This window comes from Porites lutea, chromosome 1 (genome assembly GCF_958299795.1).
Source record: "Porites lutea chromosome 1, jaPorLute2.1, whole genome shotgun sequence".
In the NCBI taxonomy this organism is placed as follows: domain Eukaryota; kingdom Metazoa; phylum Cnidaria; class Anthozoa; order Scleractinia; family Poritidae; genus Porites; species Porites lutea.
The window spans coordinates 46,822,338-46,889,041 of record NC_133201.1 but is presented as its reverse complement, the minus strand read 5'-3'; the positions used below and the strand labels follow the sequence as shown (position 1 = coordinate 46,889,041).

Here is a 66,704-nt window from a genome sequence, read left to right as displayed (position 1 = left end):
ATCGTTAAAATCATGAAAAATCGATTATATCGATTTGAAACAGCAATTTAGTTTATAAATTTTTAACGATTTCTGTTATAAATCGACAAAAATCGCTTGATTGCTACTGATTTTTATTGATTGACTACTCCAGGCGGTGTAGTGTGAACCTAAACTAAGTACCAATAAGGAAGTCAACAATTGTCTGACAAGGAAAGCGTCTGAATTAGTCTAAGTAAACCAATTTCAAAAGCAGCTAAACGGCGAGTTTACATCACTTCCAGATTGAAGAACCCTTAATAAAAGTTTTCTGCATCGCATAATTACTACGAAATGCAATGCTGAACTGCGAGCAGGTTCACTTGTGCGAGTTCGGGGGAAATTTTAGGCGGCAGAGCCGCCATCCCGCGAAGAGAATGTACTGAGGAAAAATGAAGGAAAAGTCACATCCAATGGGTTGGGCACTTCAAGAACCAGGGTTAGGAGGGAAAAGACACTCTCCTCATGTCAAGGATTATCTGAAGGCGCGATTTGACGCCGGAGAACAATCTGGACAGAAAAACGGTTTTTACTTTAATATTTTAAAAAAATTGTTTCAGAAAACTTTTATTTTGCAAATACCTATTTTCTAGAGAAAGGGCCTCTCAATCCGATTCGCAACAAACAGCTTGATTAAACGAAGTTAGCCGATGCTAGGTACTGTAGAGATATGGTAAAGCCGGGGCTAAGCACGCTGAAGCAAGAGTTTGTATCAAGTGCCTCTTTAAGGAATAGGGACCTTAAGATACCCTGGACGCGGCGGTAAAGAGAACAGAGAAAGCCTGGAGCGAGGACGCCGCCACCTTCGCGGGAAAAACAAATTAAGATTGAGCAGGTTGGGTTGAGTGCTCGCCTGACGAGAGAGGATAAAGTAATACTTTCGCGTTTTAATTCCATGACGTCTTTTAGAAAAACTCGTGAAGTCTTGCTTGATTGATACCTTTACGATCTTTGATTGGAAGAAAAATTTGTACTGTCGGCTATGACTCCAGTTTCTCTAAAAAAAAAAAACAAATTTCTTCGAGGGAAACTTGAGGGTGTGATCGGAGTTCAGGTTATCAGCTATTTGTTGCCAGACTTTTTCGCGTTCCGTTGTTCTAGATCTTGCTTTAAAACGATATGGTTCTGTTATGAGAACTTCCCGTACCCCATCGCTGAACTGAAAGTAAACAAAAATAAAATTATAAAAGTTAATAAATGAACCATGGGCGTCTCATTTTTCTCTCCGACATGTTCAAGTTTATTACAAGCCTAGATTTTTGTTCTAACAATTTTTATTCGACTTCTCGTCTCTTAAATTTTTCAAATACTATCCTAAAGCGAAAACGTTGTCCCCTTAAAAACAAGTAGTTATAGTGTTACATTTGTGTCGAAAGACTCAGCGCTTTCATTCTGATCAGTTGCCGCCAAAACACTGAACCCAAAAGGCTTGATAGCAAAAAAATCAATCAAAAAAGTCAATCTTGAAACACTTAAAACACTTAAATGTGTCTCTTGAAGTAAAATCCTGTACGAAAAGCAATTTCTGCACTGAAAACAAGAAATCCAACTCACCGTTTTACGAGGCGGCCAAACTTCTAGTTAACTCGTGGGTACGCGCGAGCGTACCACGAGTTATTGCAGGGACACGGATATGCAAATGAGTCACTCGCTCACTCGCAGTAGACGCACTTCGTAATTAATCGGGTCCGAACTCGAGAGCGCAAAGATCTATCGTTTCCCACGAAGCACGCGCTCGCCAAAGTTCGGTAGGATCAAATTCCTTGCTGAGAGCATGCGTCGTGCGCTACAGCACGGTTAGAGGATAGAGGTCTTACCAAATTTAAGACACGCAGGAATCTTTCAGGTTAGTACGATTCAAGAGCCTTTGACTCGTCCAGGCGTTTAACATGACGAGAGAATGAGCATTTGCTCTTCGACTTCTTCAACTTCGACGCTTGCTTGATCTCCTGCCTTGTGATAATGTAATAGGTCATGTGTATGAATATAGGTTATGTGTATGAATGAATGTATGGTAAATAAAGGCACTTCTTCTTCTTCTTCTTCTTCTTCTTCTTCTTCTTCTTCTTCTTCTTCTTCTTCTTCTTCTTCTTCTTCTTCTTGTCAAGGACTGCCCAAGATCACAGGAGAAAATGGATGTGATTTAAAATAACAGCAGAAATCGGGATAAGAAAACATAAGCTTATGTTTTGCGTCCTACTTCGCAGAGGAGTTGTATCTGCTTTGTATCGTATATATTCTTTCATTGCCATGAAATGCGTTTACATTGTTTTTGACTGTCAATAACCCGGTTTCAATTAGCCTGACTTTCATCCGATTACTTCGAGTCGCTTTTTCAATCGGTTAAATATGGCTCGATCGTTTGCCGGCGGAAGTCATGCATGGAAAGGGCATTAAATTGGAGACTTTACGATAACTGATGTGACCTTCCTCGATGGCGTAGTTGTTAATGTGAAGTCCCATCAACCCGGAGGAACCGAGTTCGTATCCTGCTACAGACTTTCTATTTCCCATCTCCCTTTTTTTTCTTTTGCTTTGTTTGCTTATTTATTTTGCTGTTTCTTTTTTAATATATACCTAAACAAGTGTTGATAAAGTGCAATAAACAGCAAAAAAAGTATTATGTTTCCAGAACAAGGATAGTATATTTATAATCTGAATTTCTATCATTTCCACAATTTACTGTGGGAAAAACAGAGTTTATAACTATTTGATTATTTTCTAAACAACGTACCCACGAGTTGACGATAGTCTTTCTTTGATTTTTACCGTCGCGACTTCAGGTCGACGCTGTGGCATTATGCTAATTAGTTCCAAGAATTGAACATTTCACTTCCGGTTGACGTCCTCCTTGGCCGCGTCCAGAGTATCTTAGGGTCCCTAATATCTAGCGTAAACGCAAGCTCCTAACACTTCTTTGACGAACATCCTTTAGTGAATCATGGATAGTAGAAAGACTGGATGGGAAAACTTATGTCACGAGGGCTGATTTCTTATCGCCGATTAGTTGTTTCGTGCTCCAAGATGGCGTTGGACGGTTCCATCATAGTTGAAATTTGTGACGAAACGATGGCGAAAATGTGCATTCTCTCTTGCAGTCGAAATGTAAGGTTTGTTTACCTGCATGTTGTTCTTTTTCGGAGTTTTTAGTGCTGCTTTAATTTCTGGCAAGAGAAAATGAGCTAAGAGAGCGAACCCCTGTGCCCCATGATAATTTGTGACCCTCCACAGGAATTTGATGCTAAAGGTGAAAGCACGCTCACGACACGCTTGCACGACACGCTTAGCGTGCCGTAGATCACGGATATGCGCATATTAAACTGAGAAAACAAAGACGGACACACTTGCCTTTGTTTTGGTAAATTTAACACGCTAGACCTTTTGTTTTTTTGTAGCGTGCCATATGTCACGGTAAGTGTGCGAATTATAGCACGGTTAGCGTGCAATTTGGGTAAGGCACGCTGAACACGCTTGATTACTAAAACTGCTAAGATGATAAAAATGGCTTGGGTTTTCAGCGGATTTAATCAGCATTGATAAGTGGTCGAAGTGAATCAAATATACCAATTGAGACTGTTTTGGAATGTGATCGTAACCGTGGCCATTTGAAAATCATGACTTAATGGTTGTCTAGCCTGGAATTAACGCCAGATCAGTGTAAACCAATTCCTCCAGCTGTCGGCTGTTGACCGGAATCGCAAAGAGGCCTGCTATCGCATGCGAGGCACTGAAGTTATGTCGCTTGAAAATTCATTATAGTTATGCCACCGGAATATTTATTAGCAGTAATGCTCTGAGAAATGAAGTTGAATAAATTAGTTTAATATATTTCTTTAAGCCATGCTGAGACGAACGGAGGTAATTAAATCGGAGAAACAAAAACTGCCTAGAATTTTCTATAGGTTTAGGAAGGCTAAACATTTCTAGATGACCGTTCCATGCATGTACAATTTTCGAAGCTTATCTAATAAATTCCTTACGATTTTCTGAAGTTTAATTTATTCCATTTCATTCCCCAAGTTAAGCTATTTTTCGTAGAGAATTAAGGAATCCTAAAATTTTTGGAGCCGAAAATACGATAAAATTCTCACTTTCCTAAAACTTTCCACTGGAAGCTAAATTTTTCGGGAAAATAATGCTGAAGCCCTTGTAATTTCGAAAAGACTGATGCTGTCCTAGGATGCTAGGATGCATTTAGGAGGAAATCGCCATCAAGTGCCCCTGATGAACGAAGCACTATCAATCATAATTTATGTGAAGATATCTCGTTACGCTATGCTAAGACGAATCAAGCGCTGTAAACTTGTACTATATCTGGTTCTTCACAGGACGAAAAAAACAAGAATCTGTAAACTAAAAACACTGTAGAATAAGGGAGGATTGCAGGCGACTTTTCTTTGAATTTTGGGCGACAAAACTCATATTATCAGGTTTTGGACGACAGAACTTCAAACGACAAGACTTTCGAGTAGCTTGACCGTCACCCCTTTAGAACGAACTCGATGAATTAATTCAATGACCGAACTTTATGGAACAAATGATTGCCTTCAAGAATTTCACGCGGACTACTTTTAATTTAGTTCTTTTTCTCTTTTCTCAGTGTGTGACTGACAGAGATTTAATTCTCGGATCGAACTTTAGTACTCTAAACACGCCGTAAGGAAAGTTAAGATAGCCTTTGCACAGCTTTGTCAGTAAACATTTCTGGAAAGAACTTTGATTTTGCAATGCTAATATAGTTCTACCCCATAAATCCAGTAGGTCACACCGTTCACTGTTTATACTTTTCAAGCGACAACGTTTTTTCAATCAGATACTATCGCTGCGATCGCTGAGGTATAACTTTTTTCCTTCTCGATAGTTACCAAAAAAGGGTGCCGTTCATAATCCTTTACGGTTCCTTTTTGTAGAGGAAATTTATTTAGCTTATAGATAACTCGCCTTGCGTGCTTTTGCGCACACTGAAAGCGTGTTGTGCTTTTTCGCACGGAGCTTTTGTTTGAAAACTTTAACACGCTCTTTTGTTCGACTTGCTCACGCTTAATTGTCTCAAGCGTGTCCTCTGAAACAAAAGAAATTGCCAATGAGGCAAGATTGCATGCGTGCTAAAGCGTGTTAAAATAAATTCTTTTATTTTAAAGTGAAAGCGTGTCGTGCGCGTGCTTTCACCTTTAGTACTAAAATCCTGTGGAGGGTCACATTTTTTTAAATCTATTTAAAGTTCGCGCGCGTGCTGCGTAGGTTATTTTTGTCTGTTGTTTCCGTGACCCGCGTGGTCTACTTTCACGTGAACATAACATGTTTCGCCGCCAAACATTTGAAGTTTGACAGCCATTATAGTAATTAGCGCCAGGAGCCGATACTAATCGGCTCCAGTTGTTGACGTGTTTTTGATCAGCGCGTTCCGCTGATAATTTAGGAATGAATTTCATTTACAAAGAGATTGCAGTATTGGAGTCAAAATTTCACTTTGAGATTAAAGATTGAGATTTCTAACGGCTGGTAGCCATTTAAAGTAACGAATGTTGAATTCTGATACACCGTGAAAGCGAAAGGCAAAGGTTATCACGCGCGAAACACGAAACCTTTAATAGCTGGATGGCTTCAATTGTTTATGCAAATGTGCAAGATATTTTTTCTCTTTTTCCAGAAATGTTTTTCGTTCAGAAACGGTACATTTGCTTTTAAGAAATATTCTTGAGAGTTTCAAACTGCATTACTTCTTCTTAACATCTAACACTTGCGATGAATATTTCGCCCTGCGAACACAAATCAGGTCAGATGCTTCAACCTGTTAGACAATCGCTAACCTGGGTGCCAGAGACTTTTTATGCGAGGTTCCGGTTTCGGTCAATTCTTTATAGTGAGCGGTGTGCCCACATTTGTCAAGCACCCTTCCAAAATTCAAATGTTTGGCAGCCAAACATTCATGTTTGAACCCACTTTGAACCTATTTTCTCTTTACGTGTCCACGGTTGGATCCAAACGACGGTATCACAGTTCGTGGGTGTGCGTGGATGTCGCCGGAAGAGACATTTGTTGTTTTTGTAAAATGTTTTTATACTGATGTACGGAAGACCTCAATTAGCAATTTTCGGAACCGCTTACTCCGGCGAACTTCCACAAGACAGGACCGTTTTGCTCTTCGGCAGCTACTCTGGCAAGATTTTTCCACGTAGAAACCTTTTGACTCGTCGGCGAAAGTAATACCAAGTTTGCACGTCATATTGCTTGCTGTGCGTGATCGGCAGTGAAATGAATTACCCGCCAAGTTTCAAATTACATGACGCTACTCTAACCGACCAATAAGGTGGCGTCCTTAAAATAACCACGCAGTATGACACAGAACCAAGAATAGATTGAAAACAATTTTCATGGAAATAGGGTCATGTATCAGATGTATGGGGGATTCGCTCTCTTAGATCATTCTCTCTTGTTTCTGGTGTATGTTTTTGCTTCCGTTTGTTGTCTTACCGCGATGGCGACCCTTCAAAGCCACACTTGAAACCTTCGAGGCAAGCACCTCTTGTTGTTGTTTTGTGTTATTTGCCCTTGTTTTTGAGAAAATTGCGCCCCAAAAATGGACCTTACCAGAGCCATATTTAGTAGACTAGGCGACTGTTTTGGGACGCCTTTATTATGAAGGTTCCTTCTTGTTTCTACTCATAACTACGACTGACAGATCTTTTAAGGCTGGAATTGAGGCATAGGCATAGTTACAGACTTAGTGCTGTTATTTTCCAGCCATACATTTCGATTGAAAATGGCTGAACTTAACTACATTCGGAGCGGGCGCCGAGCAAGTGTACGCACACGGTGTGTAAAGTTCCAATCGGCAGACTAGTTTGTGTTGAGAACTGTTTCGCTCAAGTAATATCCTAGATTAACCCTGCTAATTGTTCGTAAAGCAGTATGTTAATTTCGCTCATCGGTTAATATTAAAATAAAACTACTAAACAGTACGTATCCAGTGAATACAATCGCCTCACGTCGTTACTCGCAGTTTGTGTTCGAAGGCACTGAAGAGACTCGAATAATTTTTGTACTTTTCCCTTTCATAAACTAATAATTGTAGCATGAATGCGAAAGCACCTACTGACATTGTTTGGCCTTCGTTTAGGCTCCTACGTTCTTGTTGTTATTTTTAAAACAGTGTTTTAGTTTTCCTTTTGTTTGTCTTTTTTTGTAGGATTTGCTGAACGCATTTAGTCAATGGAGACAGTAAAATTGTGGTCAAGTATTCTTCTGAGACTGCACAAATCAATCAATCTTTCTGTATTAAACAGCAAGAAAGTAGCTTTTGTCATGCATGAGAGCCAGAAGGTGGCACCTAATTTATTTATGATCAGAACTTACTTTAAGCTTTATTCATCACTTCTGAAGTTTATTTATTACTTCTTTCTGGCTGCCTGTGGGACAAATTTACTGTGTTTGAGGGTCACTGCATGTATTAGCTACAGAGTCATGTGTTTTAGATTTGGTTAGTGTTCTTCTCTGAAGCGGTCTATACTTGAATCATTTTTTTTCAAACCAAAGATGGACTTGATTAGCACTATCACTGTATTCGGTTTTTTAGAGATCCAAAGCAACGATGTACCTGTAGATGATAAACCTTCGGTAAGATGTATTCTAAATCAAATTAATAAAACATATACCTGTACTTGTTTGGGGTATGAATTTTGTTTTTAACAACATGGTAATGTGACCAGACAGTCATGTTTTTTCCAGCCCTTATCCACTTACCTCAGGCTTGTTTATATGATCAGCTTCTGTTTTTCTTTGGGAACAGTGTTAATGTTTATTTCAGAGGTGATTTACAGTATTCGCCATCCATTTCATTAACACTACAATCAGCACAAAAACTTAAAGGTTGTTTCATCCTAAAAAAAAAGGGGCAGTATTTCAAAGATAATATATTTCTAAGCTTTATTAAGCATTATGGAAGACAAGTGTTTCCTCATGAAAAAGAAGTGAAAGTTCTACTATTAACCAGGAAAGTTTGCTTCCGAGTTGTATTCTAGTAGTTAAGAATTAACCGTTTACATAACATTTTTAAAAGCGTTGCAGTTCGCTTTTTTTAAGGACCTGACTGGAAAGTACCTTGGTTCATTGTACACTTATACCTGAAAATAACAAAACAACCTGCTTTAATCTGAAAATTGAGTTGAAAAGGTTAGAAACGGCGTTTCCATGGTGGTCCGCAAGCAAATTTCCTTTTTCTGCTGCGAGCTTTTTAACCCCGCTTTTTATGCATTTCTCAAATACGGCTTCTTGTCACTACTTGTCCGTAAATAAATTTGAATGGAAAATTAAACCCTCTTTTGACAGTTTTACCGCTAACAAAATCATTTTGTCAAGGTTGTTAACTTCGACACTCGCTGAGCTTGTCGATAAAAGCAGACAAGAAATCGTCAAAACCGTGATAAAAATAATGAAAATTATTTCCGGCTCTCTTGTGGTTTATAGAAAATAAGGCTGTGGCTTTTTTATAGGTTTTTTGTAGCTGTATACATGTAGGTTTTCGTATAGTTTTTATGTAGTGAGGCTTCCCGTTGAGTGAATAAAATTAATCGGGCGCTGGAGTCATTCTTCGCTCTCACAAGATTCACAATCATTTACTCCGTCTTTTGCCTCTACCGGTTTTTTTACCCTCTAACTGTCTTCTCCAAGAGCACGTCCTCTTCATCCTTTACTTCAAAACATTGCATATAGTGAACTATGCGAGGAAAAATAAGAAGCGAAAACATCGGATGTAAGAGGTTGAATGGCTCTCGATAATGTGAGGTCACATTTTTCCACTATGTTGGAACCGATCACGTCAGCCAGTTTCCTATCCGGCATAACCTGATTTTAAATTTTGACGTCTGTATTCAAAACATAGATATATTTCTGTTAGAAAAATATTGTGTTAGTACTTTATATAAAATAGTAGACAAACTTCATTCTTTAGTTCGCTACATGTAAGATAAGTTTATGTTAATTTTTGGCAAGCAAAAAGGGTTACCATTGAGATGTTTTCATATTTGTTTTTGTTTTTGTTTTTTTAATTATTGATCAGAAGAATAATAAGCTTAAAATGAAGTATTGACATTTCACATATGGACTGTTCAGCGAGTTTTTACGCGTATTCTTTATTAGCCTTGAATCATAGTTTATCACTTTCATATATTCAAGTAACTAAATTGAAAGAGCTTTGTACGGCACTTGGGAATTAGTACGTCTTCATCAGAGCTATGGCGAGTGAGGCGAGTACCTTTAGGCTTGACATAATCAGCTATGGGTAAGGTGCAGTGGCCAGCGCGAAACTTGAAATAGAAAATAGTGTGTTAGCGGTAGTAGATTGAGGCGAGAAAGGCGCTCATGATAAGAAATATCCTCTTCAGCAATATCCTAAGCTCATGATAAGAAATATCCTCTATCAGCGAGTGTTTAAGATGAATTTTGTTGTCCTGCGTTGAAGACTCTCTATTTTTGTTATAATACCGATCGTACTGGGAGCCCATACCTCGCTAGCAAAGCCAATATGTGACCTTACAAACGTGAGATATAGTAATTTCCTATGGTCTGTAGTGAATGACATAACACTATTGCGACGCAAAAATGCGAGCATCCTATTGGCTTAAGCTAAGATAGTGTTAATGTGAGTATCTCATGTGAGGTCCGGCGAGATAGTCACTCCGAGGTCTTTTACTTGAGTGACGTGTTTAAGTGAGTTGTTGTTCAACTTGTAATCGTAGCAAAATGGGTGGCGCTTACGTGTGACGGTTAGTACCTCACAGTTAGAGGTGTTCAACTTTAGGTGGCAATTATCGCTCCAGGCATGCAGACTGTCCAGGTCCTTTGGGAGTGAGTCACAATCTTGTAGACTTTCAATGACACTGAAACATTTTGAGTCATCAGCGAAGAGTGCGATACGATTCTGTATCACCGGCGGGAGATCGTTCACATAAACTAAAAACAGCAGAGGACCGAGGATACTACCCTAAGGGACTCCTGATAGAGCTGGAGAACGACTAGAGGTGAAAACGTGAACCAAGCACTGCTGACCGCGTCCACCTAGATAGCTCTCAAACCACTGCAGAAGTTTTCCGATGGCTCCGTATTGGGAGAGTTTCAGAAGCAGCCTTTGGTGGGAGACACAGCCGAAAACCTTTGCGAGATTCAAATACACAATGACCGACTGCAGGCTCTTATCTAAAGACTGGCCAATCTCGTGATAAAACGCCAGAAGCTGGGTGACTGTAGATCGACCCTGAAGGAAACCATGCTGTGCATTGTCAAACAAAGGACAGAGAAAATCCTTAAAGTGCTTAAATATTCATCGTTCTAATACTTTAGATACAACGCACAATAGAGGGATGGGTCTGTAGTTAGTAAAGTCCTCCTTTTTTCCTTTCTTATGAACTGGGACGACAAGGGCGTCTTTCCCTTCCGTGGGTAGTTTACCCTCCGCAAGAGATAAATTAAAGAGGGTGCAAAGAGAAGGTGTTAGTTTCCTTGCATACGTCTTTAACACGATTGTAGGAAGACCGTCAGGGCCCGGAGCTTTGCTCGGGTCTAAATTCAAGAGCACCTTATGGACCTCGTCTTCGCACAGCACTAAGCTGTCGAGGACGGGCATCCTATCGTCGGACGGCGTAAATGCATCAAGGGGTACCTCAGGCGCATGCGTAAACGTAGAACAGAAATACTTGTTGAAGGCTTCTGCCATCTCCACTCCAGAGGAGATCTGTCGCCCACCGTACGTAACATTAGCTGGTATAGAGTTTGATTTGGTTTTATGGCGGAAGTAACTCCAGGAAGCGCTTTGGATCGACTTTCAAGCTGTCACCAAGAGAAGTGTGATACTCCTTTAACTTCCTGTTTATCAATGCCTTAGATTCTTTTCTTAAAATCCTGAACTTTTCGAGGTAAAAAGCGCTGTTGTGTTTCTTGGCGGCACGTCTAGCGGATTCTTTCCTCTTCAGCAAATGTCGAACTTCCTTGTCAATCCACGGTGGCGTGTTTGAGTCCCTGACTCTAGCCTTAGCGATATTAGCGTCAATAATATCCAAAAGGGCGGATTTCCAATTAGACCAGCAGGCGTCAACACCCGAGTTACATGACACGCTATTACTGATAGCTGAGCTCTGCATAATCTGCAGTTTGAGGTTCTCAAAGTCAGCTGATTTGGAATTGTAGGCATAGGGCGCAGGTTTCTTCACCCGACGAGGCCTGGCTACAAAGTCAAATTCAAGTAGGTAATGGTCAGTCTCAAGGCCAGCCTGTATAGGAGTCATGGTCGCGATGTTCATCATGCAGTCAGGTGCATCAGTTATCATTAAGTCCAGAATATTCTCCTTGCGGGTCGGAAAAGGGTTCACTCAGTGCAGTAGAGAATGGTCTTGTAGAGTTTCACAGACAGCAGAATCAGCAGAGTTCGTAGAATTCGAAAAGCCGCAGCCTTCAATCCACTTGATGGCAGGATAGTTGAAGTCCCGAAGGATTAAGGAATGGTTCTTGACGAGACGAGCAAAGTTATTGAGGTGAGATGTAAACTCCGTGACGGAGTGAAAATCATAGCTTGGTGTAGAGTCGGGTGGTCTATAAATAGCACTGATTACTATTTTAGAAGAACAGGCGAGGTTTAATTCGACGCATAACATTTCAAGCCCTGTTTCTAAGTCAGATCTGCGACGGCAATCGAGATTGTCCTTTACTGCTATAAACACTCCCCCACCTTCTTTGGTGGAAGGGCCGGGATTAACAGACACGTCCCCGCCTCTAAGGAGAAGCTGCCGCGACGCAGACGAGTTTGGATAGTATAAACACGGAGCGCGCGTTTTCTTAGTCTTCCCGTGGTAAAAGCGAGTATCTTTCAGCAGTAGATGGAATAATTGTCTTGAGTAAACAGGAATGCCACGATGAATTGAGCGGCTACCAACAATGCCGCAATGGACAATGCTTCCAATCGACCAGAACAAGGATGACAATAGCTCAACAAATACGGAATTTGTCCCATTGTTCATATGCAAAATGGGTTGGATAACCGCGACACACAGTTGGAAGAGACCAGGAAATAAATCTTGAAGTTTCGGGACAGACTGTTGAAGTTCCAGCCACAAAACCTACTACGGTCCACCTTTAACAGCAGTTTGTGAGGAAACAGGGCTGTGCGAGCTATTACAAATTCAGAATATCGAGCACATACTGCTCCTCTATTCTCCAAATTGGAAATTCTAGATATTTTCCAAGTTAATACGCTCGATACTGCTAAATTTATGTTTCGCTACCACAATAATCTGCTGCCTCCACTCTTCCGCAATCTGTTTATGGCAAACAGTCAAGTCCATAGATATGACACAAGAATAGCTAGTAATTATCGAGTGCATTCCTGTCGTACGAACATCAAGAAATTCACAATTCTTTACCAAGGACCTAGAATATGAACTGTCTTCCCACATCTCTTACAAACTTGTCAAGCTTTTCTGTCGTTAAGAACAAAGTGCTAGAGTTTTTATTAAAATAGTTACTAAATTAGTTTAGCCGCACTTCTTCGCAAACCTTATTTCTTATAATATTGTGATGTCGAGGTGGCCTCTCTTTATAAGCCTGGTGGTTTCTTGAGGTCTCCTCGCCTAACAACCTGCAGTAAAAAAAAGGCTAATAAATGAAATGAAACAAGCACGGTGACCCCCGATTTGTTTCTCAGGTATTTGCTAAGAACAGTCTAATAAAGAACATATTTGAAGACGAAAAAAAGTTTGATAGTAGAACATGATTTTTTTAGGGAAAATAGTTTCGTATTTGGTGTAATTGGGTAAGGGCGAGGACTTCAAGCTATCCACGGAACTGTCCCAAAAAGTGCAGTATCCTGCTGACGCGTAAACAAGCACAGTGACCCCATCTTTTTATTGCATTTTTTTAATGTTCATATCATGAATGTTGATTATGCCAAGTTTCAAAAAAAGTTAGAACAATTTCAAGGGAATTGCCTTAAAGATAAAGGTCCAATTAAAATTACTAGTGACTCTTTTATCGATTGAATTTTGACAAAATTCGCATATTTCACAAGGGTCCCAGGTCCTTACGCTAAGCCAAAAGAAAATTCGTCAAAAAAAATTAGAGAAGCGAATTTCTCCAATCTAGTTTCATATTGTTATATACCTATTTAAAGAAGTCTACAGAAAAATTATGAGCGAAATCTATTTGTGGGCAAAACTTGATATGAGGATCTTACAGAGACTGGCTCTTAACATTGTCATCCATTCTGTAAGTCGTACTGTATCCTCTGCTTAACGCTGCTAGGCACTAAACAAAGACTAAATCACCTTCTTTTGTTCCAGTTTTATGCCAGCATCGACAAGATAATCCAAAGAATCCCCAAAGGCGTGACGCGCCTCTGTGTTGGTCTTCAAAGGGTCAAGTAAACAACTGGTAAACTCGTCCACTGAGTTCGCTAACTTGGTAAAATCTTCCTCATCGAGTCCTTTTTTTCTCCGCTAAAACGAAACAAATTTCAGAACAAAGAGGATGATAGGGATATACCATCTTGCGGGTTATTTTGATGAGAGCGAAATTGTTTTCTTTCCTGAAAAGTAGAATAGTTGGGAAATTCAAATTTTATTCACTTAAATACTCAGTAAAATCTCTTACTTTTTGGCCAGGGTCAGAATGTTCGGATACTAGCAAGTTAGTAACTATTGCTGGAAACGCGAGTGGCACGCTCTGTGACTGGTGACGAAGCGCAAGGGACAATGAGAAGGAGAAAAATAAATACAATAAATAAAATAAAATATTCAGTTTTGTAGAAGCCCCCTCTCCATTGAGCCCCACAAGCCCCTCAACAATGGCCGTAAGAAATACTCTTCCCCGACCCTACTAATATAATTGGAATGGATTGTACTGGAATGTTAAACTTCCGGGAGAAGCCTCGTAAAAGGAAGTATTCAGACACGTCATGCAATCAAACGGTTGTTTGTCTTGGAATGCGCAGAGGGAAACCATTGCAGGCATTTTCTTCCTAATTTTCCGTTGAACAGTTCGTTTTGAGCAGTTCCCTGACGGGCTATACACTGAACTTTATACGTCGTAAAGAGAAAACAGGTAACCTAATTTGATGAATTTTGCCAGAACTAGATTCTCTGCTGTGGAATACAATACGACATTACTGCCCCAACAACGTATCGTGTACTCCTGAAAAGGAGCTGCAAATTAAGCGTTACGTTTAAGGTAAAAGAAAACATTTGTGTGAACCAGGAAGCAAATTCTGTCAAAAATTTATGTTTCAGGAATCAACAAACACATCTAAATAAGGTATTACAAGTCGGTTGTGTCAGAGCATTGAAAGGAGTACGTACATCCACCTTCCAACGACTGTGAACAACTAGCGCGGCTCCTATTTTTGAAAAAGACTCTGTTGGAGAAGATACGTTCAGTAGTCCTTTGCCAGGTAAGTGTGAAGTTTTATTGTTTCTCCGTTATTAGGTTCATGATGCCGGAGAAGAATCTGTTTTATACATATCTCATTATGAATTTATTTCCTCGTCCTGACGATTTGACGCCCATCGCATTAAGACCTTTTTTTGTAATCGGACTCCAAGGGCGCTTATCCCACGCGATGACTGCAAAACATCACGCAAAACGGTTCACTGACTGATCTATGACTTTTTTGCAGGGGGAATTTAAATATTTTCGCCGTCTTTTGTTTAAACTTGATTTGAACAATTTCCAGTCTCCTCCTGTATTCGAGAACTAAAAGTAGTTGTTTTTAAGCCATCATTGACCCACTGCCATGAAAGGTCCATCAACTTCCTGTTAGTTGTAAAAGTTAATTTAGAGCAAAGGGCCCTTTTTTGGTTTAGTTATTTCTTGAAGACAATCGTCTTTTGATTTTGCAACTTCTAATAGTTAACAGAGAAAACGCAAGTAACACAACTGAAACACCTACCCATCGCGAGCAAAGACAAGCAAAGAGTATATTTGGTCTATTTGGGTACTGGAGACATATAGCACTCGATTGGTAACCATGCAAATGGGCCGGGGTGGCATCTTACGGCGGAATACACGAAAAATATTCAGTTTAACATTTAAAAGTCTTCGTGTTCTTTCATTGCCGCCGCAAATTGATATACATGCTATCAAGATTCCACTGTTACTCGAAGCTGGTTTGTTTTAGTTTTGGGGTTGAGGAAAGCTTCGACAAGAGGTCAGTTCAACAAAAGTGAAAGTTGAACATGCAGGCTTTTACAGCAGAGTAAGGGAAAAGTTTCTCCCAAGTTGAGTCTGTGTAATTATCACAGTTTTGTCTCGTTTTAGTTTTGTTGTAAGATCAGGCGTGATTATTTTGGTGATTCATAACACGCATTAAAGATTTGACACAGAGAGTCGATGTATATCAATGGCCTCGCGTTTAATATACACGAGCTTAAATTAATTTTCTGGTTGCAAATGGAAAGTGAAACGTTTTAGAGAATACATACTTCGGTTGCCGTTGCTCGTCCAAAGCCGGCTAAAAAACAAACAAACGAGCATACAAACACAAAGAAAGCAAGGTTTTCGGAACATTTCAAGTCATTTTCGTCACCTTAATTGTTGCCTTGAATAAAAAGTGTTGTTGTTGTACATCTTTCATTGATGTTTTTATTGTCAGTCATAACTTTGCAAGGAGTTTGCAACTTTTTTTTTCCTTTCGCGGACATGACGCGTGAATGAGGCGTCTGAAAATGGTTTAAGCATGGCGTGTTGGATTTGCACCTGTGTTTACTCATTAAATGTCATTCATTTGTTCATTCTCGCCGAAAAGGGGCGTCAGTGATGCACACGTACGGGTAAGAATTCTTTTCCAGGACTATTAATGTGATTTATGATGCTTTGATTTATAATTTTTTTTCTTTTTGTTTTAAAATCAGCTAAGTATAATTTTCTGGATATGCATAGGTTGAAGCGTGTTCGTTTTAATTTTTTGGTTTTAAGTATAAATGGGCGCTTCGCTTTACTAAATCTATATATTTGAAATAGTTAACGATATTTGGTTACTTTTGTGCAACCCTTTGTCATTTAGTCGACGCAAGGAAGGAAATACATGTATGGCTACACCGGGCAGCCCAGTAATAATCAGCAGAGGTGAACGGTTGGAGATGGAAAATCTAGACAAAAGAAACAAAGAAACTGATGAATTGGGGGGAAACAAAGAAGATGAGAATACAGAAAGTACTAGTAAGTATTGTTGTATTGATCTTTAACGATACGTATGCCATATTTACCTCAGACCTTTGAATAAGAAATCGGTTAGGGTAGTGCAAGGTCACACTATCGGTAACGAAGATGAAAATATCAAAATCCAGACCTTATTATCTTTTCTATAGTACTTGCTAATATTGATTAATCTTACCGTATTAGATGTTCAGGGGGTGCTTTGAAGCAAAAGTACCATCCAACAGCAAAACAGGAACAAGGAAGCACATGCATGAAGCATATACAATATATTGACAGCAAATTGAAAATACAAAAAACGTTTTGCTCTTTTTCGTTGATGAATTTGAGACAATCTGATTTGTATATTTTAGAATCGCTTTTCAAAATCTTATAATGAAACATACGCATATGACAATCTTTCGTCCCTCATCACTTTCTCGGCTCCACGAACACTTTGACAGAGAGAAGGCGTGGATTTATGGAAGCCATTTGCTTTGTACATCTCTTACTGTTTTGTCAATAGAACTTGAAGACTCACTGAGAAAGTCTTTAAAGAAAGGCAAATTTGATGACATCACTGACAAAATAACACCGCGAACTCTTACAAAATGTAACACCAACGCGTTACTTATGGCAATGGAGGTAAGTTTGACACCTGACCCTGTTATCAACGCGTTAATTATTCCCAATATGCTCTTTTAGTTGTCTTTTTATGACTTCGCTTAAGGGAGAATAACGTAGGGAAACCTTTTCTGGGTTAAACTGTTTATCACAACAATATTTTTCAATTGATTTTTGTCCTTAGATAAGTTTAATTAACAATTCTGAACTTTAGAAATGTATGGCGTCAGATCGGGGACAAAATCGATACTCAGATTTCGTCGCCTTGGAAATACTTCTTCGCCGAGATGCCCGCGGTCATTACAAGATAACCTTGTCCGCTCAGACCGGAGTGCGCGTACTATTATTGTAGCCATCTAATAAATTTTGTCATAACCGGGATGTGCTGTTATATGTTGTATATAATGAACAATCAACGATATAATCAAAATAATCAGCATATAATCAGTATAGCCGGATTCGAAACACTTTTCGAACTTTTTTCAAGGAATGGGGGAAGAAATGGGCTTTGTGTTACGAGGAAGGAGCTGGCAGCCATAAGAATTGGGAAAATTCGGTGAAATAAGATCGACCGAGTTCGTCTGACTCTAGACTGGAAGTTGAATGGTGGCCATGAATTTCTCTCAAAGTCTATTTTTATGTCAATACCGATCGGATTGTGTTTACTTTATATGCTTTTGTGTAAGGTTCTTTCACCGAAAAAACATGACAAACAAATTTAAAGCCTTTCTTGCCATGAATTTCACAGGTGAATTTTAAGCTCCACCGCTTAGCAAGGAGGAAAGGATCTGGTGAAGAAGATTTTACCAAGTTAGCGAACTCAGTGGGCGAGTTTACCAGTTGTTTGCTTGACCCTTTAAAATCCAGAAAGGAAGCTCGTCAAGCCTTTGGGGATTCTTTGGATTATCTTTTAGAAGCTGGCATTGAAATGAAGCAAAAGAAGGTGATTTAATTTTTTTAGCTCTATAACTTAGTATTTAAATGCAAATGGCAGTGAAGGGCTATCACGGAAACTGCGAATGCTTTTTTGAGATAATTCTGGAGTAGAATAGTTTTCCAAGTCAACTTGCACTCTTTTATTGCAGTTTTTCACTCATCCAGTGATGAACAACTTGATGACGAAAAAGTGGTTTGGGACATTCGGTAAACTGAAGAGATCTTCCTGGCTGGAGGTTGGACGGTGGAAATGGCTTTTTCTCAACATTTGGTGTTTATTTGACATTTTCATGTTCCCATTCTTGTTTACTATGTTTTATATCAAGCATTGCTTTAACAAAGCTACACGTCGAAGCAAAGGTAAACAAGACATTCACTTGTTAAGAACGATCAGGAAAGTTAATCGTGGATGTTGACGGCTTGATTAAATAGATAAGTGATCAATAATGATAATACTAGCTATGATAAAAAGCAAGAAGCAAACAAACAACTCCGACCCTTTAGTAGACCAAACAAGAGAGCAGCGTTGTAACTCAAGTTCGTAGATGCTTAAACTGGGTTGGTTGCCCACTAGGGAAGAACGGGACTGGCACTTGCATTGTACTTAAAGCAGCCCAAAAGGCTTTGTACCATCAACAATAGCCAGGAAGTGAGAAACTGTTAGCCACTATAGAACGCTACGCTTTAGTGAGACAATAAACCTTGTAGTACCACTGGTATCGAATACCTTCCACGACAGTGAGTCCAAACCGTTTTAAATTCCCTTCCTGCTCCGATTAAATCTTGCATCAATTTTTGATCTTTCTCCAAACAGACCGTCAATATTTTATAAGAGCAAGTAAAAATGTAGTAATGTAATAGATTCAAATGCAGTTTTCATAGAGACAAACCTGTCATGCGATTTGTTGAGACAATAATAATTTAATCTGAAAATTAAACAAGTTCAACACCATTCTATGACAATCCATTCGATGTAATTTAGTACATTTGACGGCAAGACAGGAAAAGGCATAAAAGTAAGGCTGGGACCACTCGGCTCCAGCCCGAGTTTTACTGAGTAATAAGTTTCCAAAAAGGGATTAAGAATGTCGCATTTATAGAGGAATCTGTCTTCGGTACATTTTTACAAAAGTACTGTTCTTTCAACAGAGATGGACATTGCCTTTATTATAAACGCAACCTCAGATGTCGCAAATGTTGCCTTGGAACTGATGAAAGGTACCATAAATACCTTGCTGCGCAAGTACAAGAATAACCATCAAGTGAAGTTCCAGATCTTAATTCACGGAAAAGATGACTCTCTGAGGGAGATTTGTTTGAAAGAAGGCGAGAACATAGAATTAAAAAGAGATACCAAGGTTAAAACTCCTGCTCTTCAAGAAGATCTGAAGAAAGTAACACAGACATCCAGTCATTTTGTTCAAAAAAACTCAGAAAAGGTGGGTGTTAATAATATAGAAAAAGCGTGGTTCCTTTTTAAGTTAGAGTTTTGGTTGGCAAGTTGAATTCACTGGAGATGCATGAGACAACGTTGCTCATATTACTTGATGAAGCCAAGTCTGATATTTCGACTTAAACGGAAGGAGATCAAGAGGTCACCAGTAAATTCTTCAATTGACTAATTTCTCCTCCTTTGCCACTTAGGCATTTTAAGCAGCTTTCTACAAGGCATATCCCAAAATTATGCGCTTTAACGCTTAAAAGATGGCTGCATATGCCCAAATTCCTTTTGTGTTTTTATGAACTTTTTACTGAAACAGGTAACCCTTAGAAGCGGGCAAGATGGGCTCATCTTGCCTGCTTGCGGGGCTAGTCATATAATAAAACCACTTTCAATTCGTTAAAATCTTAGCCTCCCTTGCAGCTATTTTTGTAACGTCACGCAACGTTCCTCCCCAATATAGAAGAGAGGATCTGGACTTAGTCAGCGGCATCCAACGTCTACAGCTAAACTGAGCCTGGAAATACTAATTTATTGTTTCCAACATCTATCTAGGTTCTGGTGTTCCTTACAGACCATAAAGTTTGTTTAAGGCATAAAAAAGAACACGTTGACGAAGAAATTAAGAAAGTCAAAGAAAAGGGATTTAAGATAGTGCCAGTGGGCATCGGTCCGCATATTGACATCCGGGAATTAGAGACAATCAACAGTGACGGACGCAAGGTCAAGCGCTTTGGAGAATACGCAAATCCGGAAATTGTAGGGAAAAATATTTTGCACGGTATGTTATTATTTGGTATAATCAAACATCGAGTACTTCTTGGCGGAGAATGGGGAAATATTGAGTAAGGTTTTTTTGTAGACAGGTGAAGTGTAGAAGTTACTTTTGGTGTGTTTGCTTCTTTGTAATGTCCAGCTGTCGTTTGAAACTATCTAGGTGGACACCATGTCATCTGTTCGGTAAATCCTAAAAACGATCTCCATATCTAAGGAGTGTTTAGTCGTTTTGAAGTTACCTAGACATGTCCTTTCTTAATTTGAACCTCGCTGATCACATTTAATTGATTTATCCCTTTCGTTGAATAAAATATAAACTAGGGGTACCTTCCCGCAAGTGCCAACGAGGCGAATTTGTTTATCTTTTGTGGAATGTGCCTATTCAGATCTTCGCAATATTTTTTTTTGTAATTTTGGAGGTTTAAAATGGATTCCGCTATAGAAAAGGATGGCACCCAACTTCAAAACAACAACTTTGGCACACTCTAGGCTTTCACGTTTATTAAACAATAACAACATAACTTGAAGCTTTGTAGGTAAATATGAGCAAGTTAGCACTTATGTTTCATGGAAAATTCCATTGTATCAAAACTATAAACGTTGAAAAGAAAAGTGTACTTCAAATGGGGCCTTGACTGCTGAAATTAAAAATAATAATTAAATTCCGAGCAACAGCGTCATCAGAGATAAGAAAAATATTTCGCGTGGTAATATAAACATAAGTTTGTGTAAAGTAAATGTGAAAAGCGCAAGAATGGGGCGGAATGTATCAGAGGTACAAAAATATAAACTTAAATAAAATACAAAGATCTAATGAGCGAGTGTCGCAGGACAAAGATTCTCTTGAAAGGCATAATGATAGTCTTCAAAACAAAAGGTCCGCAAATTCGTTGCGTCCCTCACGGTAGTTTTGGGCTGTCTCAATGTAAATCAAAAAACATGCTGTTTGACAAAATCTAAAGACATGAATAAATTCTAAAAAAAGGTCCGCAAACACGTTGAGGACTGGCTCAATGTAAATCGACCTGCGAAGAACACGCTGGTTCTGATATATTAAGTTTTGAGAACATAACCCTATGCCTTGATCAACTACCGCTTAAAATTCAATTCACAAAGGAAAAGAGAACAGGAAAAACCCTGGTTCTGAGTCGAGAAGCTAACACGCTGCCTCATTGTAAATCGAGCTGCAAACAATAAGCTGGTTCTGACAAAAAATTGAGCGTAAAACCCTATTCCTTAACCAGCTGCTGCTTTAAACACAATTTATAAAGCAAACCAGGGCACTAATTGCCCTTCAAACTAGAAATCGTATTAGAGCCTGCTCACCTGTTAGGTCCTCTTGAACAGACAATGAACAGCTGCACACTGAATCACCCAATTTCGGACCACGAGTTGTAAATACAAGACCATGACGTCACTACCCAAATATGGGGTCTTACTTACACCCAAATATGGTCAAAAATGCAAATTTTAGAGGGTTACGCAGAATTTGAGAGTTTTTGCCTACATCGTGCGGGATTATAAATCTGCCGCCGAGGCAACCTCGCTTCTTAGCACGGTTGCCTTGTTGGCAATAAAAATTCGCAAATGGGTGTCGTAGAGTCAGCGATTATGGGCATTCGTTACGTTTTTTTGTATTTGATTTTCAGTTATTCTAGTATACGTTAGCCTATAAAAATGGCCGAAACTTTCTTAAAACCAAAATCACAATGTTTATGAAAGAATTATTACATTGTAGTGTACTACAGCGTTTACCGGAAACTGATGCAACTCTGCAGCTTTTTTAAGTCCCCGAGATTTTCATCCCTAAATTTAATTATTAATAGGCATCAATAATGCAGGTCTATTATTGCTTATCTGTTTATTCTTTTATTTATTAGAACTTCACGGAAAAGATTGGATTGGTAAGTTTTTTCTTAGCACAATGTACTTTTTTTGACAGTTATGTTTTTGTTAATCGGCCGACTTACTTTCAGATGGTCGCCGTTTTTCTCCAACTGGAAATTCACCTGCGTTCGCAGGCTTTTTCGTAATTCTATCGATTTATCTGATTGAAATGGAAGTTGTTCTCTAATCACTCTGCAGTGAAACGAGAACAAATCATTTTCACTCTAGAAACCATGAAACGCAGACAAGAATCAGGAATAGGCATCTCGTTTATTGATAGCTAGAACACGGGCAAAATACAAGAATAAACATACTACAAACTACAGCTAACGAAGACGTAAGCTAACAATAATGTCAATAATGTACAATCTGGTAATAACCTTTCTGAAAGATTGAATATAATAACAAAAAAGATAACAAATACAAGAAAATTTACAGAACGGTAGCGAGAGATGCCGTCAAGTGATCTTGAATCTGCAAAGAACACCTTATATACCTGATAACAAATAATCACGCACACTGTCAAAATAACTCACGCGACAAATACCAACACATCCGTATGCAAAGCACTGAAGCAACGTGCATTCCTTAACGCGAGAAAATACATTTACTACAGATACTTACAGAGAGTTACAAGTCAGGTTAGACCCTTAAGTATAACGACGTCTCAGATGTCACAGCTGTTTTGTATGATTTAGGAAAAAAGGAAGACAACTTTGACGTCTAAAGGCATCGTTTCTGTTTATGGCAGATACGTATTACTAAATGATTTTGGAGAAATTTTAAATTGAACTGGCTCCCAGCTGAAGAGGGAAGGATTTTAATTTGCTTAAGTTGACTTTTAGAGCACTTCACGCTAAGCTGTGGCCTTCATATTAAAACTTAGAGACAGTCTCTATACGTAGAAGTTTGCGCTCTTTGGACATCTGTAAGATTACAATGTTCCTCTGGAAAAAAGAACATTCCAGGACACTGCGGCCACCCTTTTTAATAATCTTACAGATAATCTGAAAAAGTGTGACAGTTTTAATCTATTTACTTCGCGCAGTTTTAAATTCTTAAGGAACCGGGCACAGATCAGGTCAACTTATCTTAATTTTATTTTGAGCTTACTGCGATCATTGTAAATATTTCTCTTTTAATCGTTATTTATTCTATTTTTTTTTTTAGTATATTTTATTGTAAATAATTGATACATATTTTTATTTTTTAGTTTTTTTTAATAGTAAGAGATGAAGAGCCACAATGTGGAAACCCTGTTATCAAACATATTACTTCTTTACTTACCGTACTAGCATTCAACAAGCAGGCTCTCCATTGAGGAATCGAGAGAGCGGGCTAATGATCATTCACGTGACCTTTTACGCTCGCGGTTTGCAAAGGAAGAGGTTGCATTGCTAGAGGCTATGCTCTTTTGGACGAAATTGCCGTTAAGTAAAGATCAATCGTGAAGTTTGATAACAAACTCAACCTAAATAAATCTGTACGCCAGAAATCGAGAATTGAAGAAGAGAGAGTGAGGCTTTCTAAACAGCCAGACTAGCTGAACCTCTTAAGACTTGTCTCAGCAACCAAAAATTGCAATACTTTTTCTTACTAGTGGTTCCTAAAGGAGGTTTACGAGCTACGGGTAGATGCTTAAGTAACATGCATTGTACTTATCGAGCACGAAACATGCTGAAAAATGAGGGAATTTATTTGGAAACAGCGTCCATATTTTTTGTGTCCTTGCCGATGGCCTTTAAGTGATTTATAACACAGTTATTGCTATTATATCTATGTATAATTCTTATTTTAGAGCGGTTTTCATTTGAGTGTCGAAAAGTAATTGGTTTTGCACTTTCTACACGATGCGATTGGCTTAAAAGATTCGCGCCACCTTTTCATCCAATCAGAAGTAAAACCAAAGCCAATTGTGACGCGCTCGCACGATTTTCCCGCGCTTTGCGTCAGCCAGACGTAATTACTTCGAGTTTTGATTGGTTCAATGTATTGTCTGTGTCCTATGTGATTGGCCAGAGTAATTACTTTGGTTTTGGTTTTACGACACTCAAACGAAAACCACTCTATGTATTATTCTTGTTCTTACTGTGTTTGCAGAACGTTACCAAGAATACTTTACAACTCCCTACTTCGTGTTCATTCGAGATACGCTCAGCTACCTGGCACTGCTTGGTTTACACTTCGCTCTTTGTCTTGAGACATCAAGCATCCCGTTCAGCGGTCTAGAGTGGGCTATTTTGGTGTTCTTCCTGGGAAGGATCTTGATGGAAAGCCGACAGTTCCTAGGTGTCCAGGAACAACTCAAAAGTGAATCTGCAACTAAGAAATCAAGGGGACCAAAGGCGGAGGAAAAGAAATCAACTAGGACTTTAAGAGGATCAGCGTACCAATTCTGCGGTGAAGAAGCAGAAGAAGAAAAAGGGAAAGCAGCCATTTTTCTACATAGATGCAAAAAATACTTGAGGTATAACATATCAACTTTAACATAACATAACAACTTTATTTAAGTGTCGATGTCTTTACCTTATGAAAGCTAATTAAGGACACTAAAATAATGGGAAAAAAAAGAAAAAATTATAAATTTAGTTTATAAATGGTATCATTAGGGTAAATTTATAATTCCCTAAAATCTAACATTTATAAAAAGTTAAAATTTAAAAGTTAAAAAGTGACGGAGTTATTCCCACTAAAATATACAGAAAAATGCTAAAAATATTCCTAAAAGTTCTCAAGAACTACAAAGTTCCACATTTTACTGTTGGTTGTTTATTAGTTGTTGTTGCTGTTAGTGGTGGTGTTGTTTCGTTACATTTTTCATTGTTTTTAACTACATATGTTGAAGTGAATAGTTCCAGTTTAAAGAATCTTTAACGGACCTTCTTTCCGAATTTTGGAAAGTGTTGTATTCAAGGTCGAAGCTAAGTAAATTTTAGCTTCCAGAAAACTTTAACTCGTTCACTACCAAATACCAACAAGCATCCTACAACACTATTTGCTTTGACAATCAACTCATAATACTTCGCATATTGTTTTTGTTTTGTATTTAAAAGTCGTTTTAACGATTTAATAATGGCTTTCTGAGAAAAATTCGCTCCGTTAAATAAAAGAGGAAGGGAAGAGAAGAGCGGTGGATGAAAAAGGAAGGCTCTAATCTCACCGGATGAAATAGAAATGGAAAATTTTCATTACAAAGATAATTTACATACATACATACATACATACATACATACATACATACATACATACATACATACATACATACATACATACATACATACATACATACATATAGATACATACTAACTTTATTCAAGATGTAAACAAGCTTATTTACAGGAAAAAAACATAATAAAAGAGATCTTGAAAAGGAAGTTGAGAGGTTAGCCCTATATTAGAACTCCCAAACAGAAATAGAAAATGCTAAATAAAAACATCAAATACAATACTAGTATTAAAAAATCAAGGCCTTAATTAAAGCACGGTTCTTAGTTTAAAATGTATTAAATAGATAATGATGAAGCATATTTTTAAAATAATGAAGGCTTTCAGCCTCTACTATGTCTCTTGGTAAATCGTTCCATTATATATTCTATAGAGATCGATGGAACATTTTGGATTTCATCGCCCTTCTGAACTACTTAGTGACTTTTGTACTCAGAGTAGTCACGTGGAACTTGTCAGAATCTGTCACCGACAATCGAGCTCTCGTTTTTTCTGGTTATCTTTATGGCCTTAATACCATGTTCCTTACACTTCGAGCCTTTGGTCACGTGATGGAAACAATCGAGGGGATTGGCGCCATTCAGATCGCTTTGTTTCAAATCATCGGTGACGTGATAACGATATTATGGCAGTTCATTGCAACTATTTTGGCGTTTTCTATCTCCATTACCAAGGTTTACATGGCAGAAAGATCATTCATTTCCAACAATAATGGCACAGAATCGTGAGTAGAATACGCCATTAGCGTAGTATATAACTAGGTGATGCACGACATTTTCTAGCTCCTTAAAAATGCAGGAATGGGACTGAATATACCTAACACAGTAACAGCTGTCTCTAATGCTCCTTTTTTTCTTACAGACTAACAGTAACGTTAATTTGTGTTTATACTAATATTGACTGTAAGACATGTTATAGCAAAGGACAGGATATAGAACTCAACGTGAGCTGTCTACAAAGGTAGTTAAGTGTATTTAGATCCTCATAATCTAATTACACTTAAAAAGCAGTTTGTTATCGTCCGATGTAGTCAAATCTGCTGTTAAAGATTTACTTTTTGTATTCTTTTGGTCCCGGTCGATGCTGAAACTGTTGTACACCTCGTTCCTTTGAGACATCATCAAACGCCATACGCTTGACTTGTACTTTTATACAGACGATACACAAATCTATTTCGCCTTTAAGCCAAATGCAGCCGAACAACAATAGCAGCAGGGTTTTTTTTTTCATTTGCGCAGTTTAGCTAATAAGGGATAAGGGACCTGCCTACATTAAAGATTTGCTATCGGCCAGGAACCACCCCAATCCTCATCACGGAGGATGGGCGGATAATACGTTTGCTACTACCAGTTGGAAAAATGTTGGTCAAGACACTCTCACGAAAAAACAACCTTTCATGCTTCAAATCACTGCCAGTCACAGGTCTGTGAGATATAATACTCACCTCCCTCCTCCCTCCCATTCAAAGTTGTTCGTCCAAGTTTTGAGCATGGTCTTGTATTGCTAGCAACTTGGGTAAGGGGTGGAGGTAAGGGGGGGGGGGGTCACTAGGGCAAGATCATGGACAGGCCATTTAAGCCAAAATACGTTACAGTGTCTCAAGTACTTTTACACCTGGTTGTAGCTATATGGCCATAGGCACGTCGTTGTCTTTCGTAGCCCCTGCCCTTTGGAACTCACTTCTAGACTATATGCGCACCACTGACTCATTATCATAATTTAAAACCAACATTAAGACTTAGCTTTTTACACAATCTTACGAGGACTAGTTTATTTCAGTTTTAAAAATGTAATATATAGAAGATCTTAATTACACATTCTCTAGATTCAATCGTTTTAGTTTTTTTTTTTTTTTTTTTTTTTTAACGCATCTACTGTAGTTTTTATGAACTTTAGATATTTGCTAAGTACATATATGTATGCATCGATGTAACTATTTAATTCATTTCTTTTCCTTTTATGAATTTTGTTCAGTTCTATTGAGCAACTGGAAATAGCGCTATGTAAATAAAATTTCGCATTGTTTATGATCTGATTATTATTAAACTGACGAACTACAATTAAACTTTTCAAAGCTGGTGATGACCCTGGTTTTGTACGGTTTAAACGTTCTAATTGCTTTCCTGTTTCCATCATTATAGTGCTTGCAAAACGTCTAGTGGATTAGCTTGGTAAGTTATTATTTCTTCTCGATGGTATTTTTGCTGCGGAGCGACCGTAGGGAGCGAGCAGCAACATAATCAGGATTTAAGAGAAATATATAAGGGGCGACGAATTCTCGAATTCATCACTTTTTACCACAATGCATTGCATTTAACCAGAGTGCATTGCGCCACGAACAACTCAAATAAAAACACGGGGAAGTTCGCATCGTTCGCTGCCCAGACTCAGAGTTTTCTTTGTAGCAAATTTTCTACAGCACGGTTAGAGGCCTTACCAAATTTGAGACACGCAGGAGTCTTTCAGATGAGTACGAAGGTTGACTTGGGGATTGGATTTCAATTCAAGAGCCTTTGACTCGTCCAGTTGCTCTTCGACTCCGCAACACGGGGGATATACAAATTCCAGCTTGCTAGAAGGTGATGTGAAAGTGAGAGAATGTTGTGCCATGCTATTCTTAAAAACCTGTATGAGCCGAAAATGGATGTGATTTTGACCATTCGCTTCAAAATAACAGCGGAAATCGAGATAACAAAACATATGTTTTGTGTCCTACGTTGCAGACGAGGACGTGTATCGGCGTTTTGAAAAGCATAATTATGTTCTTTCATTCATTCATTGCCATGGAATATGCGTTTACATTGTTTTTCTTACTGTTAATAGCTCGATTAAAGCGGCTGGCGATCATCTTGCCGGCGGAAGTTTCATGGAAAAGGGATTAAATTAAAGACTTTTCCTCAACATGAGTAATCGGTCTCTGTGGTGTAGTGGTTAGGTGTAGTCGCGTCGACCCGATGGTTTTTTGTGTTGTTGTTTTCTATAAATATAGAGCTAAATAACTGTTACTTAATAAAGTGCAATAAACATCAAGCAAAGTATCGTGTTTCCAGAGAAAAGATAGTACACCGTACTATCTTTTCTATTAAATATATGGATAAACAATCTGAATTTCTATTATTTCCTACAATTTACTGTGGGAAAACCAGAGTTGATAACCACTTAATCATTTTCTAAACAACGTTCCCACGAGTTCTTTCTACAGACTGATAGTAATTATTCCAACATGTAAATAGGACATTCAATGTCATCTTTGATTCTTTTAAGTCCCACTACCTAACTAATGCCAGTATCAACAGAATGTGCCGCAGTATTACTATCTTTTAGATACCCTATAGCTAGTCCATACACTTATTTCACATGCCAAATGTTTCTTATTGAATCTTACCGGCGTTCATTTAAATGTACCTGGAAAAAGTACCTTGGGATCAAGGTAATTCACGACCACTGAGGCTATGTTCACACTATAGTGGATATCTTTGCGCCCCCATGAAAATCAGAACGGATAAGGCTCCTGTTCACACACAAGAACGGTTGTGGTGACTGGGTTTCTGTGATGGAACAAGCTGCACTGCACCAATCTCGAAAGTAGTATATTCCGCAGCCGTTCTTTGTTCCCCCGTGAGAACGGCGGTGTAGCAGACTTGTCGCAAACGTGGAGCCTCACTTATCGGATAGCTTTTGTGCCATACTTTGGTGCAGTGTGAACACCAGACTTGCCTACAAGTCGAGCTCAAATTCTTTTCACGAACGCGAAGCCTGAGCGGTAGATTTTTTATGTTTTCTGCGGCAAACGCGAGCGAGAGAGCGAGAGCGAGACATGTTTTCCCTGTAAAAAAATCGCATCAAGTGACGTCATTTTGGCGCGAACTATTTGCGTTCCTGTCCCGTGTGTGGTCGCGTGTGTGTGTCGTCGGCAGCTGTCAAAGTATGTCAAAACAAACAAATAACGGAAAAAAATTCCGATAAGAGAAAGTAAATAAATAAAGTAAATAAAAGAATGTTCAATACAAGAACGGTAATGAACAAAAGTGCCGTCTTGTGATATTTGTGAGTTCAGTCTCCAGATTTTTCAGGCTCGTTGTACGGTTTACATACGCCATGAAAGAAAAATGAAAAAGGCTTTGAAGTACGCGCGCTCTGAACAAAACAAGTCGGTAATGTTTTTTCGCTCCGTGGCTGCCAGGAAAATTCGACCTTGGTAAAGTACTCAAATGGAGGAAGATAAAACGCCCACGAAAGCTTTGTATTTGAATGCAGGCGATAAAACAAAATCGAATTTGGATCAAAACAGTCCAAGTCACGTTTCATGAGGCGTGATAGGGTTTGATTGACGGCGCATCAGTAAAACCGTTCGTGATTGGATAAAAGCTACAGGAGGAAACTTCCTTCTGTAAATTTGGCGCGTTGCAGGTGATAAAAGTCATTCGCGCTGGGGCCAACTACCTGAACCGGAAATGAGAAGTGAAGGACTTTGAGAAAGTCTCTGTGAACACCAACACCCCTGCAAAAAGTCTATGTGAACACCTATTCCAGCTGTCCGTCGCGGAAGTAAATACGTAGGACCAAGGACTGGAACCCACTGAGACGGAAGCAAATATTCTCGGCCAACTGCTCTGGCATGATGTTCGATGTGTGTGAACAAGAGAGGATAAAGGGGACAGAGAAGGCATCCCCCATACACACCCTATTCCATACGTAATTCGTCTCGAGTTATTTTTAGAATCGGGATAAAGTTACCTCGCGCGCTGTGTGGATGTTTCGTGGAGGTTTCGCATGACTAAACGCCGTGCAAAACATGTCGGGCGAAAGGCAATGAAAGCGTAAAGAGATCGAGAGTATTCCTGAATATTGAAGCGAAATGAGTCGGCGCTCACCTGGGAAAAGGGAATCGCTGGACTCTTTGACAACCCATGAAATCAGTTTAACTCGAAGTTGTCGTAACCTCAGTGCTTTAATAAAATGAGAAATATAGCCGGTCTATTGAAACCGGTCGTTTGTACAATAAAGCAAGTAGGACGCTGAGTGTTATTTTTGTTTAATAATAAAAGACTGATAACTGAAAGAATAAATATCAAACCAGAAATTACTCTCTTCAAACTGTAAATTATAAATGATCCTGAGAGAATATTCAGTGTGTTAAGGATTTCCCTGCTGTACTGTAAGCTCTATACAAGAGAGGAAGGGCGATTCTTTTTTAATTTCCGTTTCGCTGACACAGCTTTAGCAGAAATCTCTCTTTAGTCGTTTTCGTCAACGAGACGAATAGCAAGATCGCTCTCCGCGTCTTCGGCCATTTTGTTCTGCGTCAATTCGTGAAGGGCGCGTGGCTCTGAGCGTGGGTCATCCACGCGCAACACATTCGCGCTATGTGATTGGCTGTTGTCTAATCCCCCTTGAGATTTGTGGTGTTAAAAATAACTCGAGACGAATTACCTATGGAATAGGGTGTGTATGGGGGATGACTTCTTTGTCCCCTTTATCCTCTCTTGGTGTGAACGATTTGTGCCGCCCCAGGCCGGTGCTCTTCATACTACGCGAGATGACTTTTCGTGGCGTCACGAAGAGCCATCATCCGGTATAGTGTGAACCGACAGAGCTAGACTACGGATATTAGATAAATAATCGTATTAAAATGAAATTTGAATTTCGAGGCAACGTGAGAGCTGATATTTTTTCAGTACAGTGTAATAAAAAAGTAAAAAAACATGAATATAGCTAAGTAGGCTCCTAATAATTGTGGATAACCTTGTAGTCTAGACTGTATTAAAGCGAACACCATTTTGCGTTGGTCATAAATGTGAGCAATCGCCAAACAAAGAACTGGGGAAAGACGCCCCTCACTTGCCGTGAGGCTCGCATGCTTCGACGACGAGGATCCACGCTTTTGGTGCCTCGCGCTTTATAAAAAAACTATTGATAAAAGTGTTATGCTCCGTTAGCTTAGCCTCCTAAAATGTTAGAAAGAGCGATCACGTCGTAGATGGCCGGATTAAGGATAGAGACAGCTTTAAACAGAACCGATAAATTTTGCCAAAATGTTTCTAATTAATGGAATTTCCAAGAGAGGTATCTTTTTTATCTTTCTTATTTGATAGTATTGCATGATCCAATAGCAATTGTGAGTGAACATTTTTTTTCCCATAAAACAAGTAGTTTCCAATGGAAAGTGAAGTGCTGCGAGTAAAGCATGACATTTCAAGTAACTGAATCAGTTCGAGTTTATTTCGATTGTTAATATTTGACATTAACCGTGTCAAATAACTGTGCATGTAACGCTACACTACACGAAGGTGATCGATAAGTGTTTATGTCAAGCTAAATTGTATAAAAGTCCGTGAGAATAAATCAGCATATTATTTGTCTGAAACCAGTCCACGATAAAGTTAAGAGCACGCTAGCGATGGAGTGAGTGAAAGAATGAATTTCCAAACGAGTTCAATATTAAACTGGTTCATAATGCTTCGCGAGCGTATCAAATCATTTTCAATCTGTACTTCCGTCGTGTATAAAACGTTTTACTACCAAGGGAGAATAAACATTGTCACACTTTCTAGAAAAGCTCTTAATAGCTAAAGCAATTTATCAATTTAATAAATACAACAAAGCCTGGTTAAATACAAATTTAGCCAAAACACCGACTTTATTTACAGTAGAGTTCCAGGAATTGCTTGAAATATTCTGAGAAATTCACGGGAATTTTTTAGCTTCACTTGCAAAAACGTGGCTTTCTACAAGAAAGAGCCCCTCAAGAAACAGGATTTCTTCCGGGCTTAAAGTTTTCCAGGACTACAAACGAGAGAGCCTCGATTTCGAGGGCCATACTTGAAATCGAGGCAAATGCGGTGATATACATACATACATCAAAAATCTCAGATGAGGCTAGCTTCGGGCACAGGCAACCCAGGCAGGCACGTACGCGACCTGAATTAGTCTGCTGCAAAGCCTGGTGGCTTCGCAGCAAAAGATTATCTGTAATATGACATGTTAGATTATTTGGCGATAAAATAACATATTTAACTTTATTATATAGACACGAGTGTTTTACTGGAAAATATACCACTCGTAAAATTCATAAAAACTACATCCGGGACCCGAGTGGTTTATTTTCCATAATCTCACACGTGAGTTTATCGATGACATAATTTCGGTCATTTCCCTCTATTATTTTATCGATGTATTTTTGTCTATATACTAAAAAGAACATTACACGGCGGCTTGAAGATATGAATTTTATTTTCTCGTGGCAAAAACAATATTTTACTCACTCGCTGCACTCGTTCGTAAAATATTGTTTTGCCACTCGAAAATAAAATTTATATCTTCGCGCCACCGTGTAATATCCTCTATGTGTACAACTGACTGGTGTTCAAGATAGCACCCTCACCCGTCACCCCTACCCTCACTCTCCTCTAATAATGCCAACAATGATTTGGATCAAAACCCATCAATCATAAGCGAGGTCCGTGAAACATCAATCATCAACAACCAGGTTGGCTAACAAATACTGTAGTCCCACTCACTAAATCGTCAAATGAAGACCTGCAGTACGGGGTAGAAACGTTGCGATCAGTATCTCAGTGACAATCGTAAGACAAACGATAAACTAAACCCTTTACTAATCTTTATACTAATTAACTTGCTGTGATTTTTCTTGTTTTCATTGACCCAGTTGGTGGAGCATGACAAAGCTCCTTACCTGGTCTTTGTTAGGAATAGCGGAGTTGGATCCTTTGGACTCAGTGGACAGTACATCAGTGATTATTGTGCACTTTCTTTTTGGGACATTTCTTGTCTTGGGAGTCATTCTGCTCGTTAATATGATGATAGCTATACTGTCTAACACTTACCAGCGAGTTGAGGTAACATCGATGGCATAGCTATAGCTATTGTAGGCCTGCAATTTTTAAATGTTTAGGGCATTTTGTAATGCATTAGTCTAGAAGTATAAAGTTTTTTTCTTTGGTATAGGGCAATATGCAAAATGACAGCGTGATAACAAATGGTATTTTTATTGTTGAAACTAATCTTTAAGAAGTTATATGTTCTAAATGTTCTTAAAGTTCTTAATTGGTCCAGGCGCGAGAAAGGCATATGAAAGCATTGTCAGTTTCTAAGATATCGTCGATAGCTCCTGCATCAAAGTAAACAAGAAAAACTTTAACCTGTTGTTTAGCGTTATTTTAATTTTCCATGTAAGCAAGGAACCTTAAATAGCACCGGAAACTAAATCACGCAGGAAGTTACGTTGGCGCGAATCGATTGACAGGTAGATAAACATCCCTGAACGTAGAAAGTCGCGCGATTGTTGGCGAAATAAAAAAATCTGTGTTGGTTTGTTTTGCATTTCTTGAAGTTAACTTAAAGCGGAAACCTGAGGAGAAACACCGGTTATGTCTTAACAATTTGAGTATGCATTGTCTAAGATAAGCTAATTGAGAGTAAATTTTTATGGTTTCGTTTTGTTGAGGATAACTCCTTGAAAGAATGGTCGTTCAAGAAAGCCATAACGATCCAGACCTACAGCATTTACCATCCAATACCGGTACCTCTTAACCTGTTATCACAGTTCTTTCTTTTGACAAAATGGTTGTGTCTTCTGTGTGCAAGGCAATGCTGTGAAAGACAACCGGAGAAGAAAGTGAGTAACTTTGTACATGAAGAAAACTGTGTCACTTGGTTTATGTTTTAGAACAGTAAAAACACCCACAAAACCAACTTCCCCTCTTGTCAAATAGGGAACAAAGTGAAATTAAACAAGAACCACCAATCCCTAAGTTAGGCTAAACTTACTTATTTTGTCGAAATCTAGAACAACAGCAAATCTCGTATCTATAGATTTGAAATAAAGCCTCTAAGGGGCTGACCGTTATGCCCCGGCGTCTCTATCCTTTGTTCTAGCATCTTACATGTCAGACGTGAACTACTGGTTTGTTTTTTTTTCTAGAATTGTTTCAACAAGAAGTCTTTAAATGGTGTGGTAGAAACTCTCGAAAATGAGTACTTTTCAAGATATGGATACTCCTTTCCTCTGACAGGTACAAGTTAAGATGATTTTTTTACAAAATACAGTACGTAATGTCTACACATAGGTTAGGAGTAGGATTTTAGACACTTTGGACTTCACATACTTTCTTCCGAAAAAACCTGCTGTATACCTATCAATTAGGGAGCTTCAGCAACGACGACGGCGACGGCAACCAGGACGTCAAAAAAGCAATAGGTTTATTACGCAAAACAACAACTTTGAACGTGCATCATACTTTTTTGTACATTTCTTTACCGTCCTTGCACGACTACGACGTAAAAATGCCTGATTGCAAGTTTTATGGAGGACGTAAACAAGCGACGACGAATCTCTTTCTCTCTCTCTAAACTTGAAACAAGAAATCAACTCCAGGGAAATTCGCCCACACTTCCCGTTTTCAGCAAATTGGAATAAACGCGACAAAGATTGAAAAAATGGGAATTCATTTTAAAACTGACGTTGTCGCTGCCTTTGCCGTCGTCGATGCTAAAGCTCCCTATTGGATTTAACAGAGCCCTACAATGGTTTTCTGATATACAATGTATCGAATACTACAAAATGTACGGAAGCCGTCTCCTAGTAGGAGTGAGGGACCGAAATGAAAATCAGCATTGGTGGGTTGAACTGAAAATTGCCTAAATTTGAACAATAATAAAACAGCTAAGCGCTACAAAATTATGTCTAGTTTTCGCCAGTTTTCATTTTGACATGTTTATGTTCAGTTACAGATCGAAGATGACGTCAAAATGTGGAAAGAAAATTCAGTGACCAAGTTGCCTAAATCTCATGAGTCATTTACCGCATTTTGACGTCATCTAGGAAAGTACTTTTACTGAACAGACACATCGGGCAAAATGGAATCTTGTAAGTATTTGTTAAACAGATGCGCCACGGCACCCGAACAAGTCAACACTATAGAGCAATGGTAGTTCAGTATTCGCTTGCGAAAAAGTGCATTCTAATAAATTAGAGTTTCGTTGGTTATGTTTACAAGGACATGAAAGTTTACCGAACAAATCAACTGAACTGGAATAAAGAAGGCACGGATGAAATTTAATGCTCTTAGAAAAATGCCGCAATTTGTTTAAGAATGGTCATGAAATTCACCGAACTTTGGTGGCCTCTTTAGAGGTGAGAAGAAGATCGTTTTGCTGGCAGAAGAAAAAAAGACACAGTACAAAGTTTACGAAAATTCTTGTGGCGCACTCGAGAAAGACTCTGCATGAATCGAGTAAGATCGTTTTTGATGAGCATGCGCTGCATGTTGCTACGATACAGTTTTGAAAGCATGTCTACTAGCCTTGCGCTTGGTACAGCGAATTCAGTTTTGACAGTCGATTTATCAAAAGACAGATGCTCGCACTCTAAAAATATAGTTTGATAGGAGAACATAATTTACTAGTCCAGCCGCGCTATAGTCTCCGTTCAGATATCCTAGTTTAAGGTGGCCCGAAACTGTTTTTTAGCGTGGAACGATTTCAGTGACAGATCCAGGGGAGGAGCCCGGGAGCCCCGCCCCCTTATTTTAAGACCAAAAAGGGCGGAAAAAAGTTTTTGACAACTTTAAGAATCTGTTATCTGTTATTTAGGTATAAAAACGTGTCAGATTTCGGCATTTCTTTAAAAACCGCATTTTTCAAAAATGTAACTACAGATTTTTCCCTAACTTCAGCAAAGAAGCCCCAGGGCTCTCTAGTTTCATATCCGCAAGTTTGAAGTCAATCCTGGCCATACAACTCGCTGCCCAAAATTCTGGTCAAATTTAACCTTTAATTGCTACACTAACACAAGTTGACGCACAAATAGTTTGATTAGAGCGCCGACGGAATGTCTCCTATCTGAAAGGGTATTCTTACCCAAAGCTTCATTACAAGAAACTAAGTAATATTTTTCTTTGCTAAAATTTGTTTCGAAAAGAAAGGGACAAAGCAAAGTAAGTTTGATGAATAGGCGAATCTTTGCTGACGTCATTGTTAACATTTTTCCTCATTAGCATACGACTTAACTCATAGAAGCCGTGGCCGTATATATGAATTAAATGCAAAAGTCGAAAGAGCTGATAAAGTTGGGCAATTGGTGCAATTTTCAGCTCTATGCGAGCAATATTGAAGGAAATATCAGCCATCAAAAACTGCGAAATTGCTGTGTGGCAAAAAAGTTAAAATTTCGAGTTTTTAGAGGAGAATTTCTCCGAAACCATTCGGTGTGTTAGGCTCAAATTTTCAGAGATAACTGAAACTGTTATGCCCTTTCAATATTCATATTTTTTTATTTTATTAGCGTCATCAGACAGTGATAAGCATATGTTAATGAGGCAAAAAGTGTAAACAAAGATTCGCCTGTAGAAGTTCTTTAATCTCACCCGGCATCCAGCATAAAGTAGTTCTTCTTGTAGTGCAATCTGTATTCGCCGTAGGTTTCTGATTACAGCCGGGCTGCAATGGCTGTGGCCCAAGTTCTTGAAACCATAGGTATTTACTAACTATGTTGAAACCAAGCTTTTGGGAAACTTGCCCAGTATTTTTACGGGCTGCTTGAATGTTAAATTAGTACTTATTTTTAAAAATTTTTTTGCTATAAAGATGAAACAAAAATGGACCATGTCCTTCAGGAAACTGAGAAAAGTCGGCAAATGGCAAATCACATCGCTTACACGACATTTGCAGCTCATGGTGTGAACAATGGCATCTTTCCAGTAGGTCCAGAGGTATGTCTCCACAACACGCCCAGCCGACCACGGAACTAGATTTTGTTGTTGATGTTGTTGCAATTACAGTCAAACCAGGTCAAGCGTTCCCGTCGCTAACAAACTAATGAATTCATTAACGGAAGAATGATTTCGTTCGTTGATTCAATAATCCATTCATAAAATGAACAATCCAATATTCATATTTAGCCTCGATTCTATAATCGAATGTTGATTCGATTACCGTTTTTTGGAAAACTACACTTTCCCCAAGTCGACCTCAGAATTTGTTTTTCTTCTTTTTTTCTAGGGTCGAGTGCGAGCGAGTTCTGAAGTTCAAACCCAAACAAACTGCTACATGTACGCATTTTGCTACCAGTAATCAGTGCAACAGACCTGACCTCTTAGAAAACAGGATGGTCAAACTGAGGTCAGTGTATGTGCGGTGATTGGTGGATTTCGATCCCCGGCCTTTGTCAGTTTCTTTTCGTTTGCGGTCTGTCTATTCTAGCTGTTATTTGATTAAAGGCAATGAAAAACCCAATCGCATACGGCAGGAAAAGGGAAGCAAATACAGGTAGATTTTGTTCATAAGCCAAATCACGATTAATTATCGAATCGAGGACCAATTTGACTGTTGGATTATTCCTTTTTTTGAATGGATTATTGAATCAACAAACGAAATCATTTTTCCATTAACGAATTCATTAGTTTGTTAGCGACGGGAACGCTTGACCTGGTTTGACTGTAAGGTTCTCTCTTTGGTTCAATTTAATAGAACTTCTACAAGAGTAATTACCAAAACGCAAGAGCAGTTGTCAGTAATTATCGAGAATCCGGCGCCGGGTTAACAAAAAAATTTTTTTTGTCTTTCCCAAAAAACTCTTCTAGTAAACTTTATTCAAAAATAATATTCACAAGAAAATTTTAAAAAACTAGAGCAAGTACCTTAAAAAGCAATAATGATATGATGATGAGATTCAAAAAACGGCAAAAATCTACTAGCAAGTCAGAAAAAATAGGTGATAAAAGACGTGAGATCGCTCCTTCACAACAGGATCCCCATTACGGCCCCTGAACCATTGTACCAATCCCAGCAATACAAAAATCCTCGGATTGAGCGCTTAACTAATTCTTAATAAGTTCCGACCTCAGGGCAGGGCCTTTGAATTACAAAAAGGTAGGAGGATAACAATATCCCCGAAAAGAGCTCCCTGGGTGACAAAGCAACCTCAAGCAACGATTATCATGCCATAAAATATTTAAACTCAAGAAATCCGCATCCCGGCAACAATAATTTTCCATGTGTTGTGTATGAGATTTTTCGAATGAAACGTTTGCTACTTACTAAGCCATCCAAACGGGAATAATTTGGGGATTCTAAGAAAATGAGGTAATCAGTTGCCCAGATTCCCCCTCCAGCCCTAACTGAGTATTCAGTATTTCTAATTGCTAAATATACCGTACAATTCGGAATATAACCCCCTCCAAATATAAACCCCCCAAAATCGTAACGCAAAAAATCTTCCTTTAAATAGCCCCTCCAAATATAAGCCCCCTCCCCCCACCCCGCCCTGTCCCCGGGGTCTTGAACTTGGAAATTGCCCACAAAGACAAAGTAAAACAAAGCAAAAACAGGTAAATTTCCTTCCAACTATAAGGCTAGCGTAATCGATTTGATTTTGAAAAGCAAACTTCCCTCCGTAGATAAGCCCCTCCGAATATCGGCCCCTCCAAAAGGGCCTTTGAAAAATATTTGCCCCGGGGCTTATTTTCGGAGTTTTACGGTATGATTCGCATTACTAGTATGTATGTTTCGTGCTTTAATCTTAATCGATAACAACTTCTTTCAGGCCTGGATAAGCCAGGGTATCAGAATCCATGGAAATCTCTTAATTTGTGAAGGAAGCGCGTTTTGTACCACATGCATAGATCATCCGGCTGAATATCACGGCGCCAGATACAAGTACCATTTATCTCCCAGTTTTCCCCATTTTGAGGTGCGTTTAATGATTTCAATTTCACGAAATATTTCAGGGACCTACACGTAGTGTTTTCTCGTTAGAAATAATTCATTTTGATCACTAAAATGCGTTATTTCAACCGGCAAAAACATCATCCATCTCATACAGAACATTAGTATATACACACTCAGTGATGTTGGTGATTTAAGCAATCTGATTGGTTCGCTATCTCGGACTATTGAACAATTATTGAATGAGGCTGAGTATCATCAGAAGAGTTATGGAGATCTCGGAGGGTGTTATCCGCCGAGGCCGTGCGCCGAGGAGGATAACACCCTCCTCGGTCTGCATAATTCTTTAGATGATTCTCAGCCGAATTCAATAATTGTTTTATTATTCATTAAAAATAACTCCTACTTTAAAAACAAGCTAAAACATGCTTACCTCCATCGATAGTGCACGTTAATCGGCAAGTTTAGAGGATAAAGGGTTGTTCCTGAGCTCCGCAAACATTCTCTAAATAGCAGATGTCGCCATTCGAGTTGTCTTCTTGCTGTTCTTGCCATGTTTTTAGCCAATAGTTCGCCTATTTCTTCCTGCTGAACCAAGTGAAACGTGCGGCTAGTTTGGTATCACTACCAAAATAACTGCAAGTTCGTCCCCAGGTCTTCTCGGTTGACGGTTGAATAGTCTGCAACATTGCTGCACTTTTGACGTCATCAGTTCAATATGGCAAAATTCCTTTAAATTTGGTCAACGGTACCTAGTTCTGATGAATTATGCGTGTGATTTTAGCCAATCAGAAAAGGAGAAATATTTTGAATGAATAATAATCAACAATATTCACCTCCTAGTGAGTGGATAATGTATGAGCTCGGTGTTCTTCCTGTTTTTGAAGAGAACGACCTTTTAAAAGTCGACAAAATCCTAGGGTTGACATTTTTTAAGGCAAGAAAAGACTTTGAAGCATTGTTTAAAACGCTGTTTTCAGTTTTCCATTTACTGTAGCTGAATTTTTTGCTCAATTCAATGTTCACAACTCCCATTTATTCGCGTGGAAGAGGCCGTTTCGTGAACTCAGCGTTTCCTAACAAGAAACATTTTGCCCAAAAAACAAAGTTTATTTGTGACAAAAAAAAAATGAAAGCAAATGTTTGCAGAAATTCTACGTTTCAAGTAAATAGAACAAAGAATGGTACAGGAAAACGACGCCTCACCTCGAGCAACCGAGCCGCCATGTCAGCACTTCTTAGGAAGAACGACAAAACAAACCTTTTTGGTTATAAACTTGGGGAGTTAACAGAAAATAACCAAACTCTACTTTTCTTTTCATGGTCCCTTGAAGCATTTCAACGAGTCCAAATTTAAAATGACGCAAACTTAAGAACATTTATTCAGTAATCTGACTCCGTGAAGTTTCAAACCGGTGCCATTTCAGTCGAGACTGAATTTTTAAGCTGAGTGAGTTAAATCGTTAGCAAAACACTACTTTTCGCGGTCCGATAAACGACAGGATTTCGAATAGAATAGACGACAAACTGATTGAAACGTAGAACACAAATTATCACCTTCTTCTCTGCAAAAACCGGCCTGAATGGTTCAAAGCCAAGAGCCCGCTGAAACTAGACCTAGACCCAATTTTCCTGAGTCGAGAATTGGTTTTTCAAGGCACAATCAGCTAAGCTAATAAAACACCGACCAAACGTTGTTATGGCTCACAGAGAATATTTTGGTGCAACAGCAACCTCGTTCCCAGGGTCCTCTCCTACTCTCTGTCGCTCACTAGGGTGGGTAGGAGAGGACCCTGGGAACGAGGTTGGTACAACAGCTCAACAACGCCATCGACCACATACCTGTAAACACCATGCGGAAATCACACAATCACACACTTTCGCGGCACTGATACGACTATCCACAACAATGCATAATCTTCTCACGTTTAACACAAGAGAAATATCATCAAATAACTCGAAAAAAACTCAGCCTACTGGCAAATAAACACTTCTTGACTTTTCTCTTACACTCGTCTTATTCAAGTTCCCGGATGCACGGTCACACGGTTCACAGACCAGCATAGACCCTGTCTATGGTCCGGGTCAAAGTTAACCTGCAATTTTGCTCTCGCCTAATTCATTTGACTCCTAAAGGCCTGTTTCCGAAGCCAAAGACTTAGTGGTCCCCTTAAAAAACGAACAATGTCGTACCTTTCTGTCTCAGCCCTTATCAGGGTGATTGATCTGTTTAGCCAAATGAAACAAGAATACAACACGATATTGGACGATACAGTCTCTGCGAATCGTGTTAACTTTGTCCCATCTCAGAGTTTTACATGATGCTCTCCGGGAAACGTTTCTCAAGGTCACCAATAGCGAAATGTAAACTGCTCAACAGCGCTGAACCAGCTTTACGAGCGCACTGACTACAAAAAAACTGTCGCTTGTGTTAGGCAGAGAATTGTGGGTAGGAGCATAGGGTAGGAGCAAAAAACTGTCGCTTGTGTTAGACAGAGAATTGTGGGTAGGAGCATAGGGTAGGAGCATAAAAAGTAACCAAAAACTGTCTACAGCCACTTCTACACAAATCCCTAACCACAAAAAAAAAGCAAAAACAAAAAAACCACATAAGCAAACAGCACAGTAAACAAGCTAAGACTGAAAAAGTTGAGTCCGTTTAGCCAATTATAATAATTATTCACCGAAGTGGAGGTGCTAGTCGTAAATATTTGCCAAGCTGCGAAGCCGCGAGGTAAATATCCACCACTAGCCACCGACACTGAGGTGAATAATTGTTTTAGTATATACTAAAACAGTGAGATAATTGAGCACAAAAATGATGATTTTTAACTCAAATACTGTTACCAACGATTACAATTTTGGCGCCTAATGACCGAACGGCCGTTGCCGTCGCCGTCGCTTTTTCTTGCCGAAGTAACGCAAGACTTAAGCTTAATTTGCATTTGTAAACAAAAAACTTTTTCACGATTTTATTGATAAATTCGAGTCAAAAAGACAAAGCTTTACCTGTTAAAACTTCCAAACCGAACTTCGTCACCTTTTTCGTGTATTTCGGGAACAGCTTGCTTGATTAGTTGTAAAATGTCTTTGTTTGTTACGGCAGCAAACCCGGAAGGCATTTTGCTCGCAACTTACGTGAGTTTGGCGTCGCTCGCTCGGAGGAACTGGAGGTGAATCAGTGAATAGTGCAAGATATTCACTGATTGAGTAGCCAATCAGAGCGCGCGAAAAACACTATACACTGTTCTAGTATATACCAAAATACGACGATGCAGACTCTGCAATCGTAATAACTTTGTCCCATCTCAGAGATTTACATGACGCTCTCCGGGAAACTTTTCTCGAGGTGACCAATATCTAAAAGGAAACTGCTAAGCGGCACCGAAACCAGCTTTAGGCACGCACTTATTTCAAATAACTGTCACTTGTATTAAAGAGAGGATTGTGGGTGGGGACAAAAAAAATAGGGAGGAAGGGAGGAGGAGTTAAGATATTAATTCTGTCTACATCCACTTCTACACAAATCCCTAACCACAAAACAAGTAAAAAAATACGACATAAGTAAACCAGTGAACATAGTAAACAAGCTATTGGTCAGGGGAAGTTGAGAGAAATTGCCAAATGTTTGCTAACCCGGTTTTCATAACTCCAGGTAGATATATATAAATTCATTGTAAAACATGTGCATGACAAAACCATCCATTATACCTATCAGCCTCCATCAGCCTCTAAAATTAAAAAGTTTTTTATACAATGTTTCTAAAAAATTAACTCTAGCAGGCTCTAATGATATAATATGTAATAATAATATTAAATATAATAATATATATATAATAATTAGCAATTCCTTCAGCCTCGGTGGATAACACCCTCCGAGATCTGCAGAATTCTTCATATCCTACGAAAGCCGAATTCAATAATTGTTTTATTATTCCTTCAAAATAATTCCAAGTTTAAAAACAAGCTAAAACATGCTAACCTCGGTCAATGTAAGTTCATATCAATAATGCATCTTTATCGGGAAGTTTAGGAGAATAAGGTCTGCTCAGGTCTGCAAATATACTCCATATAGCAGATGTTGTCCGTCGAGTTGTCTTCTTGCTGTTCTTGCGGTGTTTTTAGACAATATTTCGTAGTGAGACGAGTAAAATGTTCCGCGTCAGTTCCGCCATTTTTTTCTAACTACTAAAACAACCCTTCCTCGTCCCCAGGTTTTCTCCGTCAACGGTTGAATAACCTGCAACCAGGCTGCACTTTTGATTTCATTTTAGCAACAGCAGCTGGATTTTTGACAATGTTATCACCAAATGGACCTTTGCGTCCAACAGTTTTTTTCTCCAAAGTAGCTATTATAAACCTAAGAGTGCAACTATTGCTTTTTTTTCTTCTCTTCTTCTTTCTTTCTCCTCGGTCTTTCTTTTTCTCCTCTCCTTTTCCTTCGTTGCTGTGGATTTGGAGCTTCTCGGACTTAAGAAACCTGCCTTTTGACGCTTTTTTACTCAAATAACTGCAAATTTCGTTAGGTTGGTTTTCAAAAAATGGGTTAGATATAATATACATAATATATAATAATAATATTATATGTAATAATAATAATAATAATAATAATAATAATAATAACCTGTTGGAGTGCAAGCAGCAAGCGCTATTACTCGCAAAATCGGAGAATCCGCCAGTTAAGGATAATGGAAGAAGAAAGGGGTATATGGAACTTACGAAAGAACTATGGGATCAAATGGGACACGAAGATCTGGGGTTCACGAAGCAGAATTTACGGGACCAAGCCGCTCGACTTGAAAAATCTTTAGGCAGCGTAACTAGAACTATCACTAACGGAATAAAAGCGAAGAGAGGTGGAGATAACGCAGAAGGGCCTTAAACAACGGACGCCAAATAGCAAAACTGCTGATCAAAGACGAACCGAATGTGCATACAACCCTAACCCTGACCCAAAATCAGCAGCCTGACAATGGTGATCTTTTCTCAGAGCCGGATTTGCATACAACCTTGACCCAAGAATAACAGCTTAACAACGGTGATCAAGAAAGGTGTAGCTTTTTAGAGGCAGCAAGCAGGATAATGGAAGCAATTAGCACCCACCCTGGAGACTATTCCAAACGTGACATTGACACCAGGACAAAAGAAACACCATCAACAAAAGACTTGGAAGAGATCGACCAAGCGATTAAGTTATTAATGGAGCGCTATAAGGTAATACCAACGCAGAACCCGTTTGGTTTTCTGTGGTTAGCTTATTGCGTTCTTTACTCGGTGGTATGTGCGTTTTTGTTAATGAAAGGATTAACAAAAAAAAACCAAAAACAAGGGCCAATAAAGGAACACAAACCGCAGGAAAGAATTTACGACCAGGAGGCGGGGAAGATCAGAAAACAAATGTCAATCGCGAAAGCGGAAATCGAAAGGTTGACAGAAAATAGGAAGATCACGAAAATAAAAAGGGAGGAGAAATAGGTCTCAGCTCCAAAAAGAATGCAAAACCATCTCTGTGGCAGGTTTGGTTAGCTACATGGAGGAAAAAAGTTCGGAGCTCCGAAAGTTAAAGCGTGGGTTTGACAGGAAAAGGAAACAAGAGGTCTCGACGGTAATTAACCAACAGTTTAACACGGTCGCTGGAAGAGTGTTTGCGAATTTGAGTGAGATGTTGAAGAGGGACCCAGAGAATGAGCGACCAAGATATAAAGATCCTGGAAAAGGTACTCGAGATGATTCGCGAATGTTTGAAAGCATTGAAGAGGCGAGCGGGTTTTGGAGAAAGTTGTGGGAAGAGATCAGAGAGGGACTGGGAATAAGAACACGGCCTGGTTGCAGGAAGTAAAGATTGCGATCCACGAGCAAGTACCACCACTGTCAGGCGACGACTGGGCTCTCGTAGTGGCGGAAGCGGTCAAATTCCTGTCCAAGAAACGCAACTGGAGCGCGCCAGGGCCTGATAGAATCACTAACTTTTGGTGGAAACGTGCTGGCACCCTGTACAAGGGTGTTTTCGAGAGCTTCAAAGAAGTTTCTAAGAGCGGCGAAGAACACCCCGAGTGGTTTTCTGAATGGAAAACCTCCCTCATTTCGAAAGAAGGCGATTTCCTGAATGAAAATCAAAGACCTATTACTTGTCTGAATAACAAGTATAAGTGGTTTGCATCTTACCTCCTGGCACCCATGGACCAACACCTTGAACATTATGGCCTCATGGAATGCCAGCAAAGAGGAGCTAAATTAGGGTGTTTCGGTATGATGAATAACTTGCTAATCGATAGAGCAGTGATGCTGGATTGCCAGAGAGACAAACGGAATTTAAGCATGGCATGGATTGACGTGCGCAAAGCCAGAGGGACGCTTTGTGTCCTAGATTGTTTACACTACTATGCCTGAACCCAGTAGCGTGGCGCCTTCGGGCAACGGAGGGATACTGGTTCTCCAAGCCTATAGAAGTCAAAGTTACCGATCTCCTGTATATCGACGACCTGAAGGTTTTTGCTGCCTCCGAGAGCAAGCTGAACCGAGTACTGAAGGAAACTAGAGGAGCGATACAGGATATCGGCCTCCACTGGAATCAGAAAAACTGCTCAGTGGTACACGTGAAGAGGGGAGCCCAAGTGCTGCACGAATATGGTATGAAGATGGACGAGACAACTACCATCAAGTCTCTTGGGGAAGGAAAACACTACAAATTCCTGGGGTGCTAGGAACGTTCGACAGGATGAACGGCTGGCCCTGGCGTGTGCGGTTAAAGAGTATCTACGCAGGATATCTATTATATGGTCCAGCCCCCTATCTGATTGTAACCGTGTACAGGCAACTAATCAGTATGCACTCCGGGTGCTACGGTACTTAATGTGGACACAGCATTGGCCTCTATCAGAGTTAAGGGATGTGGACATAGCAGCTCGGAAGAGCATAGTTAAGTACGGTGGCAAGCTCCCAGCTAGCCTAACTTCTTTGTTATATCTACCGAGGGAGAAAGGGGGTAGAGGCCTGCGACCAGTCGAACACGAGTACAAGCTTACTAAAATCAAATCGCTACTGAAATTGTGTCAGAATTCGGACCAACAATTCAGACCAGACTGTAGAAGTGGTTAGAGAATTTGAAGAAAACGCCATGGCCTCAGGCCACCAGTCGCTTGTAAAGGAAGCAGCTAAGTCAACATCACACTTCACTTAGATATCCTAAATCCCGGGTGTGTTACAACGGGAGGAAAGGTGGTGACTGCAGCAAGAGCTGGGAATCTGTTGACGAAATCTCAAGAGATGCAGTTCTTGGAGATCGCAAAAGACAAAAAGTGGCAAGCAAAGTTATTCCGTATCAGATGGGAAGATGAGAGCCTAAGCATAACCAGCTGCTTTGCATGGTTACAAGGTTGGGCTACATGCCGTACGTAAACCATCGCGGGCATGTATCAACTGTATGAGCAGTTGTTACCTACGAAGCTCTACACAAAGGAGAAGACGCAAACCTCCACCGACAGCGAAGTCCTATGCAGGTTATGAGGGAAGGTAGGTGACAGCTTTGCACATGTAGTGGCTGAATGTTCCTCCCTGGCACAAACCAAGTACCTATACAGGCATAATGCAGCTTTGAAGATTCTGTTTTTTGAGCTCCTGCGAAAGCATGGGTTGATAGAAGAGGTTCCACCATGGTACTCACCGGTGATGCCAAAACCAGCCAACCAGAACACCACGAGTAAGGCGTTTTGGGATATTCCCATCTATTCAGAGCACAACGAAGTTAGAGCAAATTGGATCAACGCGCCACTTGTCAGCCATGAGAGGAAAGAAGTTTGCACAATTGAAATGAGCTGCCCAAGGATTGAGAGTAGAGCCAAGAAAGATGAGGAAAAGACTCTTCAGTATGGGCCCTTGATGTGGGAGCTGAAGCAGAGATACAGTGGTTACAGGGTTGAACAGTACAACGTAATAATTGAAGTACTGGGTAGTTACTCTAAACACCTAGAGAAGTCGGTGAGGAAGCTACTAGGAGAGAGAGCACGGGGCGTACTTAAGAGGATGCAGAAGTCGGTCATCTCAAACACTTTGAACATTGCCAGAACATTACATACTTAGGTAGGGCGCTAAGGACACCAGATTTTAAGTTTTGTCTTTCTGCGGTCCAGAAATCCAGAAACACAAGTGTCGCAAAACCTGTATTTTACTGATGTTTTTACGTAGATTTTATAGAGGATAAGAGTTTGATATTATTCTAAATAGGCTTTTAGTAGAGATAACCACATTATGGTGGCCTCGTGTAGGTTTATAAGAGAAAATGAGAGTAAAAATTGAATAATTTTCTAAATAGGCTTCTAGTAGAGATAATTATATCATCATACCTTTGCGTAGGTTTTACAAGGTATAAGAATTTAATAATATACTAAACTGGCTTTTTAAGTAGAGAGATTCATATTATGTATCTAGGATTGTATTAGGTTTCGTACCGAACTTTTTCTACTTCTAAGTAGAGCTTCTCAAGTGGTGTAGGTTACGTTATGCACCCTATACTACTCATAATGCGGACAGCATTCCAAAGTTTTATACTGCGAGATAATAATAATAATTGGTTCCTTTTTTCTTTCATTAGGTTCTTATTCAAGAAACAGGAAACAGACGACTTCTAGGAGTGGGTGTTGTTGAAAGCGGGTATGGAAATCATGCCATGCCGGGTTGGTTCAAGGAAACCGTGGGATATCACATTGATGATGGACGAATATTTGATGGAAACCCTAAAAAAGGAGTAGAGTGTGAAGGCAAGTGTTTAATTCATTATTCCATGAATAGCGGCGCAGTGAAAGTATATCATGTAGAGGTTCACTTAGGGGAGACTTGTATATTGTTCCAGCATGCGGACAGAATTGTACTGAAAACCCCTTCAATAGACGCCATTAGTTTTTTAATATTTTCCTTTTTAATGGTCCTTTGTCTACACTCTTACTTCTCGTGGTGACAGGTTCACTGATTAGACTTCCTGTGCCTATATTGACTTGTCCGCTTCCATCCTAGTACCACTTTAAGCCATTCTCGTCGCCAGAGCCACTTGGCGTAATTTGTAATGGACGAGAGTCAAGACCAAGTGACCAAAAGAAACGACGGGATCTGGGAACGAGCGTGATTTTAAACTCACTCGTTACTTGTTTGCCATGCGGAGTTAGACGTTATCGGTTATCGCTCCCTTGGATTCGTATGGTGGCCGGCTAGCGGGCGATAACAGGTATGAAAAGAGCCTATGCCACGCACCACAGCAAAGATTTCCCTCTTCAAGCTAGTATACTGCGACTCTGCGTCGGCTAAGGCCGTTTGCTACAAAACACAACTGACGTCTTGAGTTGCAGTAGGGACGCTCCGTAGCCCTTTGTCGAGGCATCTACCTGGAGGATGATTTTTTTGGCTGGATCATACATGTAGTAAGCCAGCTTTATGGCATTTCTAATTGCAAGCATCGAAACATCGTTGATGTGATGATATCTATTTCAAAACAATTTTTTCTTTAACCAACTCCCTTAGTGAGGCTTTCAAGGCACTAAGACTGGAGATAAACGCGCCTTTTACGTAGCTAACCCGAGGAATGTTTGCAGCTTCTGTGTATTGGTAGGAGGTGTCATCCTAAGGGCTTAATCTTAATCACTGTCAGGCTGCACCAGATTGAGCAGCAAAAGCTAAGAGTGCGTGTGTTTTGATGAAACTTAAAGTCAGTGTCCAGTGATTTTGCATCTAATAATTATCATTTCGCGCATGTAGATTTTCTTCTTTTTAGCTGCCGTAGACAACAGTATCATCGAAGAACCTTATCATACCTTTACGGCCTTCGAAGGTCTGGTCGATTTTAGCTTGAAACACGCTCTATGGCATTTTAAAACCAAAGGGCATCCGAAAGAATCAGTAAAGGCCAAGTGGTGAGTTGAAGATGGTTTATACAGCTCGGTTCTTCATCTAACTCAGCATTTCAAACTCTACATTCGGCATCGACATCTGGCACCTCACAGACTTGGGCGATTATCTTGCAGAGTTAGAGTCAAGTGATGATCTCTTGGGAAAGTCTTGTTAGGGTCCTTTGGGTCAAAACTCTCAGCTTGTCACTCGGTTTTCTGCGGTACATCAAGCTGTTGATCCATGAAATGGGTTCGCCTCGTCTCTTGACTTAACAATTATACCTTGTACACCGTGATACCTTTTCCCTGTTTGATATCTTCACACAGGCTCAGCAAAACGCGTTGTTGGGAGTGGAAAAAGGAGGGTACTGAATTATCCACTGCAATATGGTTCTGGGCCTGACATTTTCTAACTCTATTACGGCAATCAGGAAATCTGTGTATTTGAGTGCAAGCTTTTAATGAGGGTGTGTCTCCTTTAGGCTTGACCAGAGAGAGTATGGTTAACTCAGGGATATTGCAGGGTTTGTTAAATTCCTCTCCACAGTTTAGATTGGGTTCACAAGCGGTTGGAAAACCAACGATGGCTGGACATACTGCTTCAGTGGGGTCAGGAAGAAGGTTGCTCGCGACAGATTTTCGGCAAAGGAATACACGTGTGATTTAAAGTTTCTCAGCGGTTTAATTCGTAATCAATCTCTTTAGAAAGCCAAAGCGTTTATATCTAAAGCAGCGAAAGGAAACTTTACTGCGTCAAGCGGCTTTCGGCCTGTGAAACCAAATTGGCGGAAAAGTCGAACTGGGAGAACAACGGAACTAAAGCTCTTCCGAGGGTGCGAGAATTAGCAAATAGTGATCTGCTAATGGAAGTTTTTGACAGGGGAAACTGCAATTTGGTAGAGCGTCTGCCTCGCTGCCGGCACTCGTTGCTACTGTCAGAGGTACAGGGTCTAATTTCCACGTCCCAAGGTACGAAAGAGTGGACAAGAACTGAGACTTCTCTGTAATGTTGCAACTTTAGAGTAGAGTAAACCTCGTAGATAGTTCTTCACACTGCACCACTGTTATACAATCTACAGTAAACACAGGTGTTCGATTATCACAAAGAAACACAACAACCTGTTCAAAATACACGTGCTAGCTGGTCTACGCCTTACAATTCGATTGGTTAGAAGCCTTTTCCTTTATGGTGAAATACTTTCTATTTCGGTTCCTGAATCTTTAGAAAAAAGACATGTTGTAGATCAAGCTGAATGAATAGAGCGCAACAGTTGTTCCTCTTAAATGTTATAATAGTTCTTGTTTAACAAAGAGAAGCGTACAGAAGTACACGTGTTCTATTGAACTTACATGTCAGGTGTTCCAATATTTGTACACATGTCACTGCCTGTTATTTTGCATTTGAATAATACACTTATTTCAGCTGCGCAGTTTCAGAAAGATACAAAAGAGTTAAAACTTAGAGATGCTGAGTAGTGCAGAATTTATACAATAACGCTCTGATGAAACTGAGTTCTAAAAACAACATTGAATATCGGCTGTGACACTAAAGAACACCTCTCAGCACAAAAAGAGAATAGTGAGCCTATGCTTTTAGATAGATAGATAGATAGATAGATAGATAGATAGATAGATAGATAGATAGATAGATAGATAAGTTTTTTAGATAGATACTCTTTGTAATGAAGGTTTCAGTTGATATCCACATATAACATACGCGTGGCCCTCAACCAAAAATCAAGCATAAAAAATGAAACAAAAATTAAGTAATGAATAAATATACAAAATCAAGAAAGTCCTACTTACAAACAATAGTTACAAATATTATGGTCATGAAAGGTACGTTTTAAGTTTCAGCGAAAATGTATTGATCGACTGGGCCTGTTTGATGTCTTTTGGGAGTTCGTTCCAGCTCCTAGCTACTGAAAACCTGAAAGCATTTTTGGCCATACTAGTCCTAACTTTTGGTGGTATCAAATTGCGCTTTGCGTTTCTCGTGCCCGCATTATGAATGTCACTAGACATTATAAACATAGCTCTTATGTAATTTACTGTAATAAGCTGTAGAAATTTCTTTACAGACGCTATGGCGTACAGGGGGGACTTGGTAAGCTGTACAGTCAAGTTTGATTTGGCAAAGAATGGAAAAGTTCCAATCGTGTTTTACTTAAACGGAAGACAGATCAATCAGAACAATATATCGATGAAGTACACTGGAAGAGAGAAACTGTATCCCTATATTGGCATGGGACACAAAGGAATAAGAGTGCTGGCAAAGGTGAGAATTTGTTGTTTTTTTTCGCATAAGGCAAATTTAAACTACCATTTAACTGTATGAAGCCAGAATTTAATCAATCGGGGAGGTTATGTCGATTTGCCATCGAGGTGTATCACTGCATAAACTTTGCTGCACATGAATATGTTGCTGTTACAAGCCCCTCGTGTTCCTCCACTCTATTCCATTAAGGCGGCGGAACACAGTTTCTCTAGAATATGCATTTTAACATCTTTATGAGGAGGTATGCATCCAATAAGCTTTTAAAGAAAAAAGTGCGAGGACAAGCTAATAAGTCTAATAGAAATTTATCATGTTTTTGTCGCCTTTGACATGATACGTGGACCTTAGCGAGCGCACAAGTGCTTGGCATGCGTACTTAGGAAGCAAAGTGTTTTGTTGATTGATTTTCATAAGCAATGTAAAGAAACAAAAATGTCTTAAAAATTTGACAGAAATTCTGTTCATATCACACTTATCCAATAAAAGCCTTAAAATAAATATCGAACCAGGGAGTTTTGTGATTGTCATGGTCTCCCTGTGCGTTTACCATATATAGTAACTAGAAATACGTGTATCGCAGAACCTCGCGAAGCTCGGGGGGAGGGAGCTCATAAGGGGTGGGAGGACAGGAGAGAAATGAAGTAAATCATGTAACTGGGGAGGGTGGATCTAATATTGGAAGCTGAGACGTACTTAATCTCCTGTGGATTAAATTTGAACCTAGTGCTCTGGCTTTAAAAAGGATCTTCTGAGATTTAAATGGGGTTGCTGTTGTTAGCGAATGCTACATAGGTCCCATCCCCCCATGTTCACTCCATTTGACTCTCCTACATGTGTGTAATTATGGTCAAAAGGAAATGGGGGTGATAGTGGATAACCGCCGGCTAATATTCAGTTGCATTTGCTTAATAAAAACTCACCCTTAAGTGCAATAATTTTTGTGAAATGTGTCAGTAGAAGTGAGTGGATGTCAATTCTAGGAGATAATGCTGCAGTGAAAACAACCACTAAATGCTGCTAATTGGAGAAAAAAATTATTGTTCGGCAAACTACAGCTATAAAAGTCTTGGCACTTTTTTTGGTACATAATCACACTTGACAACTATTGTTTGTAACAGTAAAGTGCAAACAGAATCACTGAAATAGAAAATTACAAGTAACAGAGTCATTAAGGATGCAGTTCATGAGAATTACTAAAGTGATCATGACTTATGATTATTGTATGTGTGGGCATTCTCCTTAAAGAACTGAATCCATGTAAAAAGTACCAATTTTTTACCAGTTAGGCAAGCGTTCATAGTTATTCGTGTACATGCATAAGAAACAAATCCCTATGCAAGAGTGAATTTGTATGAAATGCCCACAAACAAGTTATGTTGAAAGTGATCAGTTTCTCCATTGGTCTCAATTCTAAACATGCATGAGCTTGTTGAGACAGTGCCAGAGCCATAGATTTCCCAGACTGAGATGAGGCAAATGAACACTTTACCTGTATTACATGCATCTAACATGAATGTAAAGCTAAGTGGAGGATGGATTGATCTTATGGGAAACCCTACATAAATATCTGCTTGCATGTCCTTTAATTTCTTGAAACAATCTTCATATGCCAATGGAACAAATGTAATATTTCTGTGAACATGTCACCTCTGTCTGACTTCTTTGAAAGAGTGAAATTTTATGCATGACCTGTTAAATTTTCCCTAACAGCGAAAGGAATGAAACGTTCCTGGCATGGCAACCATGTCACACACTAACATTCTGAGGATATCCGAAATACTGATGTTATTTTCGAATAATATAGAAACAAAACTATAGGGGTAAGCAATAACAAATTTTTGTCATGTTTGACTTAACAGACAGAGCTGGGTTTATGTATAAGGCCGCTATACATATAATTTACTTGTGAAGGAAATTGAATGAAAATTGTAAGCTTAAACGAAAAATTCTTGTTTACAAATTCTTTGTTTACAAAATGTAACGCTTCCCTGCATGTCACACATTATCGGTGTTGTAAACTGTTCATTGTATTTAATAAAGTTACTGTAAAACGGTGAAAAGGCTGGTCGGCTGTCCTCAGTCCGTTGCAAAGATACTCCTCGTGTCGATTTTACAGATGGTATAATTCTTGCTTCCTATCGTCGCATCGAAGAAGATAATTTTGACTGTGAACTTGCCTCTCCTTGCGAATTCTATTGACCGAATACTGAAACGTCGGCAGTCGGTGTTCCCTCTCTTCGTCGGCTTCTTTTGCAGTGTAACTGTAGTATTTTGTTGCTAACTCTTTACATATTCGTGGTCGCTGTATAACGTCTGGCTGTAGTTGACAGTGTTTGCCTTCGCTGTGGCGTTACTTACGCTGAATTTAAAGTCGACGTCCTCGCGCTTGCGGAGTTTTGTTTGTAAGTCTTTCCCAGCGAGGATTTCCAGCCACTTGTTGAATCCACCGTTGTTGAGTTTGCTGTTCTCTTTTGTTTTACCTGAGATATTGGGTGATTTACCGACCGTAAACATTGTTATTATTCACAGATGAAAAAAAAAAACCGTCTTCATGAACAAAACCCAAAGCTTTGTCGTCGATGGCAATCGGTTGCCTGGAAACCCATAATGCGCTCGTACGTCACTAACTGGATGACGTCATGGCGGACACCAACCAAACTCGATAGATTTATAGCCAAGAGGAAATCACGCTGGCCTTGCGATGCTTGTTTGATACACGCGCGCTTCGCGCGCGACGAGATTATAAACCTCGCGGATCGGCGCTTCGCGAGGAATTACATGCGCACGCATAGATTCAGAAAAACGTGTTTGTAGTGAACCGCCATGTTGTCCGGGTGTGTTCTTCGAACTCTCGTCAGTACGTGACAATTTTGGCGACGAGGATGGGATCTTAAGGGATATTTTACGGCGAGAAGGTGAAGACATTCCTAAACAAGATCCACACGACGTTTCAAGATGCCTAACGAGTCTGATGCGGCACCAAATCCGGTTCGTAACATCGGGAAAGTTCAGAAGTTCGCAGTGGGAGCTGACTTCGAGGCGTATGCAGAACAGCTAGAATTCTTCGTAGCCAATGGAGTGACCGACTCGAAACAGAAGAAAGCCGTCCTGTTAACTAATCTCCCCACTGAAACGTACCAACTGGCGAAAGACTTGATGGCCCCGATATTGTTAAGAGAAGATTCTCTCACGTACGATACGATCGTAGAGCGTCTCCAAAAGTAATTGAAGCCCCAGAAATCTGCCTTAGTCGCCAGGTATGAGTTTGACAACCAAGCGCGTAACGCAGGAGAAACGGTGAGTCAGTATGTTGCTGTTTTAAAGCATCTAGCTACGGAGTGCAAGTTTAATAATGCATTGCGTTTGGAAAGGCTCAGAGTTAGATTGGTTTCGGGTATTCGAGACAAGAGAATGATGTCAGAGATCTTGAAACTCAAAATCGAGGAACTGACATCTGACATTGCTGTAGCGAAGTGCAACGCTATTGAGCAATCTTGCAAGGATGTTGAAGCTCTCCAGGGGGGTAAAGAGTCAAACCCAGTCGATTTGTTATCCAAGTCAAGGCCAAGCAAGAAGCCTAAAGCTAAGAAAGAAGCTAAGCCTTCAGAGAAAAAGGGTTTCCCATCCCCTAAAGAGCCGGGTGATCAAAGTTGCTACCGCTGTTTGGGAAATCATGATCATAAAAGTTGTCCGTTCAAAAAGGACAAATGTCATCACTGTGACAAGACCTGCCATATTGAAAGGAAGTGTAAATCCAAGAAAAGGGAGACACAAGCCGCCCAATCACCAGTAAATTATGTGGACAGTGATGACGGGGACAGCGATGATTATTTGGGATCCCTTGAGGTTAATAATGTGAGCGACAAGGATCATGTCATATGGGTCAGCCCCGAAGTACAGGGAAGGGTGGTCAAGATGGAACTAGACAGAGGTTCAGCTGTGTCTGTAATCCCATACAAACAGTATAAGGAACATTTTGGTCATGTGAAGCTTGCAAGGAGTCTTGTAACACTTAAAACCTACACTGGGCAGAAAATCACACCTAAGGGAGAGATGAACTGTAATGTTAAGCTCAAGGGCCAGGAAAAGGAGTTACCCTACAAGTGGTTGAGACACCGGGGCCAGCATTGTTTGGGCGTGACTGGCTGTCCAAAATTCAGCTGAACTGGGGTGAAATCAAAGCCCTTAAGCTTAGCAAGACTCCGGAAGGGGTCATGCAACGCAAAGTGGATCAGTTGTTGCAGCAGTATGAGTCTGTATTTTTTGAGAGTGTGGGCACACTTAAAGGCCACAAGGCTGATTTGAAGGTCGAGGAGGGCTGCCAGCCTAGCTTTCATAAGCCACGCCAAGTTCCATATGCACTCCGCCCCAAGGTAGAAGCAGAATTGACACGTTTATAGAAGGACGGTATTATTTCTAAGGTAGAATACAGCGAATGGACTACCCCGATTGTCTCAGTAGTTAAGCGAAACGGATCAGTACGTGTGTGTTTCGATTTCAAGGTCTCAGTCAATCCGGTACTTCTTTCTGAACTGTATCCTCTGCCGCGCATAGAGGATATTTTTGCGAATTTGGCTGGGGGTAAGCGTTTTAGCAAACTTGGTCTGCGCCAAGCTTATCACCAGATGGAAGTAACAGAGGAATCCAAGAAATTCCTCACGATCAATACACACAAGGGCCTCTTCCAATACAATCGCTTAGTTTTTGGCATTTCTTCGTGTCCAGCGATTTGGCAACGTGCCATAGACCAGGTATTACAGGGAATACCTGGCATCCAGTGTATCCTCGATGACATGATCGTTTCGGGCAAGACCGATGAAGAGCATTTGGAGAATCTAGAGAGCGTGTTCAAGTGACTACAAGAAGCGGGTCTGTAGGCCAACAAGGAGAAGTGTGAGTTCTGCAGGGGTAGAGTTCAGTTCTGTGGGCATAAGATCGACAGAGAAGGTCTCTACAAGACACAAGAGAAGATTGACGCGGTAGTTAGCGCATCTAGCCTTGAGAATGTGTCACAGCTTCGCTCATTTTTAGGGCTCGTTAATTATTACAACCGCCTCTTGCCTAATGCGTCCACAGTTCTCTACCCACTTCACCAGTTGTTAGAGCAAAACAGCGAATGGCAGTGGACTGAAAAGTGCGAGCAAGCTTTCACCGAGGCTAAGTGCATGATTACATCTGAACAGGTGATAACCCATTATGATCCAGCGTTACCAGTTAGGCTTGCATGTGATGCTTCACCAACCGGCATCGGTGCGGGTCTTTCACACGTCATGCCTGATGGAAGCGAAAGGCCGGTAGCTTTTGCATCCCGATCGTTGACCAAGACAGAGCGCAAGTATGCACAGATTGACAAGTTCCAGGCGTTCGTCAGGTCCAATGGCATCCGCCATATAACATCAGCACCATACCATCCGGCTACAAACGATCTAGCAGAGAGGGCAGTACAAACCTTCAAGCAGGCTTTACGTTCCATGTATCAAAGCTCAAACCCGGTGAAGGAGAAGATGGCAAAGTTTGTCATAGCTTATAGGAATACTCCTCACTCCACTACCGGTGTGAGCCCAGCACAGTTACCCCTTGGAAGACCGTTGCGCACTCGCCTAGATTTGGTAAAACCCAACTTCAACCATAAGAATGTTAACCAACAGCACCAGCAGAGCATCAGGGCCGCGAATGAGAAGGGTAGACAGCGTCGTCAGTTAGAGGTTGGTGACTCGGTGATGTCACCAGATTATCGAGGGGATATGAAGTGGCGCTCAGGACTGATTGTCAACAACACAGGTCCACTGATGTACGAGGTGCAGGTGGCACCAGGGATTATTTGGCGTCGACATATCGACCAGTTGAAGCCAACGGCAGTTGAGCACACAGTTGAGGTCACTGACACCGGCACTGTTGAGGTCAGCCAACCCGAAGTGGCCAGCACACCACCAGCGCGAATCCAACTGAGTGCTCCACCCAATGTGGTTGGTACAGTTCCAGAGATTCCCGTGGCAGATCAACCGGAAATGATTCCTGTTCCCACACCTATAGCTTCCGACCCTCCTGAAGCGACTCCAGTCAGTCCTACGGTCCGTGAGCGGCGGTACCCTCAGAGAGTGCGCAGGGCACCATAGAGACTCGATCTCTGAACTCTTTTTCTGTTTTTCTTAGAAACTGTTAGTCGATTTAGTTGTTTCCTTGAGATTGTATCTTAGGCTCAGTTACAGACTAGGGACGGATCATTTTTGTGTGGAGGAAATGTTATGGTCTCCCTGTGCGTTTCACATATATAGTAATTACATGCGCACGTATAGATTCAATCAAACGTGTTTGTAGTGAACCGCCATGTTGTCCGGGTGTGTTCTCCGAACTCTCGTCAATACACGACAGAGATACAATCAAGATTTCAGTGAAAGCCCTTTTCTTAAAAATTTCAAAAACTGTTTGTTACAATTTGGTTAAGTGGTTTCCAAAAAATGAGGAGTCTGTGAGGGTTACTAGTTGTAAACTGTGTGCAGATTTATGAGAAAATCTATAGCAGATGATTTAGCTCTTTAATCCTTAAGAACGTCTCAGATTTGTTCAAAATAATGTTCGCTATTTTGTTTAAACAATAAAAAGGCACACTGCTTCAAGCGAAAGTTGTTAAATTAAGCTAATTAAAAGCAAAATCGAAACCTCTGCTACCGAACACTTTCCGTATTAGGACCTTAATGAAAAAGTTGTAGAGAAGGTAGCTTTGAGAATCAATTAATAATGGCAATTAAATTGAGTGTGTTGCAATTTGGTCTGAAATAAAAAAACATGATGTGAAATCACAAGAATGAATTGAACGACACGATTAATTACCATTTTACATATTACATCCATTTTGAAATCGCGCACAGTTTTATAGACTAAACCTAGGATTTTAGTGAGTACCAATATTTACGTGATCCAGTAACCGGTTTGTTAAAGAAGCGGAACCGGAAACGCTTTTCCCAGTATCTCATATCATTTTGTGTGCAAAACAGAAAGACCTAGATGTCATGTAACAAAACCTCACTTGATGGTATAACAAAGGAAAACATGTTTGATTGGTCACTTTAAAAAAGTCTTGAAATCTGTTTGTCTTTTGTCTGTTTCCTTTTCATTCGCTGGGTGAAAAAGATAAGATTTAGAGCAAAAAATAGTGCCATTCGCGGATAAATTGCACTGCTGAAAGCCAATCAAATTGCAAGGATCACCAGTGATTTAAAAAATGGATGCATGATTGAAGAAGTTGATTTCTGTGTCTATTTAGATGACTTCGCATCAAGATGTGGATGAAAACGTGAAAATCCCTGACTTTCAAGATGCTGGTCTACTACAACAAGAAGATCTTGATTCGATAATGAAGACCTTGGAAGAAATGGAAAGCAAATTCAAATCGTCCTTTCAGGAAATAGATGATGCTTTTCGGGATCTAAACATCGAAATCGATGAGGGTAATGGTAGATTCAATGGACTTGTGAACGAAATTCTCACAAATTTCGACGACCTTGAAAGAAGAAGAGTGCCACGGCCGATGATGACGATGATGGTGAGTACGCACCAACCCCTAGGTTCTCAGTTCGACTGATCACGATCATGTTCGATCCAAAGTTGAGCTACATTGATCGTTCACGGTTTTTGCATTTGTTTTTCAAGCCTTTGTTTACATTACTAGTAAGATATTCAGTCATAGACGGTGCTCAGATAAACAGTGTCTTGTAAAGCGCAGTTGACTATATAGTGGAGTATATAACTCGGGACATAGGAAAATGTCCATTGTCCGTATTAATCAGTGTTCGTATAGTTGTGTAAGTTGTAGTAATATCATGCCCTACTTCTTCTACTGCGCAGAAAATACTGTCCATTCAAGATGAATCACGTCGCTTCTCTAAAAATCGACATTCTGGTGTGAAAAAAAATGTGTGATGTTTTGGGAAAACAAAGCAGCGATAAACGCCATTGCGCCGCACTGTGTTTTCAAAATAGATGCTTCCTTCTATTTATTTGCTTTTTCATTATTCACGTTTTGTATTTTTCTTCTCTCGACTTTTACAGGGATCTGCCCCTGATCATTTGCCTGCAGATATAGAACATTTGTGCGAAAAAGATATCCAGGAGGTGACATACGTTGAAATCCCAAGTGAAAAGCACAGGGAGACGGACGGTGTTGATACGCGAGAAAAAATAGAACACCTGTGCAGACAGGACTCCCCGAAACGTAGGTTGATAGATAAAATAGACCAGATAGAAAAGATGACCGATGAAAAATTTAAAGCAGTTTTTGACGCTTTTCGACAGACTACAGGAAAGTCCCAGCGACACAATGATGAACGGGAAGAATTAAGGGTTAAAGTTCAGAAACGATTCAATGAGCACGAAGAGCTCAACATTTGGTTCTAACAGTAGGCTAACTGTTTCGTAGAAACACGCACAGTGTTATTATTATTACAAGTTATACCGGTAAAAGTAAATTATAACTATTTTACACTATATAAAGCTTCGAGTTTGAACCTTAAAATAATTTGATCAAAAAGGGTTAGCTTTTTCGTCTTTCTTTGGTGCCGCATATTTATACGACGAAGTCACGGTTCGAGGTTGTCCGCTATAGTGAGAAATGATTCCATTTGCTTTTATTGAAATGGATGGATAAAAATTGATCGCTCTTTTTGATATACAAATCATGTCCAGTGACATACAAATGATGTCAAAGAGAAAGTAAAATCAACTATTACAGCTGATTCTTAAGTGTCATTGTCTGAGAAAGTGTTCCAGGGGCCAAAAGTTATGGTCAACCGATATGGCTGAAACTCGGCACAGAAGTTGGGTATAATGAGATATTTCAAAAGCCACTTTGGCTCACTTCTCTGAGTTTTAGTTTTGGAGTTACAGGGGGATTTTTTGCCCTTTGAGCACCAAAAATCCAGCCTTCCAGGGGGCATTTTGAAAATGTGACAAGACCCGAATAGTAAATTGCGCTGCCAAATGAATTTGACCATGAACTCTACTATAATAGAGCTTTTAGTTCATGCATGTAACTTTGTCCTCAAGGTATTGCACAGAGAGGAGCCTGGGGCTAGAGTTTGGCCAAAATTGATGTTAAAATTACAACCCAAAATAGCCATTTTTCAAAATTTCACTTTATTCACCTGCCTTCTTGCATAACTTCCAAACCTATACCACTGTTTACTTTAGTCACCCAGTTATCAAAATCAGTTGAGAAAAATTTGGCTTATTATGGTTTATTGAATTTTTGGAACAAACACTTCATGCCCACTAAGGCGATGCAAAATGGAATTTTGAGCCTAATTTAGGCCATAAACAAACCTAATTGTTGACAAGAAGCCCTTATTCTGTATTTGGTAAGTGAAAATGAATTGTCAAAGCCAAATCAGTTTCGTTGTTTAGAAATAACACCGATTCGTACCTTAAAATTGATCTGAAACGGGCCTTTGATTGGCGCAACAAACACATAATTTAGCAAATCAAAGGTGATTTTATTCTTTGAAAACCTAGTAACCACCATAGAACACAAATGATGATGTTCTGATGTACATATAACAATCTTTTTACAAGATGCTTAAATTTTTCTTCGATTTATAGTCAGTTTCACGTCATATTTCCAAGCATTACTCCAAGCATGGAAAGTCTCCATATTTTGTCAGGCCCATTTTTTTTATTTTTGCCTGATTAATTTAGCTTATCAAAAGGTTGGTTAACATATAATCTTCGTCTGATCTTGTAATCGCCTGAATAGTTGTTTTAAATACCCATCAGCAAAGGAGCATGACCATACATACGTAGATTACACAGACATATACGAACTTCAGTGAGCTTGTTCGAGTTGAACTGTGATTTTCCGAGTCCTTTAGAGCTGAAAAAATGAAACCATCCATCCACGGTTAGGAGAGCTGGATAACAAAAAGCTTGTTTTGCTTTTATAAAGAAAATAACCCAAACAAAGCCTTGCATTGAGATGATGCACTTGTTATTACATCAAGTTGTAGAAGGCCTAAATGTAATAAACGGTCCTAAATGTAATAAAGTCCTAAATGTAATAACATTTTGTCCTAAATGTAATAAAATCCTAAATGTAATAAAAATTGGCCCTAAATGTAATAAACTCTTAAGCTGCCAATTACAGTAATTACTCGAATAAGCCCCGCCCTCAAATAAGCGCCGCATTTGGGGCGCGGGGAGTTAATTAGCGCCGCGGCGCTTATTCGCGTAAATACGGTACTAAGCGGTATTGCTATGGTATTAAACTCCGCTCTCAAATAAGCACCGCATTTTTGGAGAAAAAAGTTAATAAGCGTCGCGGCGCTAATTCGCGTAAATTCGGTACATTTTCTTATGCACTGTGAAACTTAATGTTTAAAAATAAATTGCTTGTAAACGGCAAAGTAACAGTATTTTTGTAAAAAAGCAATATTTAAGCAACAGAAAACTTTTTTCCTGTGTTTGAATAGCCTGATATAAACACTCGAGGGGTTGGGAGAATTCGAGACAGTTATGCAAATCCTCAACGTCGTCTCAGGTTTGCATAACCGTCAAGATCGAATGTGGAATAAAGTAATGTAATAACATTTTGCCCTAAATGTAATAAACTCTTAAGATACCAATTACCGTATTTATGCGAATAAGCATCGCTCTAAAACAAGCGCAGCAATTGGGATAAAAAGTTAATAAGCGCCGCTGCGCTGATTCGCGCGCGTAAAGACGGTACATTACCAATTACCATATTTACACGCATAAGGGCCGCCTTCAAATAAGCGCCACCATTGGGAGAAAAAAGTAAATGAGCGCCGCGGCCCTCATTCGAGGAAAACAGTACTGATATATTCACGTTTATGAATAAATTTCTTCAAAGCGACACAACAGTTTCTTGTCTATTAAGTATACTTATTACATTTAGGGCAAAATGTTATTACATCTAGGCATAAGGAAATGTACGCGAATTAGCGCCGCGGCGCTTATTAAGTTTTTCTCCAAAAATGCGGCGCTTATTTGAGAGCGGAGGTTAATACCATAGCAATATCGCTTAGTACCGTGTTTACGCGAATAAGCGCCGCGGCGCTAGTTAACTCCCCCACGCCCCCAAATGCGGCGCTTATTTGAGGGCGGGGCTTATTCGAGTAATTACTGTAATTGGCAGCTTAAGAGTTTATTACATTTAGGGCAAATTCTTATTACATTTAGGACTTTATTACATTTAGGACAAAATGTTATTACATTTAGGACTTTATTATATAAACTGCAGTGTTTTACAAGGATTTCTACCACCGAGAAATGTGGTATCTGAACACGCGTAAAAATACGATATTTTTACATGTGAAGATATCGATAATTTCACTGACATCAGGTTTGTCTCTTAAATTGTACTTAAATTCGTTGGTGTATCATCGAAACATCTTCGGGTCTTCCTCGAAAGTGCTCGGCAATCTTCGGAAATCTTCGGACATCTTCGGAAATTCTCGGAAAATGTTCGGGAACGTTCGTCTGGTCTTCGGAAATCTTCGGAAGGTGATCGGAAATCTTCGAAAAATCATCAAAAACGCCGTCATCAGTATGTTTATATAATAAACAGAATAATACATGGACGCTTGGAGATATGGAATTTATCTTCTCGTGTTCACATTCGATATCTCACTCGTTCGCTGCGCTCACTCGTTCGATATCGATGTGAACACTCGAAGATAAATTCCATATCTCCGCGCGACCAAGTATTATTCTCTATTTATTACATTTAGGACCGTTTATTACATTTAGGCCTTCTACAAAAGTTAGCTGGCCCGCCATTTTGGACTGGAAGAGTGTGGGGACTGGATCGAGTTCCCGTCCAATCCTTCTCCCGTTTCGCGGGAATTTTTTCTGTTTTTCATCAGGTGTGTTCGAAATTTTAGAAAGCGATCTGTTTCAGGATAATTTTTCGATGGCACTTTATTCCTTTGAAGGGGTAAATGACCAGTGCAGTGTCACGTCATGGGCTGTGCAAGAAACAGGAATGCTTCCTTTGTTGTCTTGCAATAGTGACATGACTGCATGGTTAAAGCACAAGTAGAAGGGTTCAGGTGTGTCCGGGGAAGAAGAGGAAGAACTGGTGATGCCAAAGCTACAGGTGATTCAAAGATCAGTTAGGGATCATACACGCGCACAAATGATTTTTATCGCAGTTTACGGGACTCTGTTGCTTGAAGAAAGACAATGATATATAATTTACGATGTTGTCGTCTCAAATTGTTTGTTCACATAGTTGATTGATTCACATGTTAATTTCCTGAGTCCTTACGAAGAGCACTAAACATTCAACAAACTCATCGCAGCAATATCTATATATATATATATAAAAATAACTAACAATAATAGAAATAACTTGAAGGCTGTTTTTTGTCTGCTCGAGCTGTTTGTTTACATTCAGCTTGTCACGTTTGGCAATGCACAATTCGAACCAGCTTGCATTGAAACTCCACCGGTCTCCTTTATTTGCCTGTTTCGTCGAAGACAAGTCAACTTAGAATAGGCTTAGCTACATAATTCCGCAGGAATTGTTTTGGGAATTTTAGACACGAAAAAGAAGTTTAGAAAATCTCAAGAATATTAGAAAAAAATTACTAGAACTAGAACAATACTATAACTTACAATACTAGAACTTAAATAGCAGTATATATAGGACAATACTAAACAGCAACATTTCACAGGCAGAAACGTTGAAAAAACGTTTTTATTTTTCTGTATTCCTACCAACCAAGAGAGGGCTCAGTCCACCCACATGCTACAACAGTGTCTAGAGTACTGTTCACTGAGCACAACAAATCATCAGTTTTCAGAGTCATCTACACTACAACTTATCAGCGGTTATTCACCAAAAGAGGCCCTCACTATCAAAAAAGAATAAAACTTTTATGAGTTTTTTTAGGGAATTTTAGAGAATTTTAGCAGATAACACTCTTACTTAGGTATATTTTTTCATTATTCTTTTAATTGAATAGTTAAAAATAATTTTAAATAATTTCTTTAATTAAATAATAAAACAATTTTTTCTACAAATATACACAAATCTCCCGTGCTCTTCCAGAACAATTCAGAGTCAGTTCCCATTCAAGTACGACATATGTGTGTTCATTGCCTATGCATTATTCCAAGCAAATCCGATAATATCAACTAATTCGGTCGATTTTGCGACGACGTTTTAGTGACGTTTTCTCCCTGAAAATGTCAATTTCGTCGAAAAACTTAGATGCAGCATGTTTGCAAAGATCTTTGACGAAAAGGGTGAATAATGGAAAGCGGTAACTGAATTGTGCATCGCATGATAAGCGTGTGCACGTGACAAGCTTAATGTAAACAAGCAGCTCGAGCAGACAAAAAACAGCCTTCAAGTTATTCTTATCGTACTTGTTTTTTTTTTTTTTTGGACAAATTTGATGAATGTTTAGTGCTCTTCCTACGGACCCAGGATATTAACATGGGAATCAATTCAACCATAAACAAACAATTTGAGACGACAATATCGTAAATTACATTTCGTCGTCTCTAAATCTCTCTTCAGTCAGAAGAGTCCCGTAGATCACGATAAATGCCATTTGTGAGCGTATATGATCCCTAACTAATATTTTGAATCATCTGTAGCTTTGGCATCACCAGTTCTTCCTCTTCTTCCCCGGACACACCTGAACCCTTCTACTTGTGCTTTAACCATGCAGTCATGTCACTATCGCAAGACAACAAAGGAAGCATTCCTGTTTCTTGCACAGCCCATGACGTGACACTGCACTGGTCATTTACCCCTCCAAAGGAATAAAGTGCCATCGAAAAATTATCCTGAAACAGATCGCTTTCTAGAATTTCGAACACACCTGATAAAAAACAGAAAAAATTCCCGCGAAACGGGAGAAGGATAGGACGGGAACTCGGTCCAGGTCCCCACACTCTTCCAGTCCAAAATGGCGGGCCAGCTAACTTGATGTGATAACAAGTGCATCATCTCAATGCATGGCTTTGTTTGGGTTATTTTCTTTATAAAAGCAAAACAAGCTTTTTGTTATTCAGCTCTGCTAACCGTGGATGGATGGTTTCATTTTTTCAGCTCTAAAGGACTCGGAAAATCACAGTTCACCTCGATACTGCTCACTGAAGCTCGTATATGTCTGTGTAATCTACGTATGTATGGTCATGCTCCTTTGCTGATGGGTATTTAAAACAACTATTCAGGCGATTACAAGGTCAGACGAAGATTATATGTTAACCAACCTTTTGATAAGCTAAATTTATCAGGTAAAAATATAAAAAAATGGGCCTGTCAAAATATGGAGACTTTCCATGCTTGAAGTAATGCTTGGAAATATGACGTGAAACTGACTATAAATCAAAGAAAAATTTACGCATCTTGTAAAAAGATTGTTATATGTACATCAGAACATCATCATTTGTGTTCTATGGTTGTTACTATAGGTTTTCAAAGAATAAAATCACCTTTGTTTTGCTAAATTATGTGTTTGTTGCGCTAATCAGAGGCCTGTTTTAGATCAATTTTAAGGTAAGAATCGGTGTATTTCTAAACAACGAAACTGATTTGGCTTTGACAATTCATTTTCACTTACCAAATACAGAATAAGGGCCTCTTGTCAACAATTTGGTTTGTTTATGGCCTAAATTAGGCTCAAAATTCCATTTTGCATCGCCTGAGAGGGGCATGAAGTGTTTGTTCCAAAAATTCAATAAACCATAATAAGCCAAATTTTTCTCAACTGATTTTGATAACTGGGTGACTAAAGTAAACAGTGGTATAGGTTTGGAAGTTATGCAAGAAGGCAGGTGAATATAGTGAAATTTTGAAAAATGGCTATTTTGGGTTGTAATTTTAACATCAGTTTTGGCCAAACTCTAGCCCCAGGCTCCTCTCTGTACAATACCTTGAGGACAAAGTTACATGCATGAACTGAAAGCTCTATTATAGTAGAGTTCATGGTCAAATTCATTTGGCAGCACAATTTACCAGTGGGGTCTTATCACACTTTCAAAATGCCCCTTGGAAGGCTGGATTTTTGGTGCTCAAAGGGCAAAAAATGAGACCCTCCTGTAACTGCAAAGCTAACACTCAGAGAAGTGAGCCAAAGTGACTTTTGAAATATCTCATTATACCCAACGTCTGTGCCAAGTTTCAGCCAAATCGGTTGACCACAACTTTTGGCCCCTGGAACACTTCCTCAGACAATGACACTTAAGTCGCGGCACAAGCCGATTATTAAATAGAATGGAATTACAAAGAGAGATACGAACTGCTCTTTACTGAAAAGAAAACAATTACTTAATAACAGCCTGCAAACCACTAAGCTGAAACTTATGTCATGTTAGACCCCTTTCAAACGTGGAATTTCTTACGAGTGCCGAACAACTATTTTAGTCGATGAAAGTAATTAAATACGGCAGTTGATTCAGACGTCGGATATGATGGTGCCGAATTTAACTCCGTTTGTTGTAATTATTTCCAGTCTTTAGAAAAATTTTTTATCCAATACGGACGAGGGTTCTAGAATTAATGCATTATATTTGGCACATGTGAAATGCACCTTGTAAATCAAATGTTGAACCTCAGTCGAATTTTCGACTGTTTCAGTCGCAGATTCGACTAAGTCGTATTTAATTTGAAACTGTGGAATTTAGTTGATTCAGACGTCCCGTCTCAAAGCACTTATCTCTCGAATTAGATTAGGCACATGTGAAAATTGACGATTGAGCTGGGTAATGATAACAGTGTCGAGTATTACTAAAAATACTGGTAGATACACTATGA

The 66,704-nt window shown here is 39.5% G+C and overlaps 1 protein-coding gene and 1 long non-coding RNA gene across 2 annotated transcripts; both read left to right on the top strand.

The window, feature by feature from the left end:
• Window positions 1-13,967: 13,967 nt before the first annotated feature.
• On the top strand, window positions 13,968-16,207 carry LOC140952971 (uncharacterized). The gene is made up of 3 exons (XR_012167424.1): window positions 13,968-14,103; window positions 14,289-14,449; window positions 16,061-16,207. It is a non-coding gene; the product is annotated as an uncharacterized lncRNA (long non-coding RNA).
• A 515-nt stretch (window positions 16,208-16,722) lies between these two features.
• LOC140952953 (uncharacterized) lies at window positions 16,723-59,358 on the top strand. Its single transcript, XM_073402421.1, has 17 exons — window positions 16,723-16,836; window positions 17,564-17,758; window positions 17,901-18,111; window positions 18,901-19,190; window positions 19,748-19,973; window positions 21,850-21,873; window positions 23,957-24,323; window positions 25,455-25,805; window positions 27,223-27,252; window positions 32,751-32,940; window positions 33,549-33,719; window positions 34,026-34,116; window positions 36,689-36,813; window positions 47,358-47,523; window positions 50,724-50,920; window positions 58,185-58,463; window positions 58,970-59,358. Exons 1-17 carry the CDS (start codon window positions 16,825-16,827, stop codon window positions 59,312-59,314), a joined length of 3,270 nt encoding a protein of 1,089 aa, XP_073258522.1. The 5' UTR covers window positions 16,723-16,824; the 3' UTR covers window positions 59,315-59,358.
• The last annotated feature ends 7,346 nt before the right edge of the window (window positions 59,359-66,704 follow it).

What these genes read in the sequence shown, in the direction of transcription:
- LOC140952953 (XM_073402421.1), top strand. An exon ending in TCTTTCCAGTAGGTCCAGAG is followed by an intron (nt 36,814 to 47,357) that starts GTATGTCTCCAC and finishes TTCTTTCATTAG; the next exon opens with GTTCTTATTCAAGAAACAGG. An exon ending in AAAAGGAGTAGAGTGTGAAG is followed by an intron (nt 47,524 to 50,723) that starts GCAAGTGTTTAA and finishes ATTTCTTTACAG; the next exon opens with ACGCTATGGCGTACAGGGGG.